This window comes from Ciconia boyciana, chromosome 2, assembly GCF_034638445.1.
Source record: "Ciconia boyciana chromosome 2, ASM3463844v1, whole genome shotgun sequence".
NCBI classification, from domain to species: Eukaryota; Metazoa; Chordata; class Aves; order Ciconiiformes; family Ciconiidae; genus Ciconia; species Ciconia boyciana.
Window position 1 is genome coordinate 95,388,701 of NC_132935.1, and position 72,089 is coordinate 95,460,789.

At 45.5% G+C, this 72,089-nt stretch overlaps 1 protein-coding gene across 1 annotated transcript; it reads left to right on the forward strand.

Moving 5' to 3' along the window:
• The first annotated feature begins 16,140 nt into the window (after positions 1 to 16,140).
• LY86 (lymphocyte antigen 86) lies at positions 16,141 to 43,620 on the forward strand. The gene is made up of 5 exons (XM_072851375.1): positions 16,141 to 16,327; positions 30,278 to 30,364; positions 31,829 to 31,957; positions 40,011 to 40,063; positions 43,008 to 43,620. The coding sequence occupies exons 1-5, from the start codon at positions 16,207 to 16,209 to the stop codon at positions 43,101 to 43,103; spliced, it is 486 nt and encodes a 161-aa protein (XP_072707476.1). The 5' UTR covers positions 16,141 to 16,206; the 3' UTR covers positions 43,104 to 43,620.
• The last annotated feature ends 28,469 nt before the right edge of the window (positions 43,621 to 72,089 follow it).

A 72,089-nucleotide genomic window follows, 5' to 3' on the forward strand; every position in this document is an offset into this window, starting at 1 on the left:
CAGAGCCAGCCCTAGGAACCAAAGGACAGCCATGACATTGTACCTGGGATAAACAGACCTCTTCTGGTGGTGCTTCCAGAAATTATGTCAAAACATGCAATAAGAGAAAATATACCAGATATATATATGCACACACAGGCAGACTTGAATAGCACAGTGGTGGACTGTCCATGTTATAGAGACTTTACAGAATCTAAAAAAACAAAACAAAAAAAACCACAAAAAAATACCCCGAAGTAAAAACCCCACAGAGCTTTCAGATTAAAGCTCCTTCCAGGCAGTTTGGTGCTGAGGGCCGGTTCATGTACCACAAGTTCACACCAGACCCCTTTGAACAGCGAGAACTAGGCAGTGTCACCAGTATGAAACTCCTGCTCGGTTCCAAAAAAGCCAGCAGGCTGGGGAACACAAGGCTAAGCCCACACCTGCCCAATTTCCAGATCCAGTCTCTGTTCTGCACGGTGCATGGCAAGAGCTTCACACAATGCAGGGCACCCAACGGGGTTTGCAGGACCTTACCCACAGCGCAGCATGGGACGGTCTCTTGCATAAGGACATGCTGTACCAGACAGACTGCAATGTTGTGAGCTGCGTGAACTGTGTAACGTAGACCAAGCTGAGATGGAAAAGTGAAAAGAAGAGGAGCCTATCTGATTTTCCACCCTCAGAAGAGTTGTGGAGCCTAATTCCAAACTACCAACCTTTCTCCTCTGCAACTGACAGGATGACCCCCTACTTCCCACACAGCTACCAAATTTGATATATTCACAGCTTCTCTCCTTTTCTCTAGCTCTGAAGCACCAGATGACCAGCTAGCAGTAAATGAAGAGCAGGCACATTTTGCAGCCCATCCCTGCGGTCTGGGCAGCAGAGAGAAGCTTCTGAGCATGCAGGGAAGCAGATGACTTCCAGGTACACATGGCCTCCTTTCTTTCTCTTGTGCCTGACAGTTACAATAACCTTTGTTACTGGCAGACCCCCAGAGCTCAACTTCAGCACCACCAAGGGAGAGGGCTGAAGAAGCTTGGTTACAGGACCTCTTTGGCTGGATTATTTTCTCTCTGGTGAAACACCGTGTGCCCTAACATTCTCCATAGCTCTCATTATCAGTGAGACATTGTTCACCATGAAAGCAGTGCAGTCCAGAAAATCCAGGAGTGCAACACAAACTGTTTTACAGTGGCATGCAACACCATAACATGAAAACACCTTCCCACTGGCTTTTCCCCAGTCAGGAGGTAAGGTTGGAGGCACCATCACCAGCACATCTGCACAATTCAGCATGCAGCTAGGACTTTCTGCTGCCACTCCACTGCCATGGTACAGCAATGTACCAATGTCTCAGCTGGCACCTGCTGGGTGAACTACCTTTATAGACCCCTGCTGTCAACCTTGGTACCCTATTCCCAGCCTCTGTTTTCTTCAGTTGGCTCAGCAATAAAGTGCCTAATGATGCTGGTGCCTGAATCATCATTGGACTCCGAGACAAATGGCTTGGGCCTCCCTCTGCAGAACTATTGCTCCAGGCTCTTAGCAGTCTCAAGCAGGCGTTAACACCTGCATGCATCCCCTGCACGCTAGGATGTTTTGCAGCAAGATAAATTGGTCTCACCACCTACTCCACTGCAAGTATTCGCTCTTCCTGGAATTAAGAGGGAGTCTGAGTCCAGCAGAGCCTCCCTCCTGGAGGTGTGGCATTGCGGGAAGGAAAGCCAGCCTGGTTATTGCTTTTAGAACAAGTGGGAAGAGATAGCTGCACTTGCTGTTTCATCGAAAGAGTCCCTTCCCCGAGCAGCGCTGATTCCAGGGAGATTTAAGTAGAAGCAAGGTGAGATAGAGTATTATTATATTAATACCTATATGTGTTCCTCCCCCTTACACCAACTTTACCTCCTCAACGTCAGCAATTAACATGTCTGACGAGAGATACAGCAAGGAAACAATTTCAGGTTGAACGCATCACGTACTGACTCACTGCCATGAAGCTCTACACTTCAACAGAATTCCTGGTGAATGACAATGAAATATTCATCAGCTCATATTTGTAAATGGCCCAGCAACATTCTGAGTAAATGACCTCCGACGAAGCGCCTTGCATTAAAATGGAACAGCAGCCAGCTGAAGCGAGGGAGCTACAAACTACGCATGTTTTGTCAGCACAGACAAGCAGCAAACACAAACAGAAAGAAACCTAGTTGGACACATCATCCTAACAGTGAGAAACAAATGAGGAGCCAGCCTGTTCACTTCAGAGGGACCCACTGGCGGTGCTGCCTGTGGTGGGAGTGAATGGGGCAACTTGGGCTAAATTTTACTCCCTTCCCTCTCTCACCATCAGAAAGTGAACCAGGCAAGACAAGGGTGAACTGTTTTGCTCTCCCCCACATGCTGGCCCTGGTGGCTCACACCAGTCACCCCCATCCCTGGTACCTGTGCCACTCTGCTAGCCCTTAACTGAGGGGCTTGGTCTCTTAGATGGCAAATACAAGCCTGTACCCTCCAGAGCAAACGGGGAGCCTGGCCTCCCCAGATACGTGCCTGGTGCTGGGCAGAAGCTTCCCCAGCTTGCATTTCTTGCCTTGCCTGTGCATTTCAATGCGAGCCCCTGCAGAGAGGGAGCTGGGCCTGTGAGAGGGACAGGCTGTGGAAACGGGGGTGTCACCAAGCACTGCTCTTTGTCTGGGGTGGTGTTCCACCCTTCTCCCTAAATCAGCACTGTGTATTTTCTGTCCTGCTTTCAGCTCTCATCATTATTCAGGATGTGTGATTTCCAGGGAGGTTGCCAGCGCTGCACTGCACCGCTTGTGACGGTTAATCCTCATACGGGAAAGCTCCACTATGGAAATTGTGAGGAGAATGCAAAATAAATTAGGAAAACCAAGCAAGCCATCGTCAGCCTCCACAAAACGCAGAGGTACCCTAGCCTGGCCTCCCCCAGACCTTTTGCGAGGCACTTCCTTGAAATCAAGCTTAAAAAAACCCATCGGTCGTTGCCCCGGGGCCTGGCAGAAAGGTGAGCTCCCACCGCCAGAGCCAGGTGGGCGATGCAGACCTTTTTTTCTCATTTATTTATTAATTAAACGCCCTGTGATAAGGCAGATCTAGATGCAGGTCCACAGCTCTGCAGGCGAGGAGCACCCACTGCGGCCGGGAACTTGAACAAACAGCACCATCAGGTGGCTCGCCTAGAAATAGATGTGCGGAGCCACCCAGGACATCTCCAGCTGGACCCGGCCATCCTTCTGCTCTGCTCTTCCACCCCTCCAAGCAAGCAGGAGGGCCCACAGCCTCTCCTGGGAAAATCTGAGCCCAAAATTGTAAGGGAAAGCTTCAATGGCAGCAAGGCACATCCAAGAAAAGCCTTAAGGGAAAACTTCCAATGTGCTGCTTCCCCCCCTGCTACAGTCTTTTATGTCTTGTCCTTTTCATTGCTGACAGCTATATTTATCTCAGCTTTAACTACATAGTTTAACTGACTCGTTAACAGGCTACCTGCTCTAGCATCCAGAAATGCTGGTCTGAGCAGAGTACAAGTCTTGATTCCCTCCCTCAGCCTCTTCAAATTTTGGGGGCACTGGCAAATTGATGTTTACACCTTGAAAACTAGCCCCAGTGTACAAGCCCCCTTTGAGCCATTGCTGGCATCCACCTCCCCCCGCCTGCACAGGGAAGGGGGAAGATACCCCGTCCAGCCTCAAGCAGGTGCTCTTTCACCAAAGACTGCCTTTGAAATAACTTGGTTCCTTCAGCATCTTCGCTGCCTCTGCATTCTCTTGCCTATTACATGCTTGGTTAGTGCAAAGTGGCAGCAGAAGCATTTCCCACTGACGAGCCAGAGCCCCTTCCATCCCCTGAGAGTCACAGAGCAGAGACAGTCCCAACACACATAAAGATAACGGATGGGAATTCAGCTCCCAGACTCCAGACCTTGGGCATGTCACAACCTCTGCCCTCAGTCTCATGCCTGTAATCCTTACCTCTCCTCGTAAAGACAGGAGACCACTGGATGAGACAATCTGAAGGAAAACAAAATACCGTTTCACCCACAGTGCTGCAGTGACTACAGCCATACCTGCATTATTTGCATGACTACCAAGGGAGGAACCTATCCCATCAGTCTCAGTTGCTTTTCTCATACCTGGATTTTAAAAGATTTTTCTTCAGGGTGTTCTCCACTCTAGTGGATAATCAGGTATTTCTAATTGTCTCCTAGAAGAACTTAGGTCATCTAAATAGAAATGCACATAAAATATTTTTATTTAGTTGTTTGTATATTTATTTGTTTATACAAACATTTATTTACTTATAGAAGATAAATATTATATGTCTTACATTTATATAAGATATAGAAATAAATACACAAATAAACACATATATAGTCACGTTCACAGATTTAAAAGGAAAACTATTCAAACACGTGGTTACTCAGTTCCTCTGGGACCACACCTCATCTCAGTTTCAGCCTTGAGTCCTCACAGTTAGATCTGACAGCAGCAACCCTGAAAATCATGACCTTCCATAGTTGTGTTTGTGCTTATGCATATAGAAGGGTTGATTTACATATCTAATTTCAGGCCTCTAATTTTCAAAAATTTGTGGCCTGAACAGGAAGTCCCGTGTTTCCAGTTATACTGCCCCAAGGGGCACTTCTGTACAAAGCGCATCATCCAGTCACCTTGAAGGGATGTTAAAGCATTGCAAGTTGTTGACAGCCCCTCTCAAAAATCTCTGCCTTCTGTAATAAAGAGACCTCCCAATTCCCAGATATGCTCAATGCAATAAAATTTCTGAACATCCCACATAAAGATGATAACGGAGCACCTTACACAAAAGACGAAAAAAAGAAGAGGAAATGAGATTATATTTCCCATCATGGCATCTGCATTAAGCTTGATAGCTGCTTATTTCTACTATAATTGTGCCAGAGTCATTTTGAATTTCGTTTTCTTTATGCACCTTGCTCTGAAGCAGAGAGATTTTGGGAAAAACAATGCACAAAACGGCACTTAAATGCACACAGCAACGTCTCACCAGTTGCTACTAATGATGTCAGAGGAGGTCAGGTGGGCACAGAATTATGAATTGTCCCTACACTTGTACATTTTTTGAGTGACTAAACAGCACCCAGGAGAACTGAAGTCTTCCTAGGACAGTAGGAACACAGAAAACTAAGAAGAAGGAATGTCTTTTTTCCTGCCACCTTAATAATTCTCTTTGCTTTCAAGCCCTTCCCTAGCCCTTGCCTTTTATTTTTCTGTAAAGGAGAACGCAGTGCTAAGGAATGTCAGTTTGCAGCAGCATTGGTTCATGGGAAAGCCTGCAGAAGCCACCTCCAGGCACTTCTGTAAGTACATTTTTTTCTATGCTGGGCTGTCATTTGTGCTGCTCTATTCTAAGTGTAGAGCCACTGAGCAAGATGCTTGGGGTGGATTTGTTGGCAGATCAGTAGGGACTCATAATATTCCTGCCAAATTCATTTTCTCATGTGACCTGTGCTTGACTTGGAACATGGATTTCCTACAGAGACAAGTTTGAGCAGTGCCAGGAATCTGAAGGCCAGGTGGTCTGCAAAGCTTCTCCCCAGGCTCTGCGATCCTATTTCCTCACGTCATTCTTTCCAGCCAGCACAGAGCTTGGGCTGGGGTGCTCACAGCAAACTGAGTCCTCAAAACCAATGCAATTGCTCCTTCCCACCATCGCCAATCCTCTGGAAGAGATTGTGACAGAAGCGGGAGGAAAGATGAGCACGTTTCTGCTCGGAAATGGATTCAAACAGGCTTTGACCAAGACCGCTAGTGAAACTTTTCTCTGCCAGAGGAAACGAAAAAAATCCCACTTTTTCACCTCAGCAACATCCAAATTGGGCTTAGCTAGTCCAAACTGTCCTGTCCTTACTAACTCAGAAAGCCTGTATTTGCCTACCTGGAAGGGAAAGCTATCATGCAAAGACAGATAGATAAGCTTTTCTGAAGAAAGCTATCCATAGCCACACTAGTCTCTTGGGACAAGAAGGTCCATACATTAACTTACATCTCTGGCAACCTGCATACTAGAAATACCTTGTGGCTCTGATCCATACTGACTTCTATTAAGGAAACAGAAACTAGAATGAGCTGGAAGTTCTCCCAGATGATGCTCTCTGTATATCCATTGAGAAAAAGCAGCCTACCCTAAATATATTACTTGCCCCATCCCTAAGAAACTCTTATTAAAGAAAGCAAGTTTGGCTTCCTGAAGAGGCACAATAGCATTGTCAGCATTGTAATGTGATATCAGGCCAGGACCTGGACCAACGATAATGCTTTTCTCACTGTTTTGTCTCAGCAGCAACCAGGGGTAATACACAGATTACAATTGTCTGCTGCTGGACTTCTTAATCTTCCCGTACCACTAAGGAAGGACCTCTGCTGTCCCACCCCGACACAGAGCAGGGAGTAGCAATCTCATCCTAAAATGGCTCCTGTCATTCTCTCTAGAAACGTTAGAGAAGTGGCAATGGCCCTTCACACATATAATCCCATATCTATAATTGCTGCCTTGTTGGCAAATTCCAGTCACAGATTGCAGTCAGCTCTATCCCACCCTCACATCAGATGCAATCCACAGCAACCTGTGCCTGCTGGAGCGCCTGGCTGAGGTAGCAGGGTGGAGAACAGCTCACTGCACTGGCACCCTTGGGAGACTGAGCAGAGAACTCAGATTTCAGCAACTCTAAACACCCCGCCTCAGCTGAAGCCATCCCTGTACCAGCTCCCTCCCCTGAGGGCCCGAGGAAGGGATGGATGTAGCACGTCCTTCCCCCCATCTAGGAAGGAGAAGCCTGTACCAGGCTCTGCTCCCTCCTGTCAGACTTAGATTTGGTTGCAGCAGCCAGCCTCTCCCTGCACAATTACAATAATGCTTGACACAGAGGGAGTGATATCTTCCATCAAAGCAGCATTGGAAACAACAGCACAAGCCACCAAGAAAGTGACCTCCCTGTGTTCTTGTCGTTGGCATTGTGCTGATAATAAGAGGACACTCAGAAACCCTGTGTTTCTACAGTCTGAGAACAGCAGGATAAACTCAGGAATAGCTTCACCAGGAGCAACTGCAAACTCCCCTAGCAGACATGCTTCTGCTGGAAGAACGTCAGCAACAGCTATGAAATTCATTTCCATCAGACTCACAACTTTTTGGCAGTAGGCTGACCAGTCTGAAATTCACTCCCAAAATCCATCAGAATCCAGTTTAGTCTTCCTTCAGCTGTAGTTCCTTTGCCTCCTTTTTTCCATGCATCCAAACAAATCCAACCTCACCACTCATCAGTCAGAAAGAAGAGGAGAAATATATGTTAGGATACACGCAGGTACCAAATGGCAAAGTAGGTTGATGAAATCCAAAATTCTTGCCTAATTTAAGCCCTGCTTTCTTGCCTGGAAGGGACAAGCTGCTTGTTCACAATGTCTGTTGCTGGTAAGAGACCACCACTTTCAATTGCTCTCCCTTTTACAGTGCTCTCAGTGAACAGACACTTCTTTACATAGCTGCCAGCACGTGATTACAAGAACATTTTTAAAGATTTCATGTCAGGCCTGCGTGGACGCCAACTGGATCATTTTAGGGGAGAAAGACTATCAGTGATAAGTGATCCAGAAACACAAGGGCAGCTATTTTGCACATTCGTCCCTGCTTGTGAATGATTATTCAATCCAAAACCCTGCTGAGTTGCCAAGTTCTCTAACACAATACTTGCGTGACTACAAAATTTCACACCGTTCCAACTGTATGCATTTGGCTATAGATACTTGATATCTATAGATATTGCTTCCTGCCCTGTTGAGTCACCTGTAAACACAATTTGGCCAGAAACTCTGTTCCTTACATCAAACATTAACTAGTCCTTTGCTGAGTCTGCTCTGTCACAAGGTCCCAGGCCATATTATGAAAGGAATATCAGGACACCGCTGAGCATTTCCCAGGCAGTGAACTGAGCTTATTATACAGAGAGAGTCACTTCCCCATGAACACAGAGGAAACTCCATTAGCCAGGATAGAGAAACACCCATTTCCACCAGAGTTACAAAAGCCAACACCACACCTCAGTTCAACTGTTCCTGGTGTGCCCTTCCTTACTGCCTAACCAGCACTGATCTGCATCAATCCAAAGTTGCACACCAGCACCACAATGTTGGCAAACAAATTCAGTCCATCCAGGTGGGCCACAGGGTTTTAATAGAGGCCATTGATCCACTGTGATCCTGATTCAACACCAATTTAAACATATTGCCTGGCCGAAGAGTTGCTCACGAACGCAGCCATGAAGCAACTCAGGAGAGACTGACTCCTGACATAATGAGACCTGCCAAGTTCACACTGAGCCAGAGGCTGTTTCCTTAGCTAATTAAAGGTTGCTCACCAAAGCAGTTCCTCACCATATTGCTGCCGCTGCCATGCACTGAGAGGCAGTCCACCGAAGGGACAGCACAGCAGCGTGAAACACCCTTTCTCACCCCTTTGAAGCTTAAGGTTTCAAAGCTTCTCCCATTCTGAGCTTCATCTGAACAAAAGGAGGCCACCCCCATGGCATCTCAAAGTCTGTTAGCCTAGGAGAAGTCCCCATACAAGTCCCTGCTTTGAACTCCAGCCTCGCAAGAAATAAAAAAGTTCCTCAGCCTATACAGGCTATTCTGGAAGGGGAGCTTTCTGCTAACTGCAGCGCTTGCTCCCGGTGCTGAGAAAACTCCCCTGGTGGTATGCACATTCCCACCACATATTACCAGCATTTCCATAAGCAGCTTTGGAAGCATTTCCATAAGAAGCCTCAAAACCCAACTGCCACAGTAATAACTCTGGCACAGCTATTGAGATCAGTGGAACTCAGGAGGGGAGATGCAGAAGCAGATGAATGCTTTTCTCTCTGCACCAAAGCTGGTTTTGTTGCTTCCACCCCCACTACGGTTTGAGAGACCACATGACTCCAAGGCCAGAATTTCTTTTCAGCCTTAGGCTCACGTACATTTGCATCACAAACATGCAATGCAAACCACAAGTAAGTGTATGCACGTATCATTGCCTCTGCTCTGGGTGGTGCTAAGTCTGCTTTCCTCCTTCCCATTCCCTTATTCAAAACTGTACACTGTGGACAAGTTGACAAACACAGCAATGCTCATCCAAGAATAACATCCCAAACTCTCAGTCACTCACTCCGTACATGGACATATGTCACCTTAGCCGCATCACAGGTATGGCTATCCTCTTCAGAGGGCACCAGAACAAACTCTTCCTACATTTTCTTCCCACATGCAAACAAATGGCAGAGGGATAGCATATAAAAATCACCTTCCTGCTCCAAACATACCATGATTTAATTTTTTCTGTGTCTCTGATACTTTTTTCCCTATGGCAAGAAGGTGCCAAAGAGAAGAGGCCATACAGGAGACAACCTCATTCTTTCCTTAGGGCTGAGCACAGAGTTTGTGTCACTACAGAAGAGTCCCTGGCACAGCAGCACAACCAAGGGCAATAAAAACATGTAGTGATAAATGAAAGATGGAAACCAGACAACTGCTCTTGCCTGGGTACCACCCATCGACTTCACACCTACATTTCAAATGCTGCTTCTGCTACCAGAAGTCTGCAAGCCTAAAAACCAGAATCTTTCAATCTTGTCTTCTAGCACTTTATAAATGAGTTAAATGGAGTTTTAACAAGTAATCTATATTTTTATATGAAGACGCTATGTAATCACAGCACAGAAACTGCATACAAGTCTTTGAAATATTGGACATTATAGATGCAATGATTCAAGTGTTAAAATCTGGACATATTCACAGAATGGTTTGGGGGGACACTTAAAGGTCATCTATTCCACCACCCCTGCAATGAGCAGGGACATCTTCAACTAGATCAGGTTGCTTAGAGCGCCGTCCAACCTGACCTTGAACGTTTCCAGGGATGGGGGATCTACAGCCTCTCTGGGCAACCTGTTCCAGTGTTTCACCACCCTCATTGTAAAAAAGTTTCTTCCTTTAGTCTGAATCTACCCTTTTTTAGTTTAAAACTATTACCCCTTGTCCTATTGCAACAGGCCCTATTAAAAAGTCAGTCCCCATCTTTCTTATAAGACCCCTTTAAGTACTGAAAGGCTGCAATAAGATCTCCCTGGAGCCTTCTTTTCTCCAGGCTGAACAACCCCAACTCTCTCAGCCTTTCCTCATAGGAGAGGTGTTCCATCCCTCCGATCATTTTTGTGGCCCTCCTCTGGACCAGAGGAGCATGCTTGCTTCGTGACAGCAGCTCAGTTTCACCCTTTCTCCATGAATGTCCACCAATTTCCTCCAGGAAAAGGCTAGTTTGTAACCAGAAGGAAGCTGTACAAAGCTTCACTTTTGCACATATCTATTACAGCTGCATGGTCTAAGGTGTATACGTCGGTGCAAATGCACAGCCTCTTGCTTGGTAGCGGATGAACCAGGAACCTTTAGTCTGTCTCACAGGCTGTAGTCTCCAGGTGGAGTCCTGAAAAGTTGTAACAACATAGAAACTTAGGTAGTTTTCTGAGCATTTAATATAAGTGATAAAAAGGAGAAAGTTCTTTCCTTTTCTCCATACCACTGACTACTCCCTTTTCCTGAAAGCTTTCATTTTAAAAAGAGCAATTAAAATTAGCAAGGTAGCTAACATAGTAGTCTGCTACTATGTAAGGTGTCAGAGTAATTAAAACCTGACCTGTATAAAACCACGTAGGCTCATACTATATACAAACAGCACTAGTGTTTCACAAGGAGCAGGTATTCCTGAGGCAGCAGTCCAACCCCAGACAGCCACAAAGGGCTTGTGCTGAGGAGCATGCCTGGGCTCAGTTTTATGGGTCTCAGAGAAAGCACGAAACAGCAGTCCCGTCTCTAAGTCCTGCTTGTGTCAAATTCGGCCACTTTGCAGCAGTCTCAGCCCCAGCTCTCGGTTTGGTCCTGGAGCATTTGCAGGGACAAGGGGTGATTGCAGGAGCTTGGTGCTTGCCAAGCAGGTGCTGTGTTAGCAGTCAACAGGGCTGCCGGGTCCCAGTCTGTGGAAAGGAGAAGCCTCGGGGGCTCAAGGGCTGCTGGGCTCTGCTCCTGCAGGGCTTACACTGTGCACGAGCCCCATCAGGCACGCTGCAGACAGCGCAGCTCTTCAAACACCCCCAGCACTGCAGAAATCTCAGAAAAAACAAACTCACCTTCTCTCAGGTGCAGCTGGAAAGGGGCGGTGGTGGCACATTAGCCTGTATTGCATTTCTAGGCCTTGTTGTTTTTTAACTAAAATAGGAAATAGACTATTACAAGCACAGTAGGAAAAGTTGACTTTTGTGGAGAGTGAAGGTGTCTCCTCTGAAGAGTCTCATTTATTTGCTAAGAAATTTTCACTCACTGTCTTTCACTAGCAGGAGACCCACGCTGAGAAATATGAAGCAGAAAGCTTTTGTTCCAAGAAAACGGCAAGAAAAAGGAAGATAAATCAGTGAAGCTTTTAATGTGGAGCTTTCCCTGTGGAAATGTTTCATTGTACAATACAGGTGTACACAAAGACACCAAAGGCAAGAAAAAAAGATTTCGGTTTGAAAGAAAACTTAACTTTGGTTAGGACTCACCTTACTCTGGACTTGCACAACACGGGGGGGGGAATCTTTAAATAAAAGAAACTCTTAAGAGAAAACCCCATTACTGAGATCAGGTGAAGCACTATCCAGATCTACATTTGAAAAAGTTTTGCAAACACAACTACTTGGCTAGGAGCATAGGAAAAACAATATACCCGTAACTATTTTGGCAAAAGTCATAGCGTAGGTGCAGTCATACAAATGCAAGCAAGAGGCCCCGCTGGAGCACCAGGCCTCATGACTAGGCTAAACCTCTGCAGGGAACCCAGAGAGTAATTAAAACAATTGAAGGGCAAGGTTGCTGTGTAAGCACAAAACAGAGCATGAAAAACACGTAGCTTTGTTGCTCTGGTATGCAGGCTACACCTCAGATATGAAACTACTTGCATTAATTGGAGGCAGGTAGAGGAATCAATGCTAAAGTAGAATAATTCGCCTTAGTGAGTGCATGAAATAAAAAAAGCATTGCCAGTATGAACTAGATAATAATAATAGGAGATTTCGGGGATGTAGTCTTAAGAGACTGCCTGTGCCTTGGCAACTGTATCAGTAATACCCCACAAGGCCACCATTGCCCCAGTAAAGGTGTTGGAAACATCAAATTTGAGTACAGATGTAACAGAGTTGAGACCAATGGGGGGGTGGGGGTGGTATGGGGAACAGGTGAATTTCTTGTTTGCAAAGAGTTGGGGTAAAGAAAGGGAGGTGGTAAAGGCAGGAAAAAAAGGTTGGGTCCCGCAACAGAAAAAAGGGGGAGTAAGGCATAAAATCAGGTAAAGAAAAAAAAAGAGGGTGGGATCTTCTGACAGTAGGAGTGCAGGCACCTACAAACAGCACCGAAGCTACCTGTGCACCCAAGCCCACCGGGACACCGAAGGGAACCCCTGCGGACAACCCACGCGACTCCATCTGGTCCCTGCCTGAAAGACTCAGTGGGGGCGAGTAAAGAGGGACAAGCTTGCACTCTGGCACCAAGTAGTGTGACTGGGAAGGGTGGCAGAATTATACCAAAATAGTTGGGTGTGATTTATAAGGTCTGAGAATGAGAATTAGTTTTATATTTGGTAGCAACTGTGCAAAATGATACAATTGTAAATTAATGGTAACAGTGTATCTATTAATAGTATATCTATAATTAGGCTACTTAATAGTATGTTGTTTAATCAATAGATGTTGTCTATTAAATCAGTTATGACTCAACTTTGACTGCAATCTAAAAGGGGAGAATTGGACCCTGAAGTAACAAGGAACAACAAAAACAACAACAACAACAAAAAACACACAAAAAACCCCTCCTTATTGCTATACTTTTTCCAAGAAGCTGGTACTGGCTATTGGTTATAAGTATGACAGGCTAGTGGTATAAGCTACTTGGGGGGGGGCGGGTGATTCGCTGATACAGTTATATCAGCAGTCTTGTATCAACCAACCCAAGAAGTTACAGACATTGATGTAAGATTTATCTGCTTACTAGTCTGCTAATCTTTGTATCTTTTACTCTTCCCAATTATATTACAGATATAATAATCTTCTTGATAAGGAACAAGAGGCTTTTCCACTCTTTATACTGCAGAAGCATCCGAACAAGGTGAATAGTGTTCTAGGTATATGAAGTCAATGCCCCTCTAAGTAAATAGCTCTCTTTACAGGCATTTTTGAGCTGCTTATCTCCATGGTCAAAGCCTTCAATCAGACAGATAAAGAAACACGCTTGTTGGCCAGCTAAGCAACCTGCCAAAACAGAATTCCCACTGCCAGCACCGATACCACTTCGTTTAGATGTAGTTTCTCATCCCACAGGCTTCGGCTGTTTGAAGGGAAAGCAGTTTTCAGAACAGATGGAGTTGGTAATAAAGCTCTTTCTAGGAGATACAAGGATTACACAGGGAATGAAACGGCGAAACAGTGTCTGGAGTACACGTCGTAAACTTGAACCACTCAAAGTAAAATTCCCTTCCCACTGAGAACAACATGGTGGGGGCAAAGTGGAAGTGACAGCGCAGCTTTCCAAAACATTAGCTGTCATGGCTGTTTCCCCTCAGAACATTGGCTACCCAAGAACTACTTGAGAGACACGTTCCAACCTCGCACCCACAAAAAAATTCTTGTGACTTGTCATTTTGAGTCAGTGTCAGGAGCACTGCCAAAAAAAAGGATGAAGTAGCTGTCTCAAAAGAGCAAGAGAGAGTCTATGCACCAGACGGGGAAATGGTGCAGGCACTTGCCTGTGTACAGCAGAGCTCCTGAGCTCATCTACGAAGTCGTATTTGGTTTCCGCTAGGAGATCTACACCAGCCATCCTGCTTTCAGTGAAGCAGGAAGACTTGTATCCCCAAAGTCCAGTGTTGTTCCACTTTCCCGAGCTTGGGCTTAGACTGAAATCTCTGCAAGGCAAGGCCCAGACTCGTGGATATCTGCAGAGCAGCTACCACAGGGCTTCTGCAAAGGCGAAAGACTGCTTTGAGTCAGCACTTCAAAAGCCACAAGCAGCAGCAACACTGTTCCAAGAGTATGGGGTGGGCAGAGGGAAGGGGAGGTAAAGAACAAGCCCAGTGTAAACCATTCCAGTCCAGACCAAGGCTCCATTTAACCCAGTAACCTGTAGCCAGCAGTGTGGACAAGCAGGCATGCAGAGAAGAGTAAGAGCAGGACAAGCATGTATGGTATTTCTCCGACATATTTTCCCAGCTTCCAATGATTTTCATCTCAGGAGCGGTCCTGAGCCTGATTTGGTTTATTTCATGATCCCCAGTGGGTCTCTTTGAAGCATTTTCCCTATCATTTGATTTGCTTTGTTCATTGTTATTGAGCATTAAGCTGACATTTTAAATGAAGGACCATGATGATGTCATTCCTAAAAAAAATCTGGAGGTTATGTTCTCACAGTCCTGAAGTACTTTACATTTCATAATAAATTGCTATATCAAATTTTCAGTGTCTTTGTAGACCCTTAGTGGGAAGGGACTTTTACTTTATGAGATTCTAGTTTAAATGTATGACAGTAATCCTAGACATTGTTTCTCCTTACTATTCCCTTTGCAATTGTGCTTGCTTTCATCAACTATCAGCTGGGTACAACCGAAGTCCAGTCAAACCAGACAGATCTATAACCCAAATCTCTTCACGTGACTCGTACATGTTCCATGCCTAAGGATGGTCGCCTGGACTCTCACCCTGGACCTGAACATATAATTTACCATTATGATAGTATGCAAAAACATGAAGCAGGCCTGAGCCTCATTATTCAAAGCAAGGTCTCTTGGATTGCATTGAATTGGCTTTTAAATTTAATACATCATGGTTGAAATCTTGGCACCCTCTTCAATCTATGGGATTACTTATTACCCATTCAGGCCAGGATTTTGCCTGAGGAACAGCTCTATTGTTTAGCATTATTTCATAATTATCTTGTTAGGTGCTGTCCTGTTTGCTGAAGTACATAGCAAAACCTACTCAGTGGCAGAGCAAATGATACTCACAGCCTTCAGAGCAAGAAAGCCAGAGATGGCCAAAGTGATCTTTTATCCAACTCTGTCGTGCTACAGAGCCAATTATTTCTCCTTGTCTCCAGCTCAGAGAAGACCATTGCAGACATTTGCTTTAGGGTTGAATTTAGCTTGTAGCTTTTTTCCAGTTGGTGCTCTGTCCAGGAAGGACCTTTTTGGCAACTGCAGTTTGAAATTCTATTCCAATCCTGGATCTTAAACTGAATTGGAGAAGTTTACTGGAGATGCAGCAACCCTCCCTCCTTTCCTTACTGATCATTCCCTGCCATCCACAACAGCCACTAATTTTTGCATAAAGCACAGCTTTAAAAAAACCTAGGGCGAACAAGCGCACAGTGTCACTAGTGGGCAGTTAAATAACCAGGAAGACAGAAGGAAAAAAGTAAGTCTAGGTTTACCTGATTGGGTATACTGTTAAATAGTACATTCCTAAGAACCATTGAACAAAATGAACATAAATGCAGTATTTAGCATACTCAAGCAGAAAGGATTCATTCCTAAAAGTTTCGAGGCTTGCTTATTTGGTGTCAGCTTTGTTAGACACACCTCCCTTCCCTCTAGCAGACAGATTTGTTACTAAGAACATAGAAACCAAACTGTCTGCCTTGCAAAATTTGGTCTGACTTTGTGTGATTAAGATGGGGTGATTTGGATTGCAATGTTTTGCAGTCAGAAGGACTAAATAAGCCTGTCTGAAGTCTTGACCCAAATGCTTTGACTTCAAGAGAAAAAGCTGGCAGCAAGAGAAAAAACTAAACAGTTCCTTGCATTGTTCCAGCAGGCACCAAGGCAGGGCTACGCCATGCAGTGAGTAGGTGTGATTAGCTCATTTGTCATTAGTTTAAACTAACATGAAGCAGAAAGCAGAAGTCTAAGCACATGGAAATAGCACTCTCCAATTCCGATTAGCCTCTTGTTTATACCACATTGTGGTAAGCTAAGGCTGCATTGGCTCACTTAACCCTTCTGCAGGCACGAATGTAGCAATTCCGGTCTGCCTTGGAGAAAGGAAGGAACACCTCCCTCCACAGAGGGTTAGCAAGAGACAGAGAAGTAATCCTGCGAACTACCACCACCACCATGAAGGCATCAAATGTTCTTGTTCTCATCTTAGTCCTGCTTTACATCAATGCCAGCACAGAATGGCCTACGCACACAGTCTGCAAAGAGGACAACTTGGAATTATATTACAAAAGCTGTGGTGAGATTTTTAAAATTTCCATTTTCCTTTTAGCTGGGCAACAAAGTTGTTCTTATGAGTGAGAGAGGCTTATAAGCCAGGCAAAGAATGGAAGAGTTATACTCCCAAGTCAGCACCGGGTTTTGCAGATAGAATATTTTTAGTCTTTCAAATATAGCTGTTCTTGTTGACACACACACAAATCTAACTGTATTTAGATAGAAGATAAAGAGGAAATAACGTAGCCAAATTCAAAATAATAAACAGCTGTCAAAAATCCAGTTCAGCATGAAAGAGATGACTAGGATTTTTATCTTGAAGTTAGGTTAAAAAAAAAAAGAGGAAGACCCTAGATCTTTATCTTTTTTACCCCTGGGGTGACACAGACTCTTCAATGCACTGATCTGCTGTTTTCTTAATGTGCAGCGAGGCTGTGGTGATGTGCTTTCTGTCCTCCCACTTGGAGTGACAAGGGACCCAGCGTGACAGTGGAAAGGATGCGTGTTCTCCACCTCTGCCACTGTGCTTAGCGAGACTTCAGCAGCAGCACTTAACAGAGGCATTTCCCAGGGACCATCAGGGTTGGTTTGTTCTTTAAATCTGTAGGGAAGAAAAGGAGCAAGCAGCACTGGAATGGCTGAAAATGAATTCATGGAACGGTGTCTGCTTTCCACCTCTTGCTTTGCTGGCCTTGTGCCTCTCCTATTGCGCTGATCTGCTTTACAACTGGGACAAAGGGAATTAGATTCACAGACGCCTCATTCATTTTCCGCACGTGATGTGAAAAGCGATTCATGGCAAATGAGCACCCTAGAGTTTGTTTTTCCAATTCATCCTGATACAAAGGGTTTCCCGGGGGGCTTTTTCTCCCCTATAGCTTTCATGTGGTTTTGCACACCCATTAAAATAAAGCCAGTGAGGGACAAGAGAAGCAAATAAATATTTGTAATGCTATTCTTTACTGGCCTGCTCCCAGGAGACTAAAGTCAGGCTTCACATATTATAAATGGGTATACTGCATTAGGAAAACATTTAATTAGATATTGAATACAAGCTTTGGTATTACCTTTATTTTAGTAAGAATTCATTGTATAAGTTAATTCTGTTCCCTCAACAGGTCTCAGTTAGCATGAGATGCCTTGACACAGAGGCACAGGCTACAGTTTGAATCAATTCAAATGATGATGAAATTTGTCTGCTGGGCACGTGTCAGTCGGGCATTGCTTCTTACTATGCACACTGCTGGCCTAGCTAACAAAATGCATTTGTTTAGAGCTCATGTATCACTTATTTTGGGTGCCACGTACAGAAAGGTAAGAGGTACATTCATTCAGGAGGAATTCACAGCTTCAGAAGCACAAGCCAGAGATCATACGGGTCAGGTCCCAACACTGAGAGTGGTTTTTTGTTCTCCCGGGCACAGCTATGGGAGATAAGGAGATTACACAGACATGGAAACAATGCAAGAATTAAATCAGATACCTTGTTTGAAGCCTGATTCCTCGCTCCCTTACAGCTCTGGCAGATTCAGTTGTGGTAACACTCACAGCTGCTGTCACAATGTTCTGCCCTGCATTTTTCCAGAGGCTACCACACCTGTAGCATCAGACCAGGATGCACCATCTGCATCTCTGCTGACCCAGCTCATACTCTGGTAGCTTGCGTAAAGCAGAAAAATATAAGGTGTTTTGGGCTGAGCCCAAAAACCTACAGGTGGGGAGAATAAATCTGAATACACTAGTCTACATTCCCTTCAGAGAAGGCACTGGTCTTTCTGAGCTTACTGGCAAGCTCACAACGGTGCCAAAGGTGCCGATCACCCTTTCAGGAGAGGGGAAGCTTTGTCCCCACTTCATTTCACTGTAAACCACAACTAGATGGGCAGAACATAGCTTCGTTCTTTAGCTGCGTCCCGCCAATTGTTCTCACCCAGGAGGGAACAGACATGCTAGTGCTTAGGTTTGACAGGACCCTTTCCCAACAAACCTTCTCGTGACAGCTTTGTAATGTCAGCAAGCACAGAGTCAGTGCCAGGCAACCACCCATACTCCTTAGCTATTTCAGGGGAAGACTGCCCCGCATGTCCCTCCAGTCTGAGAAATCCCCATGGTATTCCTGCTCCACTGAAGATGCCAGAGGACGACAAATTTTTGGGACACAGTGAGGCATCTAGTATGAAATCTTGGGTAAAGGATTCCCTGTTGGCTTCAAGAGGGTCAGGATTTCACCTCTGTTATTGTTACTATAAACTCTAGGATGTTATCAGCAAATCAGGGTTGAATCAAGTAAAATTTAAGGAAGTTGAGAGGATTTTAGCCAAGTACTTCACAACTTTATTTCTGGAGCTGAATGCCCCCTATCAACAGATTAATAGAGTTCAGTCTGAGCATTTAAAAAGGAGCTAAGTGTTCATTTTTACTTTGCAGTTTATCAGATCCTCTCCTATAATGCAGTAAAAATCTGACTAAAGCCAAAAATATGAGCTAATATAACTGTGATAAATGTAGCAGAGAAGATTAGGTGGATAACTGAAGACAGACAGAGAAAGCATAGCAATCTCCTGTACCCAGGAGCAAGTCCCAGTCCCTGTTGCAAGCACTTGCTCTACCTGCATCCCACTGCTATAATGTGTAAGATATAGGCAAGCATCAAGCCCCCAGCCTCACTCCATGCTCTGGATTCTTTAAAAGGATCCCCATTCCCACCCAGCCACGTCAGACTAAATGTTCAGTAACCAGGACCCCCAGGGATGCATCAAAAGAAAGGGCTGGACAAGATGCCATTGATCAATATCATGCACTTGTAAAAAAGTTGTTTTAAAGAAATCGGACAAAAATTCTCAGCAGCAAGTCCATAGCAAGAAACTCAGGCTGAGAGACAGGTGGTCTAAAAGTAAAGTAAATAGACAGCATGCCGCTTCCTCTATATAACCACAGGAGACATAACACTGAGACAGTCTATAAATAGCAAGACATTTCCCATCAGTGCCACCCTTCCTCCCAGGAACAAGTGACAAAAATGAAGGAAGATCTCAAATGACCACAAATCACTTTAGAAACCTGGGCAGGGATCCTGAGATAAAAGCAGCACAGGTTAACATCTCTGACTGAGAAGAGAGAACCGTAATTGGCAAGTCTATGCAGAGACATGAAAAGAACCTGCTACACAAATGGCTGATTCCTATCCCTTTTAATTTCACAGTGATTTTTACAGTAATAACGCTTTTGATCTTTCCAGCTACATTTTAAAAGGCAATTGTCTGGGAAGGGAAAGGTGGGAAGGCAATGATAGCAAAGTGCCCTGAGCAGATTCCAGTGCTATTTGAGTGTCAGTCACACACCTCAAAGTGCAAAGTGCAATGCAGCAAGAGACTACAAAATACAACTCTAACACGTCTACCAGCACCTGCTTCCAGAGCATTCATGTAAGCCTAATGGTCTTAATTAGCCATGAAAACATTCTTACAATGTAGTGTTCAAATGGGGCCCTCTTCATAGGGTAAAGCAGGTAATTGCTGCTGCAGACACATGAAAAACATTTTCCAACTATTTTTACATCTCCTTCTTGAAATGTTAGTTGGGCCTACGTCAACAAATCAGTATTTCAGAATGCCTGGTTCTGTTTTGACCAGCAGACCCAGACCAGTATGCTCGGTGATTAATAAAGCTCTACGTTTTAGGACCTGGGAGATTTCAGAGCTGCCTGCTGCCCCAAACTGTAGATTTCTTGATAGTGCAGAACTGGTAAGGCAGAAGGTTCTTAGAAAGGGTCTGGAGAGCATCAACCATTAAGGACTTTGTCTTCTCTACACAGAAGTAAATAACAGGGAATTTCAGGGCGATCTTCAGGAGAGTCAAAGTAGTAGATTTGAAGACATCTTGAGAGATATTCCCTAGGCTTTATAAAACACTGTTCAGACCACATGGGATTTTTTACCATCGCAGACAAACACATTTCCCAATTCATGTTTGACTTTGCTTTTTCTTATTTTTTCATCTGAAGCAAGGTTAATAGCCATTAGCTGAAGTTTCAGGAGAAGAAGCAATCAATCAGTATTCATTTCAACCTCCAGAACCTAAATATGAAACTGGTTGCACCCTTCTTTACAAGTTTTAGGTCTGCATATCTACAGATTTTAAAACAATAGAACATATTTAGGGATATGGGTAACCCTTTGCTTTAATTAATGTCTTCTGCTAGAAAAAGAAGCAGGGCCCTATGGGCATCTAGAGAATGATTTTTACATGCCAATGCCTCTTCCTAAACAGAACAAAGTCAGACTGAACTTATGTCCACTGAGCTCCATGACTGCTCTTATAGCTCTATGTCACACTTCAAGCAGGGTCTTTTCTATAAAGCTTTTTCCTGCCCTACATTGGTACAGTAGGAGAGAGCAGCACTGCCCACTTCAGTACAAGCTTGCACGGGATTGCATTTACAGATAGAGAGACTCTCAATTGAATGTCTTTTCTTTAAACTTGTGAGCTCAGATTTGGATCCCCATTAAAATGGCCCCTTGAAGTCAACAGAGTTATTCTGGTGTAGAACCTGCTCTGTTCAGATAGCGCAGTGTAGACACCCTCCTGTTAAACTCTGCTTTGAGGGAACTTTTCGGTGCTTAAAAAAAACAGAAAAAGAAAAAGTGGAGACTGATAAGAGTGGTTAGATTACAATTTTCTGATGAGTTGTCTGTCCGTGCTGAATAGTTTCAGTTTTACTAGGGTCCCCCTCACACTCAGCCCATCATATCCTTTCTGCTACATACTGAGAGATCAAATACACTATTTCTCTTAAAATCATCTTTTAAAAATAGACCTGTAACACTCATCCCTGCTCAATCAGCAATACCAACTTGTAAACAAACCTGCTAAACTGTCATCATTGTAGCACTAATTTTACAGCACATCACTTTCCATTTTCTGTGTCAACCAATGTTACTACTCCTTTTTCCTCCCTGGCCACACACTTACATCCTTTAGTTAAAGGATATAAGTAATCCAATAGCTTCAGCTGGCAAAGAAAAATCTGCAAAAAATTCTCACCTCATGCATCTTCAGGGCAAATGTTCTTCTAGACACTTGGTAGAAGAAGGTTCTTTTTCCATTATTCTTTGCTTTTTTGGCAGACAGATTGAGCCAGATGCTTCTCTTGGACTTATTTATTTATTTCCCTCAAGCAGTCTCCAGCAATTGCTTCTGCTTCTAAATTATTTAAAGCCACACGACACCAACTCCCCTCTGATCTTTTGTTGCACAGAGTGCTAATGGGCAAACAATCAAAGAACTTAAGAATTTCACTTGAAAACATTTTGTTTGTTTGTTTGCTCTGTCCAAGCCATCTTAGTGTCGTAGCCTTGCTGCTATACTCATCTGGTATAGCTTGCTTATTCCAGGGGGAAGGCCAGATGTTGACATGCATATTTCTGGCACCAGATCCTAACAAATGGAAGCTATCATCAGAATCAAGGTAGCATAGATATGAGTGCACATGCAAATCTTCTTTTAAAAAGTTTTGGTCCCTCCATGAATTAAAACTACCTTATCTGTTTCATTCTCCACTTCATTAGAGAGGATTAAAACTTTATTTTCCTATGTGACCTCTTAAGGTGGTTCTGATTTAAATTTTACCTCTTCTTTCAGAGAGGGGAGAGTATTTAGAAAGTTTTAAAATGTAAATGGTAAGGAGGAACAGGAGACAATTTCATACCTCCAAGGTACTCTGGCAAAAACATTAGGTTCAGCATGTAGACTTTGAACCATTTAGCAAAATCAATATTAATGCTTTCACTGAGACTAGTAGTGGAGAGAATTAACCTCAGCTGAACCTTTCCCACCATGCTTTAAATTTTCCCGTCTAATTTAGTTCTCAGAGGTTTCCTCACAGCATCCATTTCTTCACCAAATCAATGAAGGTCCTGCATCATGGACTGCAAAAGAGGGTTGTTTATGTGACAGCCCCTCCTGCTTATGTCCAGCTGCTAAATCTAAACTAGTAGACACCTTTTCCACCTATTGACTTTTGCCTTGTCTTCGGTTGTAGCCACTGAGTCACTAAGCCATCGCAAGCAGGAGGGGTAACAGCCCACAAGGCAAGCCATAGAAAAAGGTGTTCTCCCCTTTGGAAACAAGTAGGAAAGACATACCTAGGAAATTGTATATTGCATTACAGTCAAGAAGTACTGTGGGCAAGGCAGAACTGTCATTTGTTACTGCATGCTAAATTTGAGCCTCTATAGAGGGAGCAGTCTAATATACTAAACAGGTGAGCCACAGCTATGTTAACCGTTTGATGAAAATTTGAGATTAGCTTCCTGTATTACATAAAGTAGAAATTATCAAAAGGCACATTCACTGCATCAAGTCAGGAGCAAGAACAAGCCACAGTTGCTCATAACTGCTCCAATGTAAAGCTTTCTGTGTAAGCATATGAAGCATTGCTAGGCTTTCTTGACATTGCCACACCATCTCATGTAGAGCTGTCATCAAGGCCTCAAAATAGCTCTGGGCCCTACAATGCTTACAGTTTACCAAAGAAAAGAGAGGCAGGAGATCAGATTCTCGCAGCAGTTTAACAACCATCAGTAAAAATATCCAGAATAATCTAAGAAAAATTAACACACCTCAGAAAAATGCAGAAAGGACTTCAGCATTATTGGGTATTGGTGTCACTGCACCAACTTCGAGGAGGCTTATGGCAACCTAAAACTAGGGAGGAACAGTGGCCACGAGGGACGAGATACCTAAATACCCTATACAGAACCACCACGTACCAAATCCAAAACCTCTGATCTGTCCCAGATGCTGCTTTTAGACTCAGGAGAGCTTCCAGTTGCCAAAAGCTAGGCTCTTGAAAGCTACGAGAAATTAATTCAATGCACCAGTTTCCTCTTCACCTGAAGATAGATGGCTCCTGTCAAATGATCCAGCCGTGATCGGGCAGGCAGGAACCCAGCTAGTTTCCTCAGCAGAGGAAGCATGCCATTCCAATTATAGCTTACTGCCACACTCCTGCGGTGGATTTCAACCCATCCTGGGAAAATGGGAACATTTAGCCCATTTATATGCTGCTGATTACTGTTCTGTATAATCAGCGGTAAAGCCTGCTATCCCAGAGCATGGCATGTGTCTAACAGCAGGGCAGTTTCTAGTAATGTTTGGTTCTATTTCTGACACAAGTCTGCAAGTCTGTTGTGAATCCCCAGTCATACCAGCAAGCACTGAAGTCCAGAGATCTCTGTCCCAAGTAGAGCAGTATAAAGAACGATTAAAAAAAAAACCCCACACATGAAGAGAGAAGAGACAGATCTGATTAGGAATACAGGCAGTTACTGTATGCATCTTACTCATGCAGTGCATGGTGTTTTCTTACTAGAAGAACAAAGACTTTCTCTCTCTAATACATTCCCTGCTGGGCCCAAATTAATGCAGCATTTTCTCGTTACACTGCTGTAGCTGAAGACTGCCCTGCCTCCCTTTCTCTCTCAGGCTAACTAGGACAAATCAGGATTATCAAAAACACACACAGATCTGTATGTGCTGTCTCTCAAAGCTGGCATCTTTCAGTTTTGTCTTCTCAAACAGGCTTAGACAAAGCTTTGTCATACCACACAAAGCACAGAAACCCCCCTTTCCAAATACCACTGCTGGCAAAAGGAAGAAAAGTCTCCATGAACCTTCAGACACTGGGCCTCCCCTTGAGCCCTGGCAAACATCTCTAACAAGCCTGCTGTCAAAGAAAGGTGGTTTGGGCAGGAAAAGGCAGGGACACTCAGGTCAAGTCTTTGGCAAGGCTGCTTTATGCATGCTGGTGACACCCCCATCCCCAAACACAGCCCTTCAGCTGCAGAGCCCCTCACACCTGTTGTCTTTGCCAGGGCTTCCCTCCAGCCCGTCACACCACCACACAGCTCCTCACCCAGGCCACCAGCAGTTCCATGGACACAGGTGGCATCTGGGCGACCTCAGCTTGGAACCGGGCAAATCTCTTCCTCTCTTCTCCATCTGCCACACTTCAAGCCCTTTGCTCACCGGCTGAGCCCCCCATCCCACATCTGTTCCTCACACCCCAAATGCTGCTACTATTGCAGTCAGCGTCCCAGCAACACGTCTGGAGAAGCTACCAGCCTTCTGAGTTACTATTTTGGAATATTTGCACACTTGGACATCAGTTATACTTAACAATAAGTTTTATTTGAAATAGTAAGAGACAATGTCTTAGTCCCTTATTTAAACTAATTTTGTAAGACTCTGGAATCGCCTTGCTCCAAAATTAGGGCCACAAACACAGGCCAGTAATGCCTGTGCCTTAATCTAACCAAACTGTATATGATTGCTCTTTGCATTACCAACGTTCAGTATTCTTGAGATAGGAGTGGAAATCATTTAAATATTGCATAAACACTTTTTTTTAAACGGTATTTTAAGTTTCTCTTGCTGGTGTTCTGGGTTTTTTTTAGCTTATAGATTATACTAAGACCAAATCTTCAGGCTTCCCTCTACAGCTGTGTAAGTTTTATTATAAAGGAAGCAGTTATTCACTCCACCAGCCATCTCCAAGAGCTTCAGGTTTAAGCAGACTTCAGAGACCACAAGTTGATAGTGCTATTTGCAAAGGGGAATTCCCACAGTCTGTACATGCAGGACATTAAGTATACATGAACTGTAATCTTCCCTATTCCTTCACCTCCATGTTGCCTAAGCAAGCCAGAAAGGAATAGGAGATAAAACATACCATGACTTCTGCAAAGGAGGCCCGAGTGCCTGTCCAAACTAGGCAAAAGCCTAGAGCTGGTCATGTTTGAGGTGAGCATTTTGGGATTAAGCACCCTCATGATAAACTAGCCACGGCCAACATGAGTCTCACAATTTGTTCTGCTCCCCTCTGAACAGAAGGTCACTCTGCCTCTCCCAGCCATGTCTGGACATGGCAGTGGCATGCAGGGAAGGCAGGCCCGAAGGGAAGCTCATTAAACTGAAGGTGCTCAGGGAAATCTAGATGCATAACTGGAGAGCCAGTAATTCAGCTGATGCTTCTTCCTCAGTACCTTGTAAGTAGATTCCAGTGTCAAATATAACCTTGAGCATTCAGGTTAATTCATTTAAATAGACATTAAAGGGAAAATGTTGAGTGAATACATAAAGTCTGAGATCCCAAACAGTTCCTCATTCTTTCCCTCTCCTTTCATCACCTTGAATGTTATAAGGACTAATGATTTAATTTTATTAAGAGCTTTGAAGGTGAGGAGTGTTGGGTAATTACTAAGTGTTTCTTCCTTGTGCTAATTTCCAGCTCCTCTAGCACCAGTGTGTCCTTGTATGACTCTAGTCAAGTGCAGCTATGTCATTCCATTCAATTATGTGGCCTATCTGCTCCTAAAAAGTGTTATTTTGAAACTCCCAAAGCTTACCAATTTGGAGAGTCTTCTCACCACTGCAAGACTTGCAGATGTGGACTCTTACAAGTAAAGCTTGCCTGCTTGCTGCTCCTATTCACTTGTACCACTGATTTTCATGCTTATATGGAAACAATGTGATTTTAGAGCAGATTCAGATGAGAGTAAAGCCAGTAAAGGATAGTTAACAAGATGGGGGGAGGGAGAGAAAAGAATAAAAGACAGAAGCTGTTGTACACCAGCCCAGCAACATTCCTATAAGAGGTGCTTCCCATCCGGCCATGCAGTTTCTGTGATGCCCAGTTAGTCATCTAGCAGCTCAGGCTCTGAGGGACATAGCCATAGTGGGTTAGCACATTATCATTCCCAGCAGTCTGCTTCATCTTCCTTGCCAGAGATCACTTCCCAGAGCACAGGAGGCTGAACAGACCCGTGGGGTGTAAGGGCAGCCCCAGCTCACAGCCCTGTGGCTTGGTGCACACCCGTGTTCAGCAGGAGTGTGAGCTGGTGGCCCCACAACTGCGGTAACTGAGGCATGAAAGCATGTTCCCATCTGTTGTCCCTGTTACTGGGGTAATAATCTCCATCAAAGGTACAAGGCTTGCAGCCAGGAGGGTCACATAGATCCACCACTGTAAATATGCCTGAGCTAATTTACCTATGAACCTTCTGCCAAGAACAAGAGCAGGAAAAGAAACTCTAGGAGGAAAAAGTGAGGAACTCATCTGAGCTTCTAGGCTGTACTACACGTCTGTTCAGTCTTCTAGAAAAACCCAGCCAAATTTTCATCGCTGTGCGCACCTCTCACTAGTAAGCCAGGCTGAAATCATGCGCTGTGGTGCCACTACAGATCGTATGCAAGGAAAACCACATACCGAGCCAATACAGAAATAAGCGTCCACTAGGGTACTTGGGTAAGGGTGAAATGGGAGGTGGGATGCATGGGGTCAGCTGGCACTATGCCACAGAAAATGTGGTCAGTGGCAAGATGCCAGGTACATCCCAAATTTACCTCTCTCAAAGCAAGATTGTACTACGGAAGCCAATCGTCAGCAAGAGCTGTACATTCAGTGCTAGATACAGTTGAGAGCTCAGCATTAGCTACAGCATCAAGTTCAAATAACAGGGCCAAGAGATCTTAACAGTGCATTGATTGTTTACAAAAGCCAAAAGACTTGCCTCTTTCTCAAAGCAGTTGCCTGAAAGATTTAGAACTATCTAGAGAGAAACTTCAGTCAAAATCCTGCTCCCGGGCACCTTCATTCTAGCTGCAAATATGTTGCAGCCCAAGCCTTTCTCACAGAAACACAGAGACACAAAAAATGCCCTTTTTCCCCCCAATGAGCAGATTTTCACTGATAAACCTCAACGTGTTTGCAAAATTTCCAGAAACATTTTAAGTGTTGGTAGTATATCAAAGCTGAACTGGAAAAGCAAAACTCTGCAACCAGTTGAAGAGTTTCTAGCTTTAATTATGGAAGAGGGAGCAGATTGAAGGGAGTGGGTGGAGGGAAGTCTGGGAACATACAGTACTGTGCACTATGAAATGTTGCAGGGAAGTGGAAGGCTGAAGGGCAGCCCCACGTATTTTAGAGATTTAACGGTAAATGTTATTGCTCTGCACATGTGAAAGACATAACATGTATTTTTTTCAGTCTAACCGGCTCACTTCAGATTGAGGCAAACAAGGAAGAATAAGTATTAAACCTCCATGAGACACACACAGTGACTCACAGTTGTGCATCCGAGATGAAACACAAAAATGGCAATTGCCTCGAGTTGCCTTTGCCACACGAGGGACTCCTCAACATTTAAAGAAAGAGGGGCATGGCACGCTATCTTAGTTCATAGTGCACAGCTGAATTTACAGATGTCTTCACTTATCAAATGGTTAAAAATCACTATTTTCTTTAATTTCTTTTTAGCAGCAACCTTTCTGCCTACATGTTTTGGAATCCAGGCTCCCTAGCACCACAGCCATCCTTTCAATTGATTTCAGCAGGAGACCCCCATGTACACCACAATATTTAAGATTTTGGATTGTAAAGTCATAGCCTGAATTTCGACAGAGAGATGGTCAGAAAATTAACTGGGGTTTCTTTTGCCAGTGGAAAAGTTTGTTTCTCAGCAACCGAGTCACAACACAAAATCCAAGTGCTCTAATTCACAAATTTCACTGGAATTTCTCATGTGAGTGCTTCCACGCTCTCTTCCTCTCTGGGGACCAGACAACACTTCTCTGGATACACCAGAGTCCTATGCTGCATCACTAGCGGTGCAGTAGAAGACACCCATGGCTACAGTGCACCATGAAATATGTCATCTGGCAAAAGAGCTCAACTCAGGAAAAAAAACCAGACAGACATGAGACATCCAAACTAAAACAACCCTGAGGTCAGGTTCACTGTAAGGAAACCCCTGCTTTCCAGAGAAGCTTGGTTTTGTGATCCCCTTTCCATCCAAAGAGTTATTGATGATAAATTTTGAACTAAAAAAAAAAAGAAAAATCAACTTCTAGCCCTAATACCATGATTTAATTTGTTGACTAAAGCACAGCCTAGTCTCTCTGAAAAGAGAAAAGCACCGTATATGTTGCAGTGCCATTTTTGACCATAGCTCCCTCTGGAAATTACGGAGCTGACAATTTTAGTCATTTGACAACCAGCACTGTTTGTAGGCATCAATGCTCAAGTTGCTCTGAATCTGAGCAGCTGCTTCCTGAACCTTATCATCACACCACACACAAAACAGAAACGAGAGGGGCTCTTGCAGAAGTTCAGAGGAAAGCAGAAATCAAGCCTCGAGAGGTGGTAGAGAACAGAGGGGAAGCAGGCCTAACGGTCCCGGAGAAAAGAGAAGTTTGACACGTTTTCCGGCTGGAGCAGGAAACTGCTCTCCTACCCGATTGCAACAGCTTCTGAAGCTGCAATAACAAAAGCAAGAACTGACAGGCATATGGAAAAGGAGGAAAGACAACCTTCTGACTCTTGTCACACTTGAGCCGATAAACAACTCCAGGCACAAACTTTTTGTCCCAAGCAGATCATGCAACTGCAGAGACTGCTTTAGTGATGTGGAGGACAAAATCACAGGGACACAGAGCTGTGGGAAATACCAGTGACTCCCATTTCCCTTCTTTAAACAGTTATTTTAATTTACCAGAACTTAGGACTCTGGAGCTCCTTTTGGACCACACTGACAATCAGTGTGCTTGCAAAGCCTGGCTTAGTTAGAGCCCCCAGCTCCTCCATTCATTTCATGCTCCCCTCTAAGCAATCAGGCTTTGGTCACCCAGGCTTGCTCCCTGCCAGCTGCTGAGCACTGCTGCAAAAATAGGGTCGGACTATGGAGATGCTAGCTCAGCCTCACAGAGGACACTCATGACTCAAGTTTCACCACAGCATCAAAGGAAAACTCTCCCAACCCATTATTTTCAATTCATCAAGAAGATTACCTCAAGCAACAATAACTTGGAAACAGAATTCAATTCCCAAGCCTATATTTTGTCACCAGCAGCTCTATGTAAACTGGGGAGCCTACGGCTGCTTCTGCACATGCCACAGTCGCTTCTCTGGTTTCTACAGAGGAGGAAGTTGGATGCACAGGCTGGCTGGAAACCTACCCTGAGGGACAAAACTATACTAAAGCAAGCCTTGAGGCTCAAGGTGATATGCTGCCAAACTGGCCACATCTTTCACCTCCAGCCATGGCTCTGGAAAACACTTGCACATGCTGTTGGCTGCGGCAGCTGAGCTGTCAGCTGCTGCTGCCGGCTGTCACCAGAGAGTGACACGTTGGCAAGCCTTCAGGCATAGCACAGTCTCATGGAGGCTAGCAAGGAAGAAGGTGGAAGTGGGGGGGGAAGCAATTATGTTTGTACAAGAGTTTTGGAGCTTGATGCAGAGAAAGGGGTACTACAGGAACTGGTGTTAAGAGCCATGTTCATGTCAGTCATTAGCTGTAGGTCTCCCTTTGACCCCAGCTCTGCTAGTCTCCCAGAAAGGGAGAAATGTAGAATACTTTCTGGGTTAGAAATAGCACATCAGGGTGAACCCAACATGAAATACTGCAGGACATCAGTTACACAGTTTTATTTTCATTTTTGGACTTTTCATCCCACTTCAGGATTCAGTTTCCCAGACAGCCTCACCAAGCCATCTTGCAATACAAATGAATTAAAAAACCATCATCATAACCAATTGCTCATCAGTGCTGAGGAAGGAATGGCAACGTGCAGAGCCTGGGAAGAGCAGCTGTGCTAAGACTTCTCTGTTGAATGAGCATTGACTACCCACCACTGTGGGGAACTTGCTTTCCCTGAACTTGGCTTGTTTTCCCACACAGTAGGGTTTAGGCCACATATAGGCTATCATCTGAATGTGCTTCAGATTGAAGTGGCAGGAAGGACAGAAGTAGCTATTAAACATGGGGTATGGGAGCTTTGTGCACATCTTGGAGAATTTCTAAGGAATATGTAATCTAGTTTTTATAACACTTCTGTATTTTATTGTTTTCTTCTATACAGTCAGTATCTCATTAAAAATAGAGCTTGTTACCCACTGCTTTCTGTCTCCACACAGATCCCCAGCAAGATTTTGCTTTCAGCATTGACCGTTGTTCTGATATCACAACCCACACTTTTAACATCAGAGCTGCAATGGTCCTAAGTAAGTGAATTGCTATTTTCTCATGCTGTAAACAGGTAATTCATGTGTGAGTGCTGGTATTAAGTAAGCAATGGTAATAGCCTCCTATAAAATATGAATGGGCTTCATTTCTGAGAAATTTCAAAACCTGTCCAGGGCTACAGAAATGTCAGTTCTGTTATCAGCTCTGCCTCAGACTGTGTGTCACCCTAAGCAGGTCATATCAGCCCTCAGCCCCTATTCCTCTCCTACCCTTCAGCTGTACATATTGATAGCCAACATGGGACCACTCTAGAACTTGTCTTCACAGCTAAGTCTTCTGGGGAGAGTCTTGTTGAACGAGACAGCTACAGCACCCACACCCTTGCGTCAGCACCAGCAGTGCTTACCAAACCACCAAGGCTGTCCCTTGCAGGTGGAAGACTGAACTAAGGGACTCCCACAGAGTAAGGTAGGGGCACCTGCCTGCCATGCAGAGAAGCATGCTGAGGAGTGCTGGGGATCCTGAGCACTGCAGGAGTGCTAGCCTGAGGCAAGTCATACCATCAGCTCACCACCTGTGCTAGCTAAAATTATACCCTCCAGCACTTGACTGATCAGCAATAAAAGGTCAAAAGTAGAACTGTATTTGAGCTAATGGGCTGGGTGCACAGATTAATATTAGCCATAGCTTGGCTTGCGATCCTTGTACAGGAAAGCCACCTTCTTGCAACCCTATTGGCCCCAAGCTCACCTAGAAGCTCTACTACCAGAGCATAAATATGAGAGCACTGCTGTATGTGGTGCTGAAAATAGGTTTGTGTGCCAAGTGTCTTTTAGCACTTGGGAATGCTTCCCTGCATGCAAAAGTTTTCCCTCCTGTAAGACATACTGCCCTTTTGCCTGGGGAGCACCAGTTTTCAGGTAGCTGCAAAGTTAAACAAGCCTGCAAAATCACATTACCGGCATCTGCAAATACTTTTCCAACAACTCAGAGTACAGGACTTCCCTCTAAATCCAGTAGCCTCACTGGCTGTAGGTGTGTTAGCAAGCCAGGCACAAGCAGACAACCTCCTAGCACTGCCAACCTGTTATGCTGGTCCCTGGCACAAGTTTGGCTCAGGCCAACTACTGTTTTCCAGGCAGCAGCTACAGGCTGCTCCTGGGGGCCCACTGGGTATGGTCCTTCTGCTAGGGACAGTAGGAAAGAAAGTTTAGATGTACGGACACAAGATTTACTGTGTCAGTTGGCCTTAGAGTCAGACAATGGTCACGGGCATAGTTTATTTAACACTAAAGATATATGCTATTATGTCCCCTGTTATATACATTAAGGGACTTAGACCTGTTCCTGAAGCATGGATTTCTATGTATCAGGAGTTCAGTGAAGAGCAAACAGTCAATGGCTTAAACAGCAGCAGAAAAAATGGAATCTTTTTAAAAATAAAGTAATAAACCTGTTTACCCTTGCACTTTCTCTAAGCTCTCCTTCTGCTTTGTGTGTAGGACACAGCATCAAGGAACTGTACGTCAAGTTTGACCTGATCATGAATGGGAAGACCATCTTAACCTACTCAGAGACACTTTGCGAGCCGGGTCATTCTAAGCTTATTTTCTGTGGAAAGAAGAAAGGAGGTAATTTAGGTAGCACTCTACGTGTTTGATGGCTACTGAATACTCCAAGCAGGATGCACCTGCTGTGCTGTTGAATGCACCAATACATTGTAATGTTCTGTTTACTTCAACAGCATGTTAATGGATGACAGAAACAGAGTAGGACAGAGACATTTTAATTTCAGAGCCTGCTTTTTCCCCTAACCTGTTTGTTTGCTTTTGTTTTAATCACAGAATATTGCACACACATGGGATTTCAAGTCCATAAAAAAAAATAACCATGGTAATGTGACCCCATCCAACAGCAGAGAGGTTCATAAGCCCTATTAATAGCCACATGGCTGTCATGTGAGCAGAAAGTATGACAAAAATAAAGGCCAGTTCTGTAAAAGAAATGGCTGAGCAAACAAACAAGCCATTCTAAACGTGTTCTTCACTATTAAGCAAGTAACACTTCCTGTCCTTAAAGGCAGTTCTTAACTCACTTTAAGAGGAATTATGCTTGAATAAGGATATTTGGACCAAGATACTATTTTGATACCATCCATGGTTTGCATCTTGTTTCTGCTCAACACATGCCTATGCAGCAGTCAGATGATTTCAGTTTATGCCAGTCAAACTGCCAACTGGTGCAGATGTGCACTAGTTGGTTTACAAGTGGCATCAGCTGCCCCCAGAAAGCAGGCATCTTTGGTTCCAGGTGAGTATGGGCACCTCAAGGTCCCTTCTGTCATGACCCAGACCAGATAGTGCAAAGGTAGCCATGGTATGTCCAGAAGAACTATGGTCATGCCTCTGGACTGTAATATCCATTTATCTTAAACAGTTATTTTGAAATCCCTCTTACATCATGATCATCTCTTTAGGCTGATTTGAAAATAAACAGGTAGAGCTACAGGGAAGTTTCAGAGTTGTTAGAGCACCAGTTAGTTTCAGAAGCTCTGCTTTCCTTCCATTCACTTGCGTCCCTGTCCTGATAACGCTGCAATAATTCATCTGCAAGGGCTGTGAGTTTAAAGACCATGCACAGCACTACTGCTAAGACAGCCCCTGGAAAATTACCAAGACATTTCACGCAGTATAGAACTATAACAAAGAATAATAGAGAAATGCTGCATGAGCAACCAATTATGTAAATCCTGTAAGCCGGATAGACAAAAAAAATTAAATTCAGAGGTTTCTTCAATTGTGTATTGAATTACAAGGGGGGAAAAAAAACTACCCACAGACCTACTGAAAAACTGTCTTATTCTGATGAAGTACTAAATAACATCCTTTAGAGAATACCTTAAGGAGAATTAGAGTCAGTCCTCAGCTGAGCACAAACTGCTATTCACACATTAAGCCACAAAGCCAAAGCCTCCTGGGGTTTCATAGAATGGTTTGGGTTGGAAGGGACCTTAAAGATCACCTCATTCCAACCCCCCTGCCATGGGCAGGGACACCTTCCACTAGACCGGGTTGCTCAAAGCCCCCATGCAACCTGGCCTTGAACACTTCCAGGGATGGGGCATCCACAGCTTCTCCAGGCAGCCTGTTGCAGTGCCTCACCACCCTCATCGTGATTAATTTCTTCCTTACATCTAATCTAAAAGTCTACCCTCTTCCAGTTTAAAGCCATTACCCCTTGTCCTATCACTACATGCCCTTGTAAAAAGTCCCTCTCCAGCTTTCTTGTAGGCCCCCTTCAGGTACTGGAAGGCTGCTATAAGGTCTCCCCAGAGCCTCCTCTGCAGGCTGAACAACCCCAGCTCTCTCAGCCTGTCTTCATAGCAGAGGTGTTCCAGCCCTCTGATCATCTTTGTGGCTCTCCTCTGGACTCGCTCCAGCAGGTCCATGTCTTTCTTATGTTAGGGGCCCTAGAGCTGAACACAGTACTCCAGGTGGGGTCTCACCAGAGTGGAGTAGAGGGAGAGAGTCACCTCCCTCAATCTGCTGGTCACACTTCTTTTGATGCAGCCCGGGATACGGTTGGCTTTCTGGGCTGCAAGCACATATTGCCAGGTCATGTTGAGCTTCTCATCAACCAACACCCCCAAGTCCTTTTCCTCAGGGCTGCTCTCAATTCATTCTCCACCCAGCCTGTGTTTGTGCTCAGGATTGCCCCCCAACCCATGCACAGGACCCTTGCACTTGGCCTTGTTTAACTTCATGAGGTTCGCATGGGCCCACCTCTCAAGCCTGTCAAGGTCCCTCTGGATGGCATGCCTTCTGTCCAGTGCATCGACTGCACCACACAGCTTGGTGTTGTCCGCAAACTTGCTGAGGGTGCACTCAATCCCACTGTCCATGTCACCAAAGCAGCTGTTAAACAGCACTGGATTTCCAAGTTCCTCAATATTAAATTGACAGGTGATTGTTTCTACTAATTGGAGTACATTATGATATAAAACCATAGTTGGTTGTTTAAATAATACTATATATCTTCATTTAGAAGCATCCCTAAATTAGCACAAGGACCACTGCAAAACACTTTAATACACACCCTCTTGTTCAGTAGCTGTTTTTATTTAGTAATTAAGTCACAGTGGGAAAGAAGTGAACTTTCTCTGACTAAGGTTCAAACTGAAAATGTGGTATTTCTTAATTAGTTGACATTTGATTCTAACCTGTGTTTCAGGACACAGAATTGAGCTGAAGACCAATTTGAGACAATTCAGCACAGACATAATTAACTATATTAGCACTGCTGTAAACCTGACCTAATACCTATGCAGAAAGGACAACATTGTGAATGGCCAAGTATGCAGCCTAGCAAAGGTGCAGAGGAGCAGATAGCCCTTTCAACTGAAGCTTTTCATGCAGAGCCCCTTTTTCCCTGTTTATGGGCAACATTTCCAACATCTGGTCAGACCTGACCTGAGTTTAAATATAGTTCCACACAGAATTTGCTTGCCTTCCACAAGGAGGCCAAAAATTGCCTGTTCCTCCCTCTCCCAAAATGAGACAGAATGTAGTTCTGATACATGTTTTGTTAGTCCACTCACTTGTGCTGACAAGCAGAGCATAAGTATCTTTTCCTTGTAACTTCTAAAGGCCAGATGTGGCATAGTCTTGTGTGTTTGGTGGTGGTTTTGGTGGTTTTTTTTCTCCCCTCCTTTGCTCTCCTATAATGCTACAGTTTTGCCATGACTGGAAATACTTTAGGAGACTTAATATAGCTGGACATTTCATGTTCATCATAATCATATAGTATTTACTATTTATGTTAAGCAAAGATCACATCTGGCACTGCTCACTGGGACTCCTAAATAGAACTCCAAGATCTTTTTCTTTGAGCTATATGACTGTTGCGAAGTTGCTAGCTCAAAGGTTGCAAGGAAATGGGCCACTGTCCATTTAAGAACAATAATAACAGAAACTGCCAAATCTTTGTGGCATAACATGAACTCAGTTCTTCCTTTTTTTTTTTTAGTAGGAAGTGCTGGTTATTCCCCATTTCCTCCAAATAAAATAGTTACATAAGATTTAACAGATTTCCCAATACAATCACTAAAATAAGAGAAAAAGACCTACCAGGGTAATATTTAGCAATACGCCAACCAGAACTTGCAGGCTTAAACAAAACTTCCTGACAAAAGATAGTTGCATCCTCTGCAAGTCCGCAAGTTTTCTTTCAGTCCCAACTGATAAAGGCACCATCGGAGAACTTGCACGATTCCTTGTGCACACTACCAAACCAGAGAGAAAGCTTCCCTTGCTTCAGACCTCCATTCTTTACATTATTGCCTCTTTCAGTAGGTGTCACAGTGAGCAAGTTTCTGAAATAGTATTTGTGAGTAAAAGTAGAAAACATGGCATGAGTTACAGAACTGGGTATCACATCGAGAGTTTAGGTACATGTTTCTGAGAACGCAGCCACACCACAAACTTAGGTCTTTGGGCTGATCTACAATGCTGTCTTGCTTAGCCCCTCCATTTCACTTTTTCCTCCCCAGTAAAGAGAGTGGATGTTTCTCACCCAGCTATGTATTTATATACATTTTTCTCACTCAACTATACATCTATAGCTGGCAGTTATTCAGAGCATTCCTGCATCCCTAAAACTCGCAGAAGTTGTGTCAGTTGCACGGGTGCAAGATCGTGTCCTAGAAGAACTCCAACATGGAGCATTTAAGTTCTAAAAAGATTTAAAACAGAAAAAGGAAGAGGTGGGTGCAGATGTACAGGGCCTTTATATAGTACAAGAGTGTGAGAATGTTTAAAGATTTTCAGTGCAAGGAAGATTTGAGAAAGAGGAGTGAGAATTTCGTTATAGGTGTTTTGTCAAGAATGAGAGGCATCTTCACGATAAATGATAACTAGTAACTTGAAGTAATCCTCAGGAAGTTCTTACTTATATATTTGAAAGCTCTGCTTCAGACTGGAAGCTGCTAGAGGACTGCTCACTGGCAGGGAAAAGGACTAAGTTACTTTTTGGTAGAAACAATAGCGAAAAGCCACTACAACAAATACAATATCATCACCTGGAATCAGCAATACATTAGAAATGTTTTCCAGAATGCTCTACAGAAGTCACCTTCAGTTAAGTCTTTAAGAAAAAGGGCTGAACACGGAAGGCAGACTGAAAGCACCTCACTGATGACAGCATGCTTGACAGATACTATAACTTACCAGCTGACCAATAAAAGACATAGGGGAATTTTTAGTTGGGAAAATGCACTTGTGATTTATGCTCTTCCCAATGTTCTTACATTTTTGCAACTACATCTGGGCTTGTTCTAAAAAGACCACAGAATTCTTTCAATGAGCTAGGCTCAGTGTTTGCAGGTTACACTTACTGTAGCAGATGTGTTCATCCTCTTTCAATGGAGGAATGCAGAAACGTATGAATATGTGGAGAAAAATGTATGAGTCTATGAAGGATGCTGTGATAAACTACAGTCCTTAAAGCCTTGGAGGATGTTTACACTTCTGGAATTATAGCACAAATACTCATGGCAAGAGGAACACTGAATGGATTTTGAAAAGCCCGATGCAGCTAGCATAGGCACTGAGGAGGTTGCCATAGTCTGAAGTATGAATGACAAAATTCAGCAGATCTATGGATCCATATTATTTTCTGGCAGGTCTCAACTAGCTGAAAATTAAAGCTGCCCTTGCTTTCTTATCAGGACACACTTTCAAAACAGCATAGTCCTTTTTCCCCTCATTGTTGAGGCAAGGAAGGTCACAAGACTTTTCTAGAGGCCTGGTTAGAGAACCACAGAATGGTCGAGGTTGGAAGGGACCTCTGAAAATCATTTAGTCTAACTCCCACCTACTCAAGCAGGGCTACCTAGAGCAGGATGCCCACAACCATATCAAGGAGAGGTTTTTGAATATATCCAAGGATAGAGACTCCACAACCTCTCTGGACAACCTCTGCCAGTGCTCAGTCATCCTCACAAAAAAAACCAAAAAGTCTTTCCTGATGTTCAGGAGAAGCCTCTTGTGGTCTGGTTTGTGCCCACTGCCTCTTGTCCTGTCACTGGGCACCACTGGAAAGAGCCTGGCTCTGTCCTCTTTCCACGCTCCCTTCAGGTATTTGTACATTTGATGTGCTCTCCCCTAATCTTTCTGTTCTCTAGGCTGAACAGTTCCAGCTCTCTCAGCCTCATTGGAGAGATGTTCCAGTCCCTTGAGCATCTCAGTGGCCCTTCACTGGACTCTCTCCAGTAGCTCCATATGATTAATGGCTGTGAACCACTGCAAGATCCCTGGTTAGAAAGAGCTAAATAATGGCAATGCTGAAGCACAAAGCAGTAAACGTGGACCTCAAACCGGACACACAATACCTAGCTCCAAAGTTTGAGGCTCCCTAAAAGATAGTACAGCCCATGAGAGTGACTCCATTGATTACCGAGCAAAGGCATAGCTACCACAAATGAGAGCAATCATGGAAAACTTCTCAGAGAGGGCTGAGGCAGAACCTTAAGACTGCATTCATGTAGCTCTGATGTAGTCATTACTTTGTCACAGCAAAAGGCGGGGGGAAATAGCTCCTACCTACACTGAAGGAGAGATTAGCATTAGCATTCATTTCAGAAGCAAATTTATGGCCCGATGACTCCTACTTCATTTTAAAATACAGGCTTTGCAGGCTTGAATGCTTCATCTGTATGTTTAGATTCTGGATGGCTTTCCAACAGCTTAGGTGAGACCCTAACAAGCCACATGATCCAAGAGGAGTTTCCATATCCCTGTGGAGAAGGGTGATTGTTCACAGCCCAGTTTCCTGTCCACTCTCCTCTGCTGCCATCCAAGATTTGCTAGGCTCAGAGTTGACTGAAGGAGAGAGAGTCAAACAAGGCTCTCTACTAAATGAAAGGACACACAAACCACAAGCCATGCCATTGCATGGTCCACACCACCCTGAGGGGGCAGCTCACAATATGGCTTAGCACACATCAACGCACATACAACTCAAGTCCCAGGGGAGCCACTCATCACCCAAATCATGCAGTCTGCAGTGCCTTCAACTCCCATTTAGACGCCAATAAAGTTGTGAACTGAGGAGTGGGCTGTACTGTATTTTTAAAATTCTTGAGTCACCGCTCTCTGCAGCGGAGATGTGTCAGACTCCAGGGCTCTTGCTTCCTGCACAGAAGCAAGCAGCACTGGTGACCACTCTTTGAAAAGAAAAAGACTTCTTGGTGTCCAGGTGAAGTAGCCAGGGACACAGATGGGAATGAGTACAGTACAAGTGCTGCAGCATACTTGATCAGTTTGAGAGTGACAAGCCAAAACATACTTATTCTATTATCTGTTTTGGTATTAGGTTTTTCAGAGCAACACTGAGAAGTTCTGCATCTTCTCCAACCTCCCAGGATCATCAGGGCATTACATTTAACAAACTCCTCATTAATGCAAAAGTGTAGAACATTGGTGCTGTCTCAGGTTTCTCCTACTCTTTTCCTAGTTTACCTTATAGTCATGATTCTTTCATACAAGTTTTTTACAAGGCATTGACTAACATTTCATAGCACATATGGGGAAGACCTTGTGTGGACTCTTTCCAAGTCAGATACCTACTGCATGGTGGGATGGACCATACTACATAAACATGTTACAAGCCTTTTGTCCAACCTTTCACAAGAAACAGTTTAAACCAGCACAGTGAGCCTGGACTAAAACAACTCTCTAAAAGTGACAAGCATCAAGATGCCAGCACATACTCATAAATATGATGAAGCACTTACTCCTCTGTCACTGTCAAAGTAAAGAATATTTCATGACACCTACAAAAGAATCTTTAAACAGTTCTTAGACTTTTCCACGACTTGTGGAGGGCAAGTTGTGCAAGAAATTCTGAAATACCAAAACATCTACAAATTTTATTTTCAGTCAAGTCTGCACAGTTTGGCCCAGTAAACTATGAAAAAGTAGGAGGAACTGCAGAACAGCTTGCTAATTCTGTCCATTAGTGCCAAAGTTGCCCTTTCTTCAACAGCAAAGAGCAAGCGTGCCTTGCAATTAGGGAGATGAGGATTGGAAGGTGGGACTCCTGGGCTCTATTCCAGTCACCAACACAACTTGTGATGGCTTTAGCACATCATGTAACTTCTTGGTGAATGCTCCCTCAGCAGAGAGATAGACGTATTCTTATTACTTTAAGGTCATGTTCAGCAAGCAGTCAAGAGTCCACACCTACAGAAACACTCAGCTCAGATTGTTTTTTCTTAAAGTTACCAAAAGAGTATAGTTCAACTATTGCAGCTGCAGACGTTTAACAGATCATGCTAAAGGACTTGTGTCTAGCAATCACCCTCCCCTTTCGTTTCCCCATTTGCAGGATGCATGCTGATATAGAAACACCCACCCAGTTGTGCAAAGCCATGCACCCCTCCTCCACTCAGACAGGGACTGCAGGTCCTCCTTGAGCCCAGGCTCTGCCCTGCTTTGCCCATATAGCGGTATGCATCCTGACATTTCTCAGGAGGGCTGTTGCGAGACTGTATAGAGCACTTTGCAGTTCCATAACACTTGTCACTGGAGCACTTCGAAGTGCTATTATAAAAAGCATCTACAATCAGCTGCTCGTTTCCTTCATGTGCTGCATGTCTAACCACCCATCACCATTTTCGCTTTTCAGAACACCTCTACTATGAGGGACCAGTCACAATGGGAATCAAAGAAATCCCACAGGTAAGTTGGTCACAGCTGTGGCCCCAAGCAGAAGGGCTTTCTGGATGAGGTATGGTCAGAGGACTACCAGCAATCGCATCAGCATATTCCAAGTTTCCCCAGCTGGCACACTGGATCTGATAGTGTTTACATGACTAATCCTTTTCAATATGAAATTAAGTGGCTTTGCTTAAGGCATTAGAGAATGACCATTATCCAGAGATGGAGAGGTTTTCTTAGGATAGCAGATCCTCTCTACCAGCACTAAGTCATGAAGCTCTACAGTTCTTTAGTAGGCTCCCCCTCTATTACCATTAAAATGGTAAGAAAAGAAGCAGGTCCAAGGGACTCCTAAGAGGCCAAGGCTGCAATTCAGCTCACTCCTTAGTGGGCTGAACAATTTGGAGAAGTTCATTCATCCTCACTTACTATAGAGGCAAATTAGGTAACTAATCACAACTGTATGTGTTCCACTGTACATATATGGTGTTAGATATAGAAACAGAGGTCTTCTAGGTTGCAACTGAAAGTACAAGTTATTGGGCCAAGAACACTTTCTCTGGACTTATGGAGCCTTAAAATAAGAAAATAATTTCTTAAAGGTGAGAAAACAGGCAGTACTCTAGGCATTGCTCTGAGTTTCCTGGCCACCCATTACAGATGCTCTTTACAATCAACCTTCACCACACTCAGCTAAGTCTCCTTCTTAAAGGTCAACCAAACAACATTGCAAAGCAGGATGTGTCTCAAATGCTGAGCACACCACAGTCTCTTAACCGGGCACAACATGAGTCTATATTTGACCAGTAAATAACAAAGAATTTTCAGCCACGTACACAAAAAGACTGAATTGAAGGAGAGAAGGCAAGATCTGGATCATCAAGGCACCCATTTGACAATGTAGTGAAGAAAGGATCAGTCACCACTGTGAAAGCACACAATTCAGGTGGTCACTCAAACACTCCTTAGATTTATTCACAGAGAAGCACAGTATGAGCTCTCAGTTCTTCAGCAGCAGATGCAAAACCTATATCACAGCCTCAAATAAGTAGTCTGGGGCCTGCTCAGCACTGGATTGGTCCAGGTGCAGGAAAAGGAGAAAACAGGTTCAGAACAAGGATATGAGTCCCAGAGAGCTGGGTTTGCCAAGACCTGCAGAGGTGATAACAAGGATAGCTGGCTTTTGGGAGATGAGGCCTCCATAACAGCTACCATCTCGTATGTCTCTGTCTTCCCTTGGGGACAGCAGCAACCACAACCTTTGTTTTCCAAGGCTTTCACAGAGGGAGCTGGACCCCCTTATGCAGGCTCCCACCCTTACCAGCCTGCTTCCCTAAAGGCTACACCTACAGATGCTGTGTTGAGCAATGCCTTTTTTTCTCTCACACTGGAGTGCCCAAGCTCATGTCAGTCAGCATCCTGCTCCAGGAGCAGCTTTACTAACGTACCGAGAACACTTCTGTAATAAAGGCTCTAGACGAACTGAATAATAGGTCTTTAGACCAAGAGGAAGCCCTACAAACATCCACACAGGCCAGTAAAACTCCAGTTCTGGGAAAATTAGCTGGATTTGGAGCCAGATATTCTAAAACTGTTCACAATCTTCTTTTAATAAGAATTTTGACCCATGAGTAAAAAGTTATTCTGGAGTAGGGAAAAAAAATCTAATCACCAACAAGCAATGCAAATGAGTTATTATAAACTCCCTTTCCATGAATGAAACTATAACCTTTTAGAGAATTAACATGCTTGTGAGAAAGGGAATAGGAAGCCTTTTTTTTTTTTAATTAATCAATCAGCTAAATAACACCATCCTTCCATGCCAGCAATACAGTTATTCCATGCGACAATCATCTTCTGCTCATTACAAAGAACAGCCTCATCTGAGCAGCCCAAAGGACATTTGCACAGTCTGCACAGCAATTACAACAAGACTGTATTCTCATGAGCATGTTTCCATTGGGCCTCTCTAAATTTGGAAGTTACGCTTAGCTTGAACCTCTCTGTGAGGACACAGGCTAGTTATTGCTTTAGAAATCCCATGGTAAAAGGCAAATGCCAAGAAGCCTGACTCATGCTAGCTGTGCCTCTTTCTACTCCACAACCAGAAGAGTTCTGAGCAGGGCAAATTCAAGGCCAGGAGGCCACTGCTGCCAAGCTCTCCTACCCCAAGTTTTACTCCCCTCCACACTCCAGAAAAACACTGAAAGAAATACTGCAGTGCCAGCAATCTAGAGTGAATGAAATCTCATTCACCTCTTCCTCCAAATCTCTTAAGTGAGCCTTGTCACCTCCCCTGCCCAGTGCTTCTCCAAGTGTCTGGAGAGAGCAGTTTTGACCAATACAAAAAAATGTCATGGCTTATTTAAGGCTGAGATTTTTTGCACTGCAATGATACAAGTTCTCCCCAAAGCCTGGATTATTAGTAGTTTTAACTACACAATTTGAAATTAAACTACCTCTTGTTTTATTATATAGGAATTCATCACCGATTGAGTCATCTGTACACACACATCAACCAAGGTGCTCCCTTTTATAAAAATAGTATCAATAACAGTGTACACACTAATCAACAAGATCCAAGGAAGAGAAGTGCCAGACAACTGAGCGCCTCTTCCCCTTCCAGTTACTAAACAGCACCAGCCATACTGTGCTTGCTCATAAGAAAGATGAGAAGTTATGCAGATTTGAAAGGAATTTATGCATCAAACATTTTGTTCCCCTTGCACTGTTTTAATTTTGAACTTCTGCCTTCAGCATTGGTATCCCCGATGAGATTATTCTGGCAGAAAATATAGGCAAGTCTTTTACCAGTTCTGAATTGCATTTGGACAGGAAAGGTTTTGGAGGAACTTGATGGGAAAACTGTTATTCTCTTTCTAGGAAGACTCCCCCCCTCATAGAAACAGAAGTAGTTATATACTACTGATGGGCTAATCTCTTGCTTTGTGTTTGTCTCATACAGGGAGATTACACTATTTCAGCAAAGCTGACTAATGAAGATCACGTCACTGTTGCTTGTGCTGATTTTACCGTGAAAAATTATTTAGATTATTATTAGCAACAAACAAATTTCATGAAAGCTACAGACTACCAAAGCTATTTGAGCCAAGTGAGCTGCTTGCATGCTACAACAATTCTGAATGAAATAATCCCCACATGGTGGTTCTGATGCGATTCCTCTTTATAATTCACTATTTTCAAGAAGTCACTAGACCCTCTAGTGGTAATTTTATCTCTAAATGCACACTGTAGCCCACTTCTAGCTTCTAATATATACAGCTGCAAGTAGAAAGTATCCGACACCAACATTCTCATCTTAGGATTAAAAATAGCATGAGGCAGAACAGGCCAGAGAGCCTAAACTTTTTTTTTGCAGTAAAAGTTATGGAGGTATCCATTTCTAACACAGGCTAAAGACGACTTTCATATGTATCACATATATATCACATGGGGCCTGTCTGGAGCCTCCACTAGTATAGATTTTGTTATAATCACAGAACAAAGACCAAATAGGATGAACGTGCCTTTTTTTCCAGTGATCCATGTCCTGTCACTGGATTCATATCACAAGTCTTCTGGAGTCTACCTGGAATTTTTTGTTCTTTAATGTCTTTTAAGTGATATGTGAATCATTCTGTACCCAAGCTGTGTACTCTTCCTGCTTCTCAATAAATTCATAATGAAAGACTAATTTTTTCCTCATGATTCAAGGTTCTAGCCAAAGCTTGATGTGGGGGGAAAAAAGATTGAGGGGAAACAAGTTAAATGAGCACTTTTTTTTTTAATATGAAAAGTTAGTCACATTGACATACATTTTATGTTAGCAAAGGACAAACTGTTCCTTGCTTTGAACATGAAGTCCCAGGAGAAGTAAACAGAAATTACATCCTAGGTGCAGCACGTTCCCCAAACCCTCTCATTCCAGGAGCCTTTGCAGCTGGCATAGCTGATGGGTAGGTAGATAACCAAGCATAGGGCAGCACATGGGATTAGGATCTTGGGTTGGAGAGCGTGGAGACCTGTTTGGGAGACTTAAAGTGTAGGGGAAGGATCAGGAGTAGGGTTGAGTTCTGATTTGGAAAGGTATGAGCAGGAATCGGAGCCACAGGAGGGTCCTGAAGCTGAGCACAGGCTTACAAAAGATGGTAGCAAGCACTGGGTTGCATGCCTCATCTTGGAGAGGTTCAGCATGTACAGCTTGGGCAGCTGTGGCTCACAGCTGGCCACACAGGAGCTCTGACACATGGCCTCCATCCTACACACCCACATGCTGTGGCTCAAACAAGTTCCTGAGCAGCAAGAACATCCCTGCTGCACAGATAACCAACGCAGCAGAGCAGCCAACAGCTAGCGGCAAGGGATAGTTGCTTGCTTCCCTCCCATGCAGAGAAATTCTCACCTGCCATCCCAGCAAAGGTGAGCAAGTCTTTGAGGCCTGAATTGCATCAGGGAGGCTCACCACCTTTGAATGTGAACCAGCAAGCACCACAAAATGGGACAGAACATGTTTAACACACTGCAGTTTCAGCCCATTTCTATTACAACCTGATTTGGGGGAAAAAAAAAAAAAAGAGAAGAAAGGCCAGGAGGGTTCATCACAGCTTTGGCCACCACTCCCCAGATCAGGTTTCAGCTGTGAAGTGCTGATGCTGTTTTGGAAGCAGTTCATTCAAGTCACCACTCTTGCTGGGTTTTAGGTCTTCATAACTAATAAGAGAATCACAATACAGACACAAGGTCAGTTTTTTCTCCTCACATCAGTAGCTCTAGATTCACCCCTCTCCCCATGATTCCCATGAGATACCAGAAGAGCCATACCTTGAGGAGAAGCTAGCAAAACTGCATTCAGCAGCAGCACTCGCACAAGAGTCCACTTGCTCAGCTCTGTTCCACCACAACCACACAACAAAAGCATGACTAAAACCTAAATTCTTTCCACCAAGCTTCTTGGTCTGTTATCAGATGAAAAACAAACCCAGTACTAGTTTAAGCACTTCTACTTGAAATCAATCCCATAATCTGGGATCCTCTTAGTGAAATTCGCCAGGCTCCTTACACCCTGGGGCATACCTGGAGGGGGCCCCAGGCACACCACAGCACACAAACCAGCCTTTGCCTCTGCACAGTGCAGGGGCTCCCCTAGAGCATCTGTAGCAGAAGCTGCTGCAGGAGGTCTCAGCTGCCCCCAAAGCAGGAATTTAATCTCTAAAGCATCAGACTTCTGGCCATTGAGATCTTCCATCACTGACCCTTCACTGCCCAGCTCACATACAGACATTGCAGACCCTCACTCCCAGCACCAGCTGAACAACATTTGGCTTCCTATCACAAAAATTGCTTGCCCTTTTTCTCTTGGAAGTAAGCTGACAAACCAAGACTAAATCTTAAATCCACACTCCAAGGCTTAAACTGGAGCTTTCTCCATAGCAGGAGAAAGGTACGTTTGCCATACCAGAACCATGGAGCTTCCTTGTCCAAAAATCATTCAGGGCTTAGCAGCTCAAGGCCTCAGCTGCTCTCTAAATTAAAGAGGGCTCTGCCCCTTTCGCCCAAGAAATGCCTCTGTTTCTTCTGTGAATTCCTGTTTGTAGTCAGACACCATTGTGCATGGTCAAGCAACAAAAACAGGGCTCAGCTTCATTGATCCCAGTACAGCTAACGAATCCCTTGCTGTCCCAGGTCTGTGGTGTATTCACACTATCACACCAGAATTCAAATACATGTGGTAGCTACTGCAGGTGTCTTTCTGAAATATCCTCAAAAAGCTTAGTAAGGGCACTGTAGCAACATCCAGGCTCTGAACATAGCTCAGCTGTGCAAGATTGAGAGCAATATCCTCCAGGGATCTGCAGCCTGAGCAAGGAGGCAGTTGGAGTTTGCCAAAACAAGGATCTGCACATTTCCAGCCAGCTCTCCTTGAAGTTGGGGATGAGGTACAAGTGAACCCCACAGCCAGATTCTGGGTTCTCAGCCCTTGCTGGCAAGATTGCTTGAACTGGAAGCGTCTTTATGCTATTACTTCTGTTATGTTAAAAGATGCTACTCTTTCCATAAAGATCCATTGTTTAAATTTCTCATACACCATCTTCTACACTCTCCACTGTAACCCTAAAATAATCCCAGAGTGGCTCCATTTTATTCTTTTGATAGTGCTCTGCAGCATGAGAAAGGGGAGCGAGGGGAACAGGACACCTAAAGGGTGTTATTCTGACAAAAATCAAGCTTTTGTCTGAGGACACTGGGAAGGTAAAGCATGAAGCTATCTTTACCCTTAGCTCTCATGCTATATGATGAAGGATCTGCCTAGAATATAGACCCCAGTCTCTTTCGTAGATTATTCTGAACTAACCATCCCAGGACTAACAAATGCCTCAGTGAGACAGATAGGATGGAGTCTAGTCCCCAGGAGATCCCACAGGGCTCAGGCAAACACAAGGACCAGTGTGCTACAAATACACTCAATAATCAGTTAAAGCTGAGATAAAACAGTTACTACAGTGTTTCTACCAAGTCATACACAGCCCAGTCAGAGACTTCTGCATCTCAGCAGGCAAAGTTCAGGATTGCCAGATGTGAACAGAGCTCCCACCACTCCTTTACACGAGCCCATCCCTAGAACAGCATGAAGGTCCACCCACAAATCTAGCTCTCACCCACCCAGCCTCGTTACATGGCTGTACACTGCAGAGACCCTCATTTCTGTGCAGCAGTAGGATGGGGCTGCCCTGGAGGACAGCTCTCAGGCTAACGTGGCACCTGCCACTATGTTCAACCAGCCTAGAACAGGAAAACCTTCCCAGACCTCACATGATGGATGCAGTACCTTCCTCACACAGCCCAAGAGAGCCAGCTGTGGCAGATGAGGACAGAAAGTCATTGCCCTAGCTTGCTCTGCCAGCCTTCCAGATTGCTCCAGTTTACCCTTAATATCCACACCTCCAGGGAGGGCCCCAAAAACAAGTACTCCAGCCTAGCTCTGGCTAGATAATGCAGAGCCATTTAAAAATAAGAATTGTAAAAAAAAAAAATATTATGAAGCACTCTTCTGCAGACTCACAGGGTTAACTTCCCACTGCCTGCTCTCCTCCCTTGCTGCTCAGCCTGGCCTCTGCTTCAAGACAAGGACACTCTGTGGTTCTTCAGCACTACCCTGACCCAGCAAGGAGAGCCACAGTATTAGCAGATACATTCAAGCCCAGCTCCCCTCTTCTCTCATGCCTCTCTAGTTTAAACATATTAGGAGCTGGCCTTAAACTGGATCTCAACTCAAGCACACTGGTGTCTACAACAATCTCCACAACAGAGTACAAAAGAAAAAAATACAGAAGGGACAAAAATAGTGAGAAAAGAAACCATGGAAAGTCAGAAATAAAGCTGCCTTTGTTCTGCTCTTTTATATATAAAGTGAGATGCAAGATGTTTGCATAGAAAGATCCTGCTCATGAGGCCTCAAAACTTTCTCCTCCCTCTGTGCCTCTCCATGGCACTACTGCATTCCTCACCCATGTTACTTCCTCCCAGAAGCTCTTCAAGTATTTCCCCAGCCAGTGAGACTGAGCAAGAACACCACATTCACCAAGTGAGCCCCCCCACCAGACACCAGCCACAGAGCCTAAAAGGCTCCTTTGGATTTTCAGCCAGGAGACTAATTGCCAAGAGGGATTCAAGCACCTCTAGTTGGGGGAGAAGAGGGGAACCCTGAACAAAGGGATCAGACAGAAGAGGCTCCTAAGAGGCCCAGCCTGAGGCTCAAGAGGATTTCTGCCAGCAGGGTATTTTGTTGATAAGGGTTGCAGAGCTGCTCAGTCTGCTAGGCATGAGCCTGCAAGATGGTAAAGCATTCCCTGTTGGCCCTGTGATAATGCCTGTACTATCTAGTTATACAATAAGCCTTCGGTTGTTTTCCTAAACCAGGCAGTGGCTGGCAAAGCTAAAATAAGCTACTGTTATCTCACACTGCAGTAAAGCAGCCTCACACATACTTTCCTTCTCCCTACTGATACTTTCCTTCTTCCACTCAGCTGCACAGAGGATGCTGATGCCATCAATGCAAGAGCAGGGCACTCCCAGACCAAGCAGGGAACAACTTAAGAGGTTCAAACTCCAACCACTTTGATCAGGAGAGGGGCTCCAGAGCCAAAATAAATGTTTGCCAATAGTTTGTTTGCTTCTGTGGCTCCCATTTTATTAGCTTTCCTATGGTAAGTTTTACAGCTGGGCTTAGCAGAGTGATAAAATGCACAGATTATTCTTCACTGTTGCTGATTTGCTTCTCCCCAATTTAATCCAGCTTCACCTTGAAAAACCAAATACTTTGATCCAGGATGCTCTCTTGCCCCTTGCAAAACTCCACCTCCTTCTACCACCAACAGACCAGTTCAGAAAACAACAGGCTGCTCCAGGGCAGGAGGAGAGCAAGTCATAATCAGGTTTCCCTCCACTGAATGCTCAATATGCTCTTTACTAGAGCACCCAAGTCAAAGATCCTCCTCAACCTTTGCACCACTGTGCTGATAGTGATTTACCCCCTCCTCCCTGTCTCCCTCCCAGGAGTGCTCTGCCTGAGCTCCCACAAGGACCCTTTGGGTGCTGAAACACAAATAACTGCAGGATCAGGACCACATCGAATCATAGGATACAAATAATTTTCTCTCTCACCCCATCATCACTGAAGCAGAAACTTCAGTGTCTGCACAATGGGTTTTAATTCAGCCCAAAACACAATGCCATAACTTCCATCTGTTCTTTCTACTTGATTTATTCAAGTTATGCCCCAGCTATTTCCCATTCTGAAAGCCAAGAGAAGCCAACAGAAGGAAAGAGAGGGTTTGTTTTACCTTTATTTTTTCAAGCTCAGACTGCTCAGATTAGTGTAGTTCCCAATCTGCATCACTTAGCTGGAGACACCTTTGTTGTATCTAGACAAAAATCAAAGCTGAACCAATTTATTAACTGTGGCACAGCAAAAGCTGAAGAAGCTGTCAGTAGCTTTCCAGTACCAACATGGAGCTCCTATTGCTTTGCAGCAGGCTGAGAAATTACTACTCAGTCTTTACTGTTGAATTTTATGAATGGAAGACAGTTCTGCTCCAGAGCCTGCATTTATTATTCATAGCTTGGTTTGTCCCCTAAGAAACAGGAAAGTAGCATCAAATTCAAGGTCTCCCTGGATGTTAGGGAACTGCAGATCCAGATCAGGAATACACTATACTTTTCCATCCCCAATTCTTTCATCAACATCTCCAAGGGTAAACACACAAGAGACATGAGAGTTCAAAAATACATCAGTATGAGATGTATTTGTACAGATGATGAGTACAAATAAACAAACAGGCCTAGAGCCACTACAACAACGAGCTTTGGCACTGCAGTTGCAGAAGGTGGCAAGCAAACAACACTGCAGGATTTTTTCACCTCCAAGTCACTGCTACTTGCTCACACAGATCTCTCATATAGTTATGTCTGCAATGGCAAACTGCTCCCACTCTGGCATTTACTGGCCAGCAAAAAAGAGCAACATGGACACAAACCCCAAGTACAGCTGAGGTAAGAAACTTAGTCTCAAGTAGACTCATGGGTACCTCAGGGTTTAACCTCAGAGTATCCCAAGGCAAAAAGAAAAATCCCAGTCTACCTGTGACAGTTCAGGGAAAGTTTTCTACATTGGCTTGGAAATCACAGTCTCTGTGCAGACCTTCACACAACTGATATCACCATCAGGATTAAAAGGCATTTTCTTGGCAAATTTTCTGGGTTTTTTTACCTCCCACTTGGGATGAAACCCCAAACACAGGTGAGGCAGAGCTAACAGACAAGTATTAAGGTTTGAAGATCTTCTGCTCAATTTCAGGGGAAGCAGCCAGATCAAGCAAAGCAGTTTGCCTGGAAAGGGTAGTGACTAAAGGATTGATTAAACAGACAACCTCCCAGACACAGACTGGGGTCACACAGCAGAAAGGGCTGGCAGGAAGAAAGTTCAAAACTATTAAATTGTACCTTGATGATATGGGGGCTTCAGCAGTAAAACTGGCTGAAGGAATTCTCAGTTGTGTCAACACACTAGACTTGCACTGTAGCTTTATTTACTTGTTTTAGTCTCAGCCAGTTCTCTGGCCTGGTTCATTCCACAAATCTTTCAGCCTAGCTGAAGGATCAAGGTCCCAGGATGCAGCACTTCTCACGTCAAAAGCATCGCAGAGGATTCTGCATTGCTTGACCATGGGCTGAAGTTCCGCTCAGCAGGCACTACCACACAACCAGGTTTTTCCATCACAGCCATTTCAAGACATTCCTGCCACTCCTGCTTCCTCAGTACTCACTACACCCACAGGAAACACCGTAGGATGAGATGAAAGTGAGGAGGATGGGGAACACCATGAAATACAGATATAAATCTAAAGAACTTGCCAAAGTGGTACAACAGAGGGAAGATTAGAAAGCTGGTCTCCTGTATTGTGCAAGTATATTTTTGTACCATCTAGAGGAAAAAAAAAAAAAACAAAACAACCCCACACTGTTACTGGAACCTCTGCAAAGATAAATTGTTTCCTTAGAGAGGGAAAATACTGCCTATAAGGTCCTGAGCATCTCTAAGTGCCCTTGAGGGTACACTGAAGCAGATGATGCACCTCAAAGTGCACCCTGCTGCTGAAGGCCTGACCCAGCTGTGCTGAGGGCTATCACAAACTGAGGGCAGAGCAAAGCACCAAGGCCACTGGGGCTGTGCTCATGCACCCTTGCCACCACAGCTACGTGCTCCTGTCCCCTCCCTCACACCCACACTAGGTTCACCCTGCTCTGCTGCACGTCTGTTCATGAAATAACCAGCAGAAAGCTGCTCACCTCTGCCTTGTACTTTCTGCTGGTTTAACTTCTTGAACTGGCTCTGCAGGGGTCATAGGAGTGCTGTAGCCAGGAGCAGAGAAACAAGGCGGGAGGTTAACTGCTGTGGGACTGCCACCCACATGCAAGGCAGTCCTGGATCCTGCTCAGCTTCATTGAAACTCAAGTGCAGCAGTAAAAATAAGGCTGCAAACCCAACCCTTTGGGGAAACCAAAGTTTCCTGCAAAGCTGAGACCCTGTTCTGCTGGCCTCCCTAGAGACAGCCTTTTCCACAGTACCCCAAGCTCCAGCTCCTCAGTCCCAGGCAAGTCCTCGCTCTCCAGGTGACACCCCATCCCAAGGAGCAGCCCAGCCATACCACCCTTGCATCATCCTGGCTCAGGAGGCATTTGCCGCAGCACCCAGTGTAGCCCCGGCAGGGCTGCCTGCCTACATCCATGCTGCCTTGTGCAGCAGCACATGTCCTGTGCTCGCTGGTGTTAATAGGGAGATCAGGGGCCTGGAGGATGGGGCAACCAGGAAATCCTGGCCTATTCCTGAGGAGAAAGCTTTACACCAGTGCTATACAGGAAGGGGCTTTTCATTTCAAAATACCTTTCTAACTGTTGCCTTTAAGATTTTTATGAAATTTAAATATCAGCATTTGGACATTTGTTCTGATCTTACCAAAGAGGATCTGTCCTGCCTCCCCATGAATCAAAATGTTTTATTTTCCGAGCACCCCCACCCCTGTGAGAGGAGGTGAGATCAGGACTTCTTTTCATCCCATGCAGATGAAAAATATCGAAGACTTGTGGGTTTTGCACGAAGTGGAAAAAACCCTGCCTGGGCCAGCCTTTGCACACCAAAGAGCGTACCTGGCTGCGGCGCTGACGAGCTGCAAGCTGCAGCTGATTTTCCCCGTTGCAGCCCCGCACCGTCCAGCGCTTGGCGAGAAGGCCGTGTGTGGGATTCCACGGCTGCTCCCGGTACCTAGTGAGCGTGGGACATCCCCTCAGGGCCAAGCTGGGACATCCCTGCCTCGCAGGGCCAGCCAGGAGGTGGCACTGTTAAACTACCGAGCCTTGCCACTAGTCTTTTTGTTTTTCCTCCCCTCCTACTTCCCCCCAGTAATCTTTTTTCCTGCCTTGACGATGGCGATACACCATTGCAAAAACCTGGCTGAAAAAATAAAAGCTCCTTAAACAGACGACGGCTTTATGATCGCACGAGTGTTCCTCTCTCGCACCAAGATTTTAAGGGGCTGGCTAGCTAAGATGGAGATGTTTACTCGGTGTAAGGTGATGTTATACAACCTTCTCCCTCCAGCGACTGCCGGAACTTTTCTCTTTTAACCCTCTGACACCTGGACCCAGCCCATTCAAAGTTCCTTTTCTAATTTCTTTTGAACAGCCTACACCCTTAACGCACAGCAATGCAGAACACCTACCTAGCTCTGACCCAGCAGGCAAAAAACAAAAGCCCTTTATCACGAAGGACTCGTTATCACCCTGACTCCCACTCCCTGAGCAAACAGCGGCAGCGGCCGGGGACAGCAGCACTCCTCTGCCCAGTGCCCAGGCTGCCGGACAGCAAAACAGCACAGACCTACCTCCCTCAGCAGCTTGCACCAAGATTTGCTGAGCTGAGGGGACATACCCTTTCCTGCTGGGACTCGACGGGTCCCTAATCCCCAGGGAGGAGGCAGCGATGCTGCAAGGTTTGCCAGAACTCATCTGTCGGCACTTTCATGTCCCAGCAAGGCCCCACAGGAGCATGGCTTGTTGGCTGAAGGAAGGTGACTGAACAAGCTGCTGCAGTTCGCAGCAGCGCTTTGACTCTTTGTGAATTTGGAATAAAGTTCAAAGTGGGAAAAACATTCCCAAAACATCCTGAAGTTATCTCCACTCACACTTCAATAATGCAGACACAGCGTTCTTCATAGACGCACCCCACCTCCCATTTGCAACACTCACAGGCAGTGCAAAGCCCCATCATCCAGGAATTACTGATATTCCAGCAACTATGTCATTGTTTGTTTGCATGAAAAAGGTGACAATGAGAATGTACTTGCTGGATTTTTACTTCTCAGACTTGTTTAGCAGCAGTGGAAACAACAGGTGGGAAGAAACTAGCCAGCCATGACCTGCTAGCTCTCCCTAAACTGCATCTGGCCATGGTTGGAGGGAAATCAGTGGTTGGAGGCTCAGCATGGGAACCACTCACCTACACCAATTCTGCTTTCAGGGCTTCAGCAAGTTTGCAAATGAGTGCTGCTCCCTTGAGCAAGGAGGTCCACAACTGCTCAGCCTGCCTTTTTCAAGTAACAGCCCAGATGAGTCATAGCAAAGATTGCAGTGTCTGTGTCTTTTTTTAGTGATTTAAAAGTTCTCATGGCCACTTTTTTCCTCCCTGAAACTTGGCCCTTCTCTACCACAATTGCAGAAACTACCAGCAAATGAGGCTTTGCAAGCTACGTGCTCTGGGACAGCAGTGCCCAAATTTCTAGCTAGAGACAGGCCACAAGTTCTTCTCACCACATGAATACTACACACCTGATCATCCCTGAACATCACCTAACACACATGTGGAAGAGCTGACCTGTGTACATGCAGTCAGCTCAACACCTGTCTAAAATGCTGCCTTTGCTGCAGGCATTCACACAAGTCTGTACCTACCCTGCTTCCCACCAAGGCCATCAGGAGGATGGTCCTCAGCTGGTGGTACCAGAGCAAACCATTTTCCAAGAGCTCCTGGAATTCATTAGAGCAGCTACCCACAAGCACCAATTTTCTGGAAACACAGCCAATTACCAGCTTTCCTGAGCACCTGGCAGCCCCTCCTTTCCCACAGAGAGCTCACACCTGGCCTCCTGATACAGGAAAGACCATCATGAAACACAGATGGGGCTGCAGTGCCTCAGCTGCTACCTCTGCCATCACCAGCAGGCTAAGAGTGGCCTACTGCCTGCTTTGAAGGGCCCTCCAAAAAAGGCAACAAGCCTTATGAATTGTCCTGCTGGGCCCTTACTTGTTGGAGCACATCTAGTGTCATACACCAACACAGTGCAAGTGCCATAAGCGTAGAAAGTTGCCAGTTAAGCAATCCTCCTGATTTTTATCAAAGTCACTTTCCTAGGACTTTACCATGTGAGGAGATATTTATCACTGAAGTGTTAATGACTTAATATCATCTGTGTCCATACTATGAGATGATTTCAGCCTATGTTGACAAGACAGAGCTCCCTCCTCATAACTAGAGCAACACTAACCCCAGCACAGTGCTACTGTTATCCCTTCTGACCTCAGCAGCCAGCCAAAAATGTAGGGAGCGGCAAGTTTCCGTTACAAGCAGATTTGGTAGCTGAATAAGGTGTTCCCTCCATCCCTTACAAAGAATGCAAAATTTCCTTTTTTTCTCCCCCCCCCCACACAGGAGAGATAAAATAACACAAAGCAAATGTATTTGCTCACTTTCTCATGTCCCCTTTTGAAATTCATACTCTGTTTAAAAGCCTCTTCAAACCTTGACAGTGGCTCTGGCTATTCCTGCTGCAGGACTCCAGGACACTACCAGCTGTGGGCCACCAACCCCTTCTCCACCAGAGATTATTGCTCTGCAGAGGGAACAGCCAAGCATGGCATGTCCCTGCTCCCAAGCCACCTCCAGTAACAGGCTGGTGCACTCCCAAACTTGTCAATGCCAGGCATTAATACAGCTGTCCATCCCCTGCAGCAGATCCACAGCCAGTTCATTAACAGCTTCAGCTGCCAACACAAGACTCAGCAGATTTTTTTCCTGAGAATCACCCTCAGATTGCTGCCTCTTACCTCCTCACAACCCCTGTCTGCAGCTGTGCTTCTCCATCAGGCCAGCACAACCATCCCTTCCATCCCATAGCAAGCTGATCCTACTGAAAAAAAAAAAAAGTCACTGTTGGGAGAGTGAGGGGTGCTGGGTTTGTTTATGTCTTCCCAAGTAGCTTGCTTCAGAGTCAGGGAGGAGGAACAGAGGAAAGGGGAGAGCTGGATGTTGTGTTCAGCAGCAGTTAGGCATTAGGACAGCCATCCTCTATCATTGAAAGGGCACCATCATTTTTCCCTGCTTTTCTCAATCCTTTCATATTTGACAAGCCACTAGCCAGCTGAAACCCCTGCCACTCGTCATGAGCATGCATTTGGGGCCAGGGCTCCTATATTTCCACTTTTCAAGTTCCATTAGGGACCTTATCTGTTCCCTACTCCTACCATAAACGGGGTTGGGGGGGCACAGATTCTCCCTCCACCACCAGTTTCAGCAAGGTTTAGTCTATTTGCAATTTCACCTCAGTCTATTAGTGTCTGCAGCAGCCCTCACTGAAATCAATAGGAAAGAGCCCATTTCACTGATTAAGGTGGGAATTAAATTCCTTCTCTTTCCAAGCAGCCTCAAAGTATTGCTTTCTGCTCTTCAACACTGCTGCATCCTGCAAGCAGGGGCTGAAATGACCGCCTCTACTTCTGCTCACTTTCACAGGAGTGAAAGTGGGGGAGGACAAGTCTGATCTGAAAACTGTACACCAACCTGTGTTGCTGCAAATAAGGTCAAGGTGAGGTTTTCATGAGATTTAATTCTGTCTTCTTTGTTGAAATTTTAAGGCTGCTTGCAAAAACATCATTATTAAATAGGGTTTCTGCTCTTTTTCAGGGGAGTTTCTTGGGGCATGAGAAATATTTGATCTTTACCCATGAAGGGGGGAAATTAAGTGTGCTTCCTTTCCGGTTTGGGGTGGGATTTTTTTTTCCCTCTCCCCTCCAGAGTTAGGAATACCAAGGCCTTCTCTGGTTTTGCAGAGATCAAGAGGTTTTTAGGACTGAGTACTGAGTGCTCTTGTGACTTTTGTGAAAGAGTACCGAATGCTTAGAAAAGCATCTCTCAAAAACTTGGGCACCAAAAGCACTTATTGAGTTAATTTCCTCATTGCCAGGATGCCTTTCAGACTGGTCAAAACCTCTGTGTTAAGATTTAATAATAATAAGGACCTGTTAAAAAAAGGGAACACCCTCTTTTTTCCTGCAACTGTGGTACAAAAACTTAAAGAAAGCATTAATCACGCTTACTCTCACACTGCACTAACAGCTAATGCAGAAGACCCTGAACTATTTTGTCAATTGACTTGAGCTCAGCAAAAGAATAAGCAAGCAAGCTACAAAATGAAGAACCTCTTAGATCCCCAGATTATTCCCATTTTAATAAGTGCCAGTGTTGCTAACACAAAACAAGTGATAGTCCCACAAATGCTCCCTTAAGTAAGGTTCAATATTCCAGAGCCTGAACTTCATGACAGAGTAGTTATTAGCCCCATTTTGTTTCTAGGGGAAGCTGAAGCCAGTAGCACAGCTGGGAATCTCCTACACTTCCAGATTCCCAGCCCAGCATCCCCACTAGAAACCAGCTGTCCCTTTCCTGTTTCTAACATACCTCTGGATCCTCAATCAAGAAGTTGCCCCAAGAGTAAGCGAGGAGCCAGCCTGTGACTCAGCTGCCCCCAGCCTAGTTTCATCCATCTCCTTCCTCCAGCAGGGAAGGAGAGGGGCCGTGCCAGCTCCCCACCCGCGCAGGCTGGGGCAACGCAAGACCTCGTAGCTGTGCGAGCTCGCAGGCCTGCTTGCGGCTGAAGCCCAGGTGAGCCACGGGCACACTGTCAGGGGGCCATGCCAGCAAACACCAAGGTCTTTCCCAATCGCTGCCGGAGCAGACAGCACCAGGTGCGCTGCTTAACCAGCCCGGGTGCGGCTCTGATCCATTACAGTCAGTCCCCGAGATACTTCGCCTGGAGTCAGCCGCTGGCAGGGCTCCCAGGGAGGCAGCCTGCTTTGCATCTTCCATCACAGGGCAGCCCTGGTAGCAGCGAGAGGATGGGCACGCAGCGGTACACCTCTGTTCTGGGACAGCATTACACCTCCTTTTTGCTAACGTGCACTTTTATAGGAGGGAACAAACAGAGCCTAGAAGCAGTTGAATCAAAACAGGGTTTGAACTGTTTGGCTGAACACGCACAAACCCATATGAATGCACTTATGCGAGCTGACAACCAGTTTTTATCTGGTTAGCGCTCATCAATTAATTACAGACCAGCATGTCCACACCATGGTTTCTCTGTGATTTAGCCAAGTCAATTTTCCAAAACAATTTTAACTAACCCAGTCACAAGTGAATATGTAGAAACATATTTCATGAGCTGGGACAGCAGAATACAGCCAGGACTCAGGCACACAGTGCACATAAATGCAGCCCTTCCAAACCCCTTACAGAAAGTTTCTGGGGCTGCTTACAATATCCATGCCCAGCCCAACCCTCTTGCAGGGACTGCTGCACTCCCCAGTGATGCTGGGGGAAAGAGGTACATGCCTGGGTCTTATTTGCTTCAGGTTAGGAGCTGGTACATTAAGCCTAAGCTGCTGAGAAAGGTTTGTGCTCAGACCCCAGCCTGCAAAGGGAAGGTAACAAACAGCTGAGGAGCAGTAGCATCTTAAACAGCTGCAGCTGTTTCCCCAGTGAACATGATTCAGAGCCACAGTGTTCAAGAGCTGAAGCTCAGAACATAGCAACAATTCTTGCAAAATATTTTGCTTCTTGTCTTTTTTTTTTCTTCTCCCCCACACAGCTTTTTAACCTCTTGGTGCCTATGCTGAGTTACTCCCTAAAATAGGTTGCAGGGTGGAACATACTTGCCACTTGATCCGTGGCTTGCTAAATTTAGACAAACACAGACTGCCTGTATAAGATGGTTCTCTTGAAATGTCAGTAGCCACACATAAAGTTGCCAATGTCATCCAGGAAGTGGGACACCACGGCAGTTACATTTTTTACTTAAAATAATAATAAAAAGAAACTTTCATACTCTGTGGACAGGCAACCATAAATTTGATTCCAAGAAAATAGAGAAAAGAGACTTCAGCAAAGCAGCACTTGAGCCAGAAAAGAACCTTTGTGTTTAACATATGTAGAGGAGATTAACTCTGTGTTCGACTAGAGTCACCAAGAGCTGAAAAAGAGAACAACCTGTTTCATATGGCTTTTGGCATTACAGAGTTAAAGTAGAAAACAGTCTGGTAGCCTAGAGGAAGGGAAGACATGGAGGAAAAAGGAGGATACACCAACATAACATGGAATTCCATCTTCTTAAGTTACCAAGTGTTTGATGTCAGCATCTGACTTTGTAAATACATGACTTCTGAAGAAGTATCAAATACCCAACTGCTCCTCCATCCAACAAGGCAGTGCAATCCATGGAAACAGTTTTCCCAGGATCTTTGCAGGGGTGACTCCATTGGCTGCTAAAGAGCCTTTCTTTTACAGTCCATAGGCAGCTGTTTCTCCCTGAGCTCCTTGCAGCATCAGAGAGCTAAGTTCTGATACTGAGCATCAGTCTAGTTTAAGTATTTCCAAAGTAAAGTAGCTTTTTAAAAAAAAAAAAAGGCAATAAAAAGGATAATTGTCTATGAACTTAAGCCAATATTTAGAGAATTAAAAATAAACAATACATTTCTTTAAAAATTGCCTGGCAACAGTACCTTCAGAGTCAGAGAAGCTCCTGTAGATAGAGGGAATATCAGGTCAGCTTGCCTCCCCATGAAGGAGAGGACCAGCCATGTTTCCAGCCACCTCATCTCTCACCTCCATCCATCCATCCATCCATCCATCCATCCATCAGAGAAAGTAAGAGCTGCTAGCAAGGCTAAGTCCAAACTCTCTTTCTTGATTGCTGGAGGGCCAAATATAAAGGTGATGAAAATGGTGGGTTGCACCAGCTGCTGCTGCTTCATCACTTGACTAAAAGCAGGTGAGCAACTTGGGACAGCCCTAAAGACAAGTGAGTGCTGAATTAACCCCATTAGTTCCATTTTGCAAATCCCCCCCTGCTTCCACAGACAAACCTCCCGGGTCTTATAGCTTGGAAATGATCCCAGCTGTAAATAAGCTCCTCTCCATCAGCATGTAGGACTGGTCACCTGCTATACATTCAGGCACATGATGAACCACATGCTGTGAGCTCAGCTAAGCTAAGGGGAGGAGGCACCTAAATGCAGGTACAATTAAGGGCTTGTCAGCATGCAAAATCATCATGGTTACTACCCAAAGCCTAGAGCAAAGCTAAGCAGAGCTAGGCTGGCTCAGGGCTGCTGAGGTTCTCATCCCAGGATGTACAAAAAAATGAGGGGCCTAAAACCTGGGGGAGGTTAAGAAGCATCTCTGGATGCGGGGCTCTGAGAGGAAGCTTGGGTATAGGTACGCTTGGGCTGGAGAACTGGCTCACTGTGTCGGCAGAGGCAGTGCCTCATGCCTGACTGATACTGCAGTCAGTAAAATGTGATATTGCACCCTCCTGATAAACACAGTCCCCAGCCTTAATGATGCCTCTGTGGAATAACCTGTTGCATCTCAAATTTAGCTAACTGTCTGGGCAACACAGAGCTATTTTCAAGGCTAAGGTGCCTGAACTTTTGCTCTCGGAGACTGAGAATGAGAGATTAACTGTGAAAAATGTATGAATATGGAGAAACAGAGCTGTTATTCAATATCATGCAACGTCTTCCCATTTGAAGAGTAGCCTGACTCTTCAGATAGATAAGCTTTTGGCTGTGATGGGATGGCTGTGGGAAGGGATAATGCAGGGTTTTGGACAGCAGTGGGACAAGAAAGTGTTCGCTATGCAACCAGCAGTACAGATGCTGCAGTGTTTTGTCATCAGTATTTTGCAGAACTCTCCGTAAACCAAACTGTTGACCTACTTGCCCAAAGTCATGGGTAATTATCTTCATATCCAATATAAATTAGCAAGATGTGGGTGTCACTGATACTGGGACAGTGTAACTTGCATCATTTCTGGCATTCAGTGATCTGTAAAATAATTCTAACTACGTGCAGAGAATGATTACAGCAGGAAAAAGGGGAAGATGCATGATTAAAACAGGTGGGTGGAGCCACCAGAATCAAAATTGTGATGATTCATCTTCCCCATATTTCACATTTTCAGCTCTTTTCCTCCCCTCGCTACATATCCCTAGGGTCATCTGAAGATCCAACATGTATATAGTTTCAGAGTCCCAAAGGCAGCAACATAAAAACATTCACCTTTTTTTCAGCTTACTTAGAACTTTTGGAGTCCTGATGACTGTGGCACAAATCAGAGAACTCAACTGCATCCCTTGGAGATGTTCACCAGAGCAAAAGTTGCAAGCTAAAAGGGAAGCAGGGCCTTTATTCTTAATTAATTCTTATTTAACTCAAATATCTAGCAATCAGTTGGATGAAAATCTCTCTTTGTTTAACATTAAACAGCTGCTGTTCCATTAATGCCTGCGTAAGCTACTAATCTGGGTTCCCCAAGGAAGACCTCCAGCAAGAAAAATCTGAAAGAAATATCAGATCTTAAAAACTGTGGCTCTTTTTTCTTTAAGAGGTGGGAGGGAGGGAGTAGGGGGTTCAGAAACACTTTCCTTTCCAAAGCTTTCAGAGGCTTTTTTGCACAGTCGCACACTCTCTTTAAATTCAGAGTTCCTGGCTGGGGGCTTCCCCTTTTCACAGCCAACTGCAGCAGCAAGCTGCACGGATGCATAAACCCCCTAGCCAGCATGAAGAGCATAAGCCCAGCAGGGAAACGTAGGGCATAGTCTCAGCAGATACCGTCAGATTTGTAGACCTGTAAACTTCCAATTATAAGAAATGTACCTGAAGCATCATCCTGGACCAGAGCTCCGCCGGGTGCTAATGGTTTCAAAACCTGAGGCAGAGCCTTTGACTGCAAGGCTCCTCCTGTTTGTGGTGTAAATCTCACTGTCTGTGAAGAAGAGAGAACTGCCCAAGCCATGGCAGCATTAGTCAGACTACACTACTGTCTTGGCCGACAGTGGGGTAAAACAACCATCATTTAGTCCAGTGCAAATGTTATCCTCATTAAGCCTGTGCCAAGCAATTTGCTAGTTCAGCTAATCTGAATTGGCTGTGGGTATCCGAATGCGAAATAAGCACTTTCCCTGCTTTAATTATAGTCTTTATGTTTCATGATTTAGGTTGCTCCTATCATTGTTTGCAAGAGAGGATGGGGTTGCATAACAGTGTGTAACACGATACAGCTGCAGACGGGGCTGCTCAACCAGCGCAAGCCCAAATAGAAAACAGCTCCTTCTGTTAGCCAACAGCTGAACAACAGCAGGGAAATCTCACCCATCCCTTTTCCATTGGTAGGGGCAAGGGAAGGCCTGTGGGCTGTTCCTTTGCCCTGTTTATATCCAGCTCATTACAGCCACCAGCATCTTGGCAAGATTCGACAAAACTCTCTCTGGTGGGTCCTGCCTAGGAGAGGAAGCCAAACTGGTTCTGTTTGGAGCATTGCTTTTGATGGGAGTGTTGGCGTGTTTATTTGAAGAAAATGCGAAAGTCACCCCAACGATTTCACTTTTCATTCACCAAGTGTCAAACCTGGTAGGTCTCCCTCAGGCAAAAATCCAACCTGTGTCAGCAGGACTGTTGGGTTTGTCTTTTTCTTTTGTTTTCTTTTAAACAAGGCCTGTAGGATCCAGTCCAGCAACTCTTCAGCCATCACGTTCAGGTCCAGGATTAGTTTGTATTTGACTGGATCCTTGTTCTTCTGAGGCAAATTCTGTGGAAAGAAGGGACACTATTGCACCAAACAAGCATCAGTGTTTGCTTTATGCGCTTCTGGGGCCTACAGGAGGTTCTGAGATCAGAGCCCTGGACCACATTTTCTTCTTGCATTCTTCAATGTAGTTCCTCTGAAGTCACTGCTACCAGATAAGCTATGGAGCATAGCACAACCTTATGTGGACACTTGGACTGAGTGACTTATTTTTAGCTCAAAGCTCTACCTTAAGAGTTGCCTGTCCTAACAATCCAGCACAGCCCTTGGTGGTACCCATGAAACTTTCCCTGCACAAGGTGCTATGCTTGGGCGGTACAATATTAAACTAAACGAGTTTAAAGTCATACAGCTGCTTTAAAGTGTTGCAGACATGTGTGGACGTTCAGGTTAGTTTGTCTGGCACCTTGCACCCCAGTGTTTTAGCGGAAGAAGCTGCACAGATGTAGCCATTTTTAAAATCAGTGCAGCTTCTGGGGTAAAAACTACACTGCAACTTGTTATTTTCACTGTTCTACCCAAAATAGAAATTTTAAGTATGTTGACTGTTATTCTGGAATATGAGGTGCAGGATTTGTCAAATGAAATGAACAGCTGCACATGCTCTTTGCTGTGCAGACACAGACTGGGGAATTTAGAAGCTGATGAGTGCTACTAGATATAGAAAGACCACCTGAAAACCCCACAGGTGCAAATTCAGAGTCACAGGGATGTGACCTAGAAATCCTTTTCACATGTGGCTCCTAGTTCAGTGTGTTGCACTGACCTATAATGGCAGCTTAGAAAAAGCAACCCGTCTAACAGAGCAGTTTTTTCACCTGGTGCATGCCCAAACCTGATCCAAGCACATCCCATAGCGCCTTGGCTACCAAATGCAGATTGCTATTAAACCGACTGCTGCCTACATTAGTCAGGAACATTGCTTACTAAGTATGTTCAGACTTCTGGTTGTCTTTGCACCCGCCTATTATCTGATCTTAAAAAGCTACCCGGCAATCCCCTGCCAGTGAAGGCATTGCAGATGGCTGCATGTCAGAACTGCAGCTCTCTGCAGATCAGGTTGGTCTGTAGCACATCATTCTCAGTTCAGGCAGCGAGAGAGGAGATGGAGAGCACAAAAAAAGCATCTAAAACACGGCCAGCTAAGCACGTGACTTCTATGCCAGTTCAATTTCCTTGGGACTTTCCCAGCATTTTTACCCCAACTGTTTGCAACAGTGAAAAAAAATGTTGAGATTCAAGATTTCTTTTTCTGGCCCAGGCATCCTAATAGTTCTTCAGCCTGGCTGCAGAACTGCATAAACAAGGATGAAAATCTGGCCCCTGCAAATCATGGCAAAACTCCCACTGATTTGAATGAAGCCAGGCTTTCACCTCCCACCTTCCAAAATGTACAAACCCAGATTTAAAATACATTTTATAAATAGAGCTCTAAAACTGTTCTTTCCAGGCTGGATAGAAGAGAGAACGTCAAAGACTGCAGCCTTGCTGTTTTCATTAAACTTTCACCAAGGCTGGCTAACTGTGATGAAACAACAGTCGTGATCCTGTGTTCTCACTGAGATTGTTATCAAAATTAGCAAAAGTAGTTAAGTCAAAAAAGGGAGAAGGCTGTGAATGAAGTTAGGCTCCAGCCCCTGGAACTTTCCTCCAAGAGCTCTCAGAGTGCTTGTTTGTCTGCTTAACTGCAATTCATCTTTCCTTTTCCCCTGTCGCTTACAGCCTCCAGTCCTCAGTAGGATGCTAGATTCCTTGGCAAAGAGATGCAGGCTGTGTCGGTACCATTCTTCATACTCCACTGATCATTAACTCATCTGCAAAATTCCTTCCAGATATCTTACTGCTTCCCTTGTGCTGCTCCAATACAGCAGTGTGCCTCCGGACAGTCTTAAAGATTGTGTTTTTGGGGAGAAAACCAGAAGAACTCCACAACACTCGATGAACACCAGGCTTTCCAGGGAGCCCATGCTGGTTCAGGAAATGCTCCGGAGGGAGCAATACGCTGTACCTTGCCCGCAGATAAGAAGCAGCAAGCCATTCAGCAGGGAACTGCATGGTCCCTGCTTGGTAAGAAATGTAATCCCTCTAAGTCAACAAGGCAGGCAGGGCACCGATAGCTTTCTCAGAACAGAGGAGACATTATTACACGTCTGGTAGTGGACTAGCAGAAGTTGACACTACATGTCTCCGTTACCACAGTAAAGGGTTTCACAAATAGAGCTGTCTGAACTCTCTCCAAGTGTCTGGCAAGTCCATAGCAGTGTCTCTCCGACCACGTTCTGCAGGTCTCCTGTGGTCTGTAGAAAGCTGATGGAGTTCAAGGGCTGCGCTGTTGTTTTTCTTCTTTGTCCACCCTGTAAACTGCATCTAAAGCCGTGAGGAAAGGCAAGTACTTCCCGAACAGGAATCAAAGCAGGATGGGATGTGGCAAAAGCACGGAGAGAAAGATGGGGTTTGCACTGAGTGCGGGGAAAAGGGAAAGGCACGTTATACCATGAAGAGATCTCTCCACACTCTCTCTCCAGAGATTTGTCCCATGCTATGAAATCGCTGGAAAAAGCTCTGAGCTAAGCAGATTTCTTTCACTGAATGCACAAAACCTGTGCTGTCCCAAGGCTCGCAGGGACAGGCAGCCATTAGAGGGCAGCAGGTATCTAGCACATGCACTGATGGGTCCCTTTCTGATAGAGGATGTCCCAACCAGCAGAACTCACTGGGCAAAGCAAGAGAAGAGGTATTAAAAAAAAAAATAATAAAAAAAAAATCTCCCCTTAAAGAAGCACTGTCAGCCAAGCAGTCAAGCACCTACCCAGAGGCGGTACAGCCACATACCATCCTATGCCAGGAATAAAAGTGTTGTAATGTCTCGTCCTGAATGAGCCATCCACCATCCTGCCCAGCTATTATCCTGGAGATATAAGAAAGAATTACATTTCTGGCAAACATCCTGACTTAACAGCTGAATGGAAGTCCGGAGTGAAATATACATGCCACGGGCTGCCCTCAGCCTCACGCAATGAAAATAGAAAAGGGAGGAAAACCCTGAAACACACAAGCTGGGATACTTGTGACTGCGACATTATTTGTTTTGCAAGGAGCAATAAAAGCCAACCCTGCCAGCTAGGTATGGTCTCCATCGCTTTATGTCACCCGGTCCTCAGACGGATGCCCTGGCCACTGAAGGCGGGGAGTGCTGGGAGCACCGTACCAGCAGAGCATCCCGAGAGCGAGCAGCAGCATCTCCCTGGGGAGGAAAGGCAGGGCTCCTGCCCTGGCCCTGCACGCTTCGGCAGGAGGCACAGTTTCACTGGCAGCTCCTCTCCATCCCACTGATCTGAAGGTGAAGCCTCTCGGCGAGCATATGGCACGGGGTGGAAATAAAACCGGACTGGCAAGCCAGCAGCCACTCGGCTCCCATCACCAAGAGCAACTCACTCGTCTGCTCACGTTGCCAACATTTTTAGGCAGCAAGATCTGAAGCCCAAGTCAGAGATTTGAAGCACAACATGATGCGAGTGATTTCAAGTGACAGACACGCCCAGAGAGAGCTTCTCGGCCATGGGCTAACTCCAGCGGCCGACCACGCTCTGCGCCAGGAACAAAATGTCTGCAGCCTCCTGGGGACGCCCCGTGCTGCTGCAGCACCAGCCCTGGGGAGCTGGTTGCGCTCCCAGGCCCCAGCCCCAGGCCCAGCAGCAGGCCAGGACAGCCGCCTCCTCCCATACCCCAAAATCCCCCCTCGAAGCCATTGCAGGGAAACCTCTCCTCCCCGGCAACAAAACAAAGCAGGCGCCAGCGCACCCCGCCTCCATGGCGCTTCCTCCCTCTCCAGGCAGGCAAACTGAGGCTGCTATAGCCGCTGTAACCGACGGGCTGGTGAAAGCCCTGCGTGGAGATCAGCACGGCCCCGCGCCGCTCCCCCCCGGCAGCAGGGCTAACATGGCCGGCGGGTGCCTGTCCCACGGCCCCCGCGGGCCCAGGAAGGGCAGCGCCAGCCCCAGGCATTGGGCACCTCCCTGGGGACGGGATGGGCCTAGGACCATGGCTGGGCCCACGGCTGGGCCCATGGCCGGGCAGGGCAGGGCTGTGGGGAGTGGAGACCAGCTCTGCTGCGGCATCGCTGGGGCAGGGGCTGATGGCCCCGGGGGCTGACAGGGGGTGTGGGCCGTGGGGGAGCCCTGAGGGCCAGGCAAGGACATCGGGGCTGCCGGTGCCCTCGGGGTCCAGGCAGGGTGGGAGCTGCTGTGCCACCTCCCCAGCACTCCACCGAACAGGCTCAGGCAGATGTCTCCTGCTGGGGTCCCGCAAGCCCATGGCTGCTGTGCAGCCCATGGCACAGGTAGCCACAGCAATGCAGTCTCCCCGCGAGCTGTCCGAGCCCCCTGCCCTCACCCTGCCCGCAGCAACGCCTGACATCTACCTAACCTCCCACCTCGGTTTCTGCATGCCAGGTTTATGATGCCCGTTTGCTTTTGTGTCAGCATTGTCCTTTAACTGAAATAGCTCCTCTTCCTCCTTAGCATTAACCTCCAGCATGTATTTATAGCGAGCGATCATATCCCTCTCTCAGCCTTCGTGGTGCTGGACTAAATAAGCCGAGCTCTTTTAGTCTACTTTTATAACCTCAGCTCTCCAACACCCTAATCCTCCCGCTGCCTTTCTTTGCACCTGTTCCAGCGTGAATCAATCTTTTTTGAACGTGAATGACCATAACTACCCCGCATTGTGCGGATGGCATGTCACATTGCTTTCTACAACAGAATTAGTATTTCCCTCTCTCAAGCACCGGCGCTTTGCATCAGGCAGCCAGGGACCTTGCCTGCCTCTTTCCTCGCGGACTCAGAATCAAAACCAGGTCCTGAGAGGACCACAACGTGCTGGGGCAAAATACCACTCCGTAGCAGTGATATGAAGCAGCACATGATATACACCTATATTTTAACAACTAGAAAAACATTATTTGGGTGCAATGCTGTGGACAAGATCTTTTAAATGTTCAAGAGGCAGAAAAAACCAAAATTCTTTTTCTGTGACAATCTTACACTTAAAAACCCGTCAAGTTTAATATGGAAAAAAACATTGTGAAAGGGCTGTGTGGAAAAGGAGTGTCATGCAAACTGTTCACAGGTGGTAAAATTATTCTTACAACAGCAGAGCTAACCAAGTAAGATGTGTGCTATAAAGAGCAAATGATGGCCACTGTCCCACATGCCTTTTGCAGTGTCTCTGAGTGACTGCATTACTGTTCCTGTGCGGCTGCTGTGCTTCTTTCTCTTCTAGCATCCCTTTCGACACCCACCACGATCAATCCCAGTATTTCCATCTTTGATCCTTCCACACTCTGACTGGTGAAAGGAGCCAGTTTTCTCCTTGTACGTGTAGGATCCTGAACATCCATTACTTAGAGCAACGCTGGGGCTTCTCTGCACTCCGGTTTTCTGTGGGGACCAGCTAGGGATGCCAGCCACAGCCCAGATACACTGCACTGGAGCTCATATCACATCTGACCAGACAGCTCCGTTCCTTTCTGAGCCCCCCAAACACCAGATGCCTGCATGGATAAAGGAGGATGACCGTTCCGCGTGCTTTCAGCTACAGTCTTGATGCCATCCATTAGGATGTTTCAAAGGGCTGGAAAAGTCATGCAACACGTGGACTCTGTTTTCCAGCGGAGCTGGGGAGGACATGGGCAAGGGAACTTCTGCCCAGCCTCCTTGAGACCTCCCCGCTGGAGGAAATGGTCTTAGTGCCACCAAAAAAAGTTTAAGAAGGGTAATATTGCAAAGCCACAAATCTTCAGGCCCTTCAATTGCACCATCAGCCCCAGGGTTTTTCTTCTCCCATTTGCTTTCTGTACTAGTCGGGTCCTGTTTGTTTACAAAAGGTGACCCCGGGGGAGCGCGCGTTGACCTCCTGAGGGGACCCAGTGCCCTCCGTCCTGCCATGTGGGTGCCCATGCCCAGCCCGCTCGGCCGCCGGTCACCAGGGGCCACTCTCAGAGCTGCTAAGAGCAGCCAGCAGCTGTGTCTTGTCACTGTCCTCCCCTCCCGCCCCTGCCCGGTGCCCTGCTCGCTGGAGCTTAGCTGGGAACCGGAGGGGAGAGCTGGGAGGGAGGCAGAGACAACTGGCAGGGATGAGGAGCAGGGCTGGTACTGGCTGGGAGCAGTGGGAGGGAGGAAAGGAGAGGAGCTGAGGCTGGGAAAGGAAGAAGAAAAACATGCTGCTGCAAGTCCTTCCCCCATGGAGTCTGAAGAGAAGAAAGCTGATTGCTGACAAGGAAGATTAGGAGGCCCTCCCTTGCCCGTGCCAGCCCATCCCTGCAGAAGACTGCCGCTTGGGTCCTGCCCCGGGACCGGTGGCGGAGCAGAGAGCTGGACGGGGGCGTGGGAACGGAGGGGCCTCCGGCTTGCTTGAACACAGATGGGGCGCAGGCTTCGCACACCCGGGTTTCATCTTCCCCCAAACTCCAGCTGGAGGTAGCACAACCTTGGGCCGTGCATCGCCCCACGGCTTCCTCAGCGAGGGAGGATCTATAAGGGAGAAAAGGGGCAGAAGAGGAGGAGGCGCTGGGGAAGGCAGAGAGCAAGTGAGGCCAAGATGGGCCCTTGCCCCCGGAGAATCCCAGCAGACAATTCTGAGACGCTCTCCTTAATATAGCACCATCTGCCCAGCTATTTTCTCCTCTGGCTTGTGCACAGTGATCTCCACATTACAATCAGCGTGGCTGGCATACTTGAGCTAGCTGCAGCCGAGTGAGGTCAGGCAGGGAGCAATCGCAGCAGAGGCACAGCAGTGAGGACTTCAGCCCCGGCTCACAAAGGCAGCCAGTTCTCCAGGTCCCTGAACTGTTTTTTGCTGAAGGCCATGCTGCTCCCTCTTCCCTGCTTTGACCTGTACTGACCAGATCAGCCAGCATGTGCTGCCTTGCACCCATTTCAGAGCAGTCCGGTCCCTGGGGAGCCTGGCTTCGTGCAGCAAGGGCTGGTATGTTGGATAGAGAAGGAGAACAGGTACACGTGGGCACTGGACTGAGAAACAGTTTGGCAGGTCTCATGATTTTGTCACGAGGCACATTATTCCGTATTTTTTCATCACACCTCAGAGACAAGAGGTTCATTGTTCTGCACAAATATCACCTTGCAAAAGAAGCCAGTAAGAAGAATACCACGTTTGTGGTTTGCTGTTTGTTTATTTCTCTGAGCCTTGCAATTTTGAAGGTAAATTAATTTTCCTCTGGTTCAGGATGGTGGTAGAAGGAATATTAAAAGACAACACATGTCTGTTCTCGGGGGGTGTGCTTGCCTACATCTTTTTTATCTTTTTGGTTTTTTTATCTACGCAGACTTTGTGCTCTCTGATGCAGAACCAGGGCTTCACCTGTCTTTGTGTTTACCCTGTATCTCACAAAGTTTGAGCTGCCATGCAAATAATAATTACGACCATTTATATGGCTGAGCAAAAGCCTTATTTTTCTTTTCCCTAAAATGGGTGTGACACAGGGACAGACTGGGCAAAGTTTGCGAAACATTTTGTACTGTGTGCTGATTGCTCCATCTTTTAGACAGAGTTAGGGCTCCTGAGAAGAGAGGGAATTTGCCAGAGAAGTTCCAGCGAGGACCAGTAACTTGCCTGGCATAGTGGAGGCCTGTGCTTTCCCTGCAAAGATAGCGTGATGTCCATCTATATACGCTGAAACCAAAGCCGATGATAAATTTCCTCTCGTATGAAGTAATGCTATAGTACAAATCAAGATTAATTGACATCCTCATGCCTTACCACAGCTGCACAAATGGTCGGTACAGCACAAGTGGGGCCTGTTCGCTAATCGTGAAGTAGCTAAGAGCAGACCTTGGATTACTGTGGTCTATAGTAATATATCACTTTCCATAAAAAGAAAAGAACATTGTGCTCCCTTTCCCAACACTGCTTCACCCCAGCTCATCAGTTGCCCAGCAATCACTCTCCTCTCCCAACACTTGCACGGTAGAAGGAGCAGTTTTTAATCCTGGAGAAGTTCTGCTGCGCCGAACTAAAGCAAAAGGAGCAGGGAGAAGCAGCTGGGTGCAATGGGAAGAGTTTTTTGACAACCGCAAAAAAAATGCAGTACTAGGGGAGTTTCCAGGTTAACAGAAGTCTGAAGGCCATTCTGTCCTTTCTAATGGCTTCAAAGTGCTCGGCTGCAACAGGGACAGGGAGAATATCTGATGGAGGGAGCAGACTCCTCTCTCCTCAGACAAATTTCATCTCTCGCTGAACAGTCAAAGGTGCTGTTGAGTTCCTGCTCAGTTTCAGCTACGGTAGCCTTTTAAGGCACATACGTTATGTTCTCGTATTGAGAAACCAGTCATTTCGCAAACTGGCTGAAGTTTTTGGTCATTTTGCAAAATGTCAGGAGATAATAGGTATGCACATGAAATCCTCACCCTCTGGCTATTATTAACTCCCTAACTCGAAGACAGATGCAAAACTATTCTCACATTCATTTCTACAACCAGGCAATCTTTTGTAATTACTTCTAAAGCTGGTCAGCAACATCCATCCCTTGACAGAGCTAACTAGTATTTTCACAACTGAGCGTTGTAACATCAGCCAATACATTTCAGTCTTGCCTGTAACATCTGCCTCTGTCTTCCGGTGCTCTGGCCCACCACAAATCCATCACCCAAGCCGGCCTCCCCCAAATGAACAATGATCAACTGTCTGAATCGATCATAAAAGTTTCTTTCCATTAACCACAGGAAAACTGAAGAAATGGTCACAGAGAAAGAGAGTGCATTTCAAGTGGCCCAAGCACAAGGAACTGTACGCTGGGAGAAATACATCGGTTCCCAGATCCAGGATGGAGACGCGACTCTCTCGGTACACGTTCTGCAGGGGAGGATCAGGGTCATACGCCAAATGTCAGTCAAGAGTGCAACACCGTTAGGAAAAAGGCAAACAACATGCTGGATGTATAAACAGGAGAAAAGCCCTTGGGACAAGTGAAGTAATCCTTCCACCCAGGACTAGCCAGGCCAGAGCTGGACTGCTGTCCAGTTTTGGACACAACACTTCAACACCAACCAACTGGAAAGAGTCCAGAAGAGAGGAGTGAGATAGACCAGAAGTCTAGAAAACATGATCAGTGATGAAGGATGAGAAGAACTGCGTCTGTCTGAGAACATCCCAGACAATACAAAGTTGCTGGAAGCTCAGTCGTCCACAGAAAAGCCCTTTTTTGATGGCCACAGTGCACCAGGATGCCCAAAGTGCCAGCGTTTGCACAAGTAGTGCGATGACAATGCCAGGCAGCTTGTGAATGTCTCCAACTTTGCATCGCTTGGTGTGGCAATGGAGAAGAGAAATCAAGCAGTAAGGTAAAACGTCTGCAATTCCTGTCACAAAGCGTCTAAACTTTTAGTCACTTTGTGAGTAAAATGTGTTGCAAAGTCAAAGAAAACATCAGTCATTCCATGAAATTATTTTACAGGATGACTAACCGACATATGAAAATACTTTTAAAAATTATTCTAACCAATTGGGCCACGCTGTTGTAATACCTGAGCAGCATGCAGTCGCAGGGCCCAGCGGAGACTACAGAGGGCAGCTCACTTCTTTTGCAAAAGGGCAGAAGCCTCCAAATCTGGTTTACATGATTTGACCACAGAAACCACAGGAGTCTTTGGCTGAATCGAGATCCAAAACAGAATCTTCTGAGTTCAAGCCCACTACCCTTGCCATCAGAGCCTACACACACTCCCCACCGTTCATGCTGTTCTTGTTCCCGTTCACCCATTAAGATGAGTAGCACTGTAACTGTACACTGCACAGCATGGCAACCTATTGCATCCTATTGGAAGCAACACAGCTTATCCCCCCAAAACAGGGCTAAACCTAGTCACTTTTGACCTTGCAGGGAAATTGGGATTCAGAATCCACGATGGCAGCTGAAGTCACCTCCCACCCCAGCCCCTGCAAGGCAGATGCACGGCCACACAGTCTGCGTCAGAGTAGGGAAAGCCTTTCCTCGCTGCTGACATGTAGGCAGAAACCGAGCATGGATATACCAAGAAATAGCAAGAAAAATATCTGGTTATCACAGTCCTTGTTGTACAGGGCAGTAAAGGCCTAGCTGCTTTCTCTTTAAATCCTTGTTTGCCTTGATGCATGTGTGTACACAACTTTCATTTCCTCTCGTCTATCCCCACGCTCGCACAAGTACACATTTCCCTGGAAGGGGGCTGCCTGGCACTCTTCATGGTTGTTTTCTGACTACAACAAGCAGCCTCTCTGATACGAAAAAAGAGTTGACTGGAGTCAGACTTTTCCTGGCGGCTTTTCTCCGGTGCCAGCCGGAGCCTCTGACCAGAGCTGCTTCTACATGGCTGCCAGCGCTGCGCTGCAGTGCAGTGGTACCCAGGATGGGTGCCTGAGGTGCAGTGAGGGCTGCAAAACCCCACCGGGAAAGTTAGGTGAATGCTTTGGCCGTGAGTCCTCACCCCAGCACTGCGCCGCCCCAGCTGAGCTGACAGGCAAGCCCGGGCTGGGGAGGATAAAGTTAACTCCGCTCCATCGGCACAGCCTGCGGGGTAGATTGATTG

Coding starts and splice junctions, on each gene's coding strand:
- LY86 (XM_072851375.1), top strand. CDS start 16,207: ATGAAGGCATCAAATGTTCTTGTTCTCATCTTAGTCCTGCTTTACATC. Junction 30,365..31,828: donor CAGAGCTGCAATGGTCCTAA/GTAAGTGAATTG, acceptor CTTTGTGTGTAG/GACACAGCATCAAGGAACTG. Junction 40,064..43,007: donor GAATCAAAGAAATCCCACAG/GTAAGTTGGTCA, acceptor TGTCTCATACAG/GGAGATTACACTATTTCAGC.